Here is a 70,042-nt window from a genome sequence, read left to right as displayed (position 1 = left end):
CCTACCTTTGATTTCAAAGACCTTTGTGTCGTAGGTGCTTAGTTCTATGAAAGTTGTGTATTGCTTCATTAAACAAATGTCAAAGACCGACAAATGACAATAATCAAAACCAACGTGTAACAGCTACGTGTCAATACGAAAGGCCAGAATTAAGAAATATTCCGAGACCAATGGAAAATCTTTGGGAAATCCAGTAGAGCGACGTCGGTGTACTACAGGTATACTACGAAGTACTCGGTGAAGCAAATAAAAATAGAGAGAAAAAAAAAAAAAAAAAAAAAAAAAAAAAAAAGGGTACGCAAATCGAGTTTGTTGCTGCTGCCCCGAGACGAGTCTCTCGTAAGCTGCTGCTGTTACGGCTCTGTTCGGCACGTGAGCGCCGGCCGGCGCATATTTATGTGGCGGTGTACCATACCGTGAATAACGTCTCCTCCGCTTTTATGGATTCCACGTCCGTAATGTCTGACACCAGCCGTGGCAGCTCCCCCCCTTTTTTCCCTCTTTTTCTATCTGTCTCTTGCTCTCGTATCATTCCATGGCGTAACTGCAGAGTCACTCTATTCGGCCTTCATTTTTTCGACTGAATTTTTCATTTCCTTCTCATTGATCCGTCTATCCATCGTTTTCCACAGAATTTAAATAATCAAATTACATTAAAAACATTAAACTTGCGCATTTTGTACTAGTTACGGTTTCAGAGACCGTAAATCTCGACTGATGGTCCTAAAAAAGACTTTTACATTTTTTCAATTTTTAACAAGACCGTCGAATTCCTAACTCTGGCTAACTTTTGCCAATTACATTCAATAAATTCGCGTCCACGGATTATTCAACGAGGACTCAATAAGTCAGAGTTCATTATACGTACAGCCAACTATGTCGAATGGCTTAGTAACATTTAATCGAATGAAATTGAAGCCGTTTTTCCTTTTACGTATTATACTCGGTCGCTGTTATCAATTTAGCACCGAAATTAAATACCACTACCAAGATAGGAATGCACCATCGGGTCGGCATTGAATGCTCGGCACGCTCTCGCTCAAACGGCTTTTTGTATTGTTTTTTCAAAGTGTGTGTACATAATACAACGACAGGGAGCTCGAGCTCGCCTCCTCCATTTGTTATACATGGCGAGGACGGCTAGACTTTTATAATTTATTCCACGAGTCTCCCAACCGCCAAATTGAATGCCACTGCCGGCCACGCAAAGGCAATTAGGTGGCTGTAACTGTATCGGAGGACGAGATCGTGTTTCTTCATGAATTTTACGCCCATCGGTGCATAATTTTCTTGTCTCCTCGGCGGAGACGGTGAGATTGATTTTGATTTGATTGAACTTTATTGAGGTCTTGCGGCTGTGCCATGCCTGGCCCTCAGATAAAAATACACAGAAAATGATCATGTACGGTGAGAGAGAAACAGAGAAGAAAAGTAACCCAGACTGCACTGCCCTATACATTATTTCCAACTGACGTGTAATTGTGTTTACAATATGTCTATTTTTACTTAAGAAAACTGTAATGCCATCATGTCCTTATTACTGTCATAAAGTACATTCAAATGTGACAGATAATGTGAAAGTTACTTATTACGGAAGTTTGCTAAAATTGGTGAACGTAGTAAATTTTGGCTGTATAATTAATTATTATTTGTTAATTAGGCCCATTTTTTGTCTTGCATGTCGGAGACCTAAGAGGTTTCAGCCTTTTTACTGTAATCTATAAAACCTAGGTAATCCAAGATAGGATATTTGTTGATTTTTTAAGATTAAATTTTTCACAATGCTATAAAATCTTTTTTTTTCCTAAATCATCTGATGTACCTGCTTTTCAGATGAAAATCTGAATAAGCTGTTTCTTTAGCCCATCAGCTTTATGTAGATGACAACGTAGTGAAGACAGAAATCCCTCAATTCCACGTTTAATACCATGTACGTAATGGTATGGTTGTACGTATATTACAAGCTATGCCAAAGCTGGAAGGATTTTCATTAGGCAATGAATCGAATCGGAAAACGTAACCGAAATTGGTTTTATTCTCGCTCTTTATCCGTAGATACGGCACGAAAGGAGAAATACGGGCTTAATGAAAAGCTTGGATTTACCCTCGTGTAGTATGTGCAAAGGGCATTTGAACGCAACTTGCGACCTTTCATAATGCGAGTGGATAATCTTTTTTCCTCTTTGCAATAGCAGGAGCTGAAAAAGCCGTGGATTTGTGAAATTTAAAAAGATTCTTCGTGTAGCATTACACCGCCCATTGACTTTTCCTATTATCTTCAAATACAACATCTTTGGCAATTTTCAATGTTTTTAGACGATTTATTACTCGATCAATTCATTCGCCACTTTTTCAGCGTAATTTTATGCAACGATGACAATAGTCACCATTACAATGAAGTATTTCGCATGTTATTCACAAAGTACTGATGATGGTGAGAAAAAAAAAAGATATTTCGCCATGGGGCCACTAAAATAAACAGTTTTTTTATCAATCAAAAATTATACACGAGCCATAGAAAATATATCCCTTGAATTGATCGTGTACACACGATACCGTATACATTTTTTTTTTTTTTTTTTTATGAACGAGAGTTAATGAGCTAGGGTAAATGTTGTAACGATCGCTTTATAAGAAAATCGAAAAATTTTCAGCAGTCATACATCAAAGCCTCGAGTATTAGTGACAATAAAAGTTATAAAATATTTTCAAAGACTGAAAAAATAGGTACACTACGAATTTGGAAGCCCAAAGGAGGAGAAACGCGAGAGCAAGAAAAATATGATTGGACACTTGAGCGAGGAAATAGCAAAATGTCCGCATGTGGCGTACAAAAGGGTTGCTAGGTGTCAAGATAAAGCGGCCCAGGCTGAACTAGGTCTGCATTTCCTTTCAAGAAAGGGGGAAAGATTGCAATCAAAGTCCAATGAAAATTTATGTATCATCTGGCCATACCAACGAACTCACTGCAGGGCACCTCCTTCTGAGAGATACTAGCCAACTCCAAAGGGAAGGGAGTCGGGTTAATGCAGAATTTATGATAATTCGGCCGAGGGCCCTTCTTCCGAAATTAAGCCGCGCGTCCTCGTCGCCTCCGAGCTTCCTTTAATCCGGAGGCGCCTTCCTGCTCGATAGCGAGCTCTTCCTCTTTCAGGAAGTGCTGGGTTTCGTTGGCCATCCGTCTTTGATAAGATTGAAACTGAAAAGAGGAGAGTGGGACGGGAGAGGGGGAAGATCGATTGAGTACGCGTTTAATCTTAAACTCATCCGAGCCAGAGGGACCCGCTACAACTTTGCCTCTACTTTTCTTCCGGATGTGTTTTATGCATGTACATATATATATATATGTATATCCGCATCTGCGAGACCTCTTGGCTGTTTTACACCATGACGAGATACTTACACCGGTTACAATCACGTTTTCAAAATCTGTCCAAGTTTTCGTGGCTCGTTTCAAGTGTCACGATAATAATTTAAACCAAAGTCATTTAGTGATACTTCAGACTAGTCGTTGCTTCGAAGGCTTTCCAAATTTCAAAAGAATTGCAAGTCTTTATCGATAAATTGTTCAAGGGAATGACACACTTTGTTGATATTTCCAACTCAAATTCCATGACGGCTTAGTAGGTCGCATTCTCGGTAAATTAAAAATTTCTTATATTTACAAAAACATGCTGTGATCCCTGTTTTTTATTTTATTTTATTTTTTTGTTTTTGTTTTTTCCGTTGCTGCACAAGTACCATCTGCTTTTACATCAGGGGATTAAATTTCATCGACCTGTTGACATCTCTACCTGTATCTCACTTGCTGGACGATTTTATACAATTCATCAACAGCTGGAACTTCAGAGAAAAATACATACATATATTATCATTATTATTATTGTTGTTTTTATGATTATTATGAAATACGAACACTTGGTTATATATTTACATCCTTTTTAGTCGGACAATGCGACGGCATCGTTGCGAATATTGATAATGAACAGATACTACAGTTTAAGTGACTTTATTTGACTTGAAAAAATGATTTGTAAAAAAATCAATAATAACAATAAAAAAAATATGCACTTTTCAATAATTTGATGTATACATATTTTTTTAGTAAGCCAAGTATGTGTATACACGCAACAAGTGCTTGAGGTTAGAGGAAATTACCGAAGCACCCGCAGCACCGGTGGTAATTGAAATATGCAACCAAGTTTCCCCAGCGGTAATTTTCAACGCACTGCTTTATGAGTAAAAGTAATCCAGTACAACAAAAAAATATTTTACCAAGTAAAATATTTTTTATTACTGAAATATGTTCTGCATTATGGATTTGGCGAATTTAACATTCGACAAGCTCGGTTATCGTAAAGTCTAAATCATTGCATAAGGTAATCATCATAATTTTCTGAACATGAAAAAGTATTTTCCGTCATCAAAATCGTTCCAAACCAAGAACTTTACGCATACAATTAATATAAAAACTATAAATAATTTTCAGTTAAGTTTTTTTTCAATTACTTTTTTTTCAAAATACATTGATATTTGTTTGATTACTTGGGCGATCGTTGTTGTAACAATATTTGTCTTTTTTGTACGATATCACATAATTAAATCAACAAAACAAAACCCCTTCCTGTAAGGAGTGACTCTGTAAACAAAAATCGTCCATCAAGAAATAAAAAAAAGAAAGGCCACAACAGGCCCTCCAACACTGGGATTGCAGTGAAACACACTCAATCAAACGCTGAATAACCAATTATGCACGTTATGTACAACGCTGCTAAATTATTCGCCGACAAAACGTTGACGGGGGGAAAGAAAAAAAAAATAGAATAAGCTCGAGTCAGTTAACGAAGACGAAGAAGCGAGTATCGTTGATTTTCCAGCATAATGAAATTAGCAATGTAAAAAACCAGCCGCGGAACCAAAGAAACGAGAGCGAGGGCGAAGAAAAACAGACGGCGACGTTCGAGTTGCAGGGCTCGGGAAGGGAACTCGATTTTTCATTAATTTTTTCTTCAACTTTTCAGAGCAGCCCGCGAGGAAGCAATTTAAAGGTGACGAAGAGCATAACGAGCAAAAGAGAAAGGGTGCATGGAAGAGTAAGAAGAAAGGGTAGTCCGACCCGAATTATAATCAGTCGGGAGTTGGGCTGACGAGTAGGTATATGCACGTCACTACCAACAGCATCACCGCTGGTGGTGCAAGCCAGACGGAGATCGCCTCAAAGGATCTTGAGGGGGGGGGGGGAAAGATAGGCTCATCAGGACAAATGAAGCCTGCTGCATCCGGCTCCTTTTCTCTGGGCCTCTTCTCCTTGGAACACAACGCACGAGAAGCGAAAGAGGCGCATATCTAATAAATGCAGAAAGACCGAGACAGCGGAGAGCGTCCGTCCACACCGTAGTTACGTCTGCATAGTTATACCTGTATGTATACATATATATGTGTATACATGGAGCTTAATACGTATTATTGCGGACACACTCGTATACATACATACATACATACCTATTCCTTTCCTCCGTCCATTAGAATTGCAAATGGAATAAGTAGTAGCGGCAGTAGAGGCATGAATATTAATGAAGGTCTGTTTCCTCTCTACGTCAAGGTCCTCCTTCTCCTCCTCCTCCTCCTAAAGGCCTGATGTGCACCAGCTAGAGAATATCTCTGCTCACTCCCTTGTACCCTCGGATTTTTGGTAAGCGGGTACCACACCTTTGCCCACCACAGCCGTCTTGAGTCCTCATGTACACCTCCAAGCCTGACGCTTTATCGAGTTTCTTCCTCGGACTCTTACAAACACATAAATATACGTACTTCGTATACGGATGCATTATACCAGCAGCGAGGTAATTTCGTTAGCTCTCCGCGAAAAATCGGTCGAAATTGTTTTGTCCCCCATTGTTGTCGTAGTTGCTGCTGTTTCGGGTTCATAAATATCACCGAGCTTGCGCTTCTCTTCATCCCCCGCTTCCCCATCCCTTCCACTTTGCCTCAAGCCAAAAGTCTATATTTTCCCTTTATTACGGAGTAAGGAGCTTATGAATTGCCTCGCAGTCTACGTGAAATATCGTGCTCGCTTGGTATGCTCATTTTTATTATCAAACAAGACATTACCGTTAGTTTGCCCATTACGTTTCGCAAATGCCGCGCTTTTTGCAAATGTATATTAAAATGCATTCGGTATTCTTATGACTTTTTTTTTTTTTTTTTTTCCTTTCCAAACATCATTCGACATTTTATTCGGAAAATACCTACGCCCAAATCGTGTTGTATGGCACCTGTAGTTCGCTACTTTTATATTCGAAACGCGTTTAAACAAAAAAAGCATTTCGTACGAGCTATAAGGTCGGAATTCCATTTGGCCATTGAAACACAAATTTCTGGCGAATTTTCGCGCGCCCTCCGTACCGCTTTTTCGGATAAAATTGGGACTCTGAAATTCAAATGAACCGTTATCAGCCGCCATTTTTCATTGCAGCCCGAAATTATCATTTGGCAACAACAAAAATCTTTCTCCGTATGGAAGTATAAAAAAAAATTCTGGATGGCGAATAATCTGTGATTGCGTATACAGAGGAATAAAAAAAATTTTATGGAACAGGAAAGAGTAGGAATCAAGAGATCGGGCTCGATTATCCCGACTGGCGAATAAATCGGTCGACAGTCGCGTTACAGGCTTTGAGCTTCCATGTCTTCTTTGTAAGTGACTTTTGTGCCCTGGAGGCTCGCCTTTTTCAAATGTTGCGCTAGATTTTTCATTCGTCAAACTTCATCGTCCAAGAAGATTATCAGTCAATAACAAATACATGGGTCATAGAATTACTTACAGAAAATAAGTAGCGTTTCCAAAGTAAATAAATTACCTTATTGCAAAATGAAGATATTGTTTACTGGCATCGAATCGTACAGCATGCCATTAGTTGTGGGTGTTAGCAAGTGTGATGAAACTTTATCGTTTATTTTAACAATTTTAATGCTACAGTTATTGCCAGTTTTTGTAGTAGACAAATAAGGAAACAAGAAAAAATTCTTAATAATATTGTATGGTTTGTTAGTCGTGACGTTTTCAAACTATTTCATTAAACAAGTCCCTGAAGTATGTAGTAATAAAGAATAAACAGGATTTGTTATTTCAACAGCATTAAAGAAAAATTTTGTTTTTATTATTAGTAACAATTTATCTCCGTCAAAAGTTTCTGCCAACGAAAAATTCTCTTAGAATCAAGGAAACGTATAATATAAAAGTTCGAAGCAAATAATCTCTTAAAATAAATTATATTCATTATAAATGATCCCTTGCTTCTGATAAATGTTTTCAGTTGTATAACACGTATACCTATGGTTTTCGATCTTCCATCAAAAGTTGTGACTGCATTCACAGATATCTAAAATCTTTGATCCGACAAGTTTTCTCTTATCACAGACAGGTCGCCAGGGATGAGCCAGACGAAACGGACGGACGACAAAATTGATCCTCCTCCTATTTTTTTTTTTTTTTTTTTATCGAGAGACACAAAAGTAGCCAAGCTTGCGCTGCCCTACGTAAACGTCACTGTCGAAGAGAGAAAGTGCCCGAGGGAAAGTCGAGCGAAGCAGAGTATAAGTTTGCCGAGTGTCGAAAGTTAAAGCTCGTGCGTCCAGACTATTTTTTTTTTTTTTTTTCCACTTTCCTGCCTTGCACCGGCATCTCCGGTCTTCAGTGGATGAAAGTAACGCGTATACGTAACACCGAAGGGTAGAAAAGTCGGAGGAGAGCGTCGAACGAGTAACGCAGAGGGACAGCGAAGGCCAACAATAAACAGGAAACGTCACCATAACGAGCCAATGGAAGCCATTTCCTTCAATTATCGGTGGTGGAGCTTTTTACCCCCCTCCCTTTCCACTTTTTTTAACGGCGCCGCGAAGACGCGAACCCGCTCGACGGGACTGCACACCATGTTGCCATCCGTAAAGTTGCTCTTTCACTTGTTCCTCTCATCTCTACCCACCTCCTACCCCCGATTTCACGTTGCAACGTTGCGTTACGTAAGCTGTCTAAGTGATTTCCCGCCTAACAGCTGCAAAGCGTCGACGTCTGTAATACACGTACATATACTTAAGTGAGTGCATTAGCAGTTTTTCCTTCTTCCACGCACCTCTTGGATTGCGGATATAGGAATTCTACAAGAATATACATGAACTATGTATATGATTTCTTTTTTTTTTTTTTTTTTTTTTTTTTTTTTTTTTTTTTTTTTTTTTTTTATCGCAAACTCAATGTATCTATGTATTAAGTCAGTAACTCCATTGCGAGCGTCGGAGAGTAAAAAAAAGTCGTTTCGAGTTGATATAATTATTGTCGTTGGCTTCGAGCTCTTTCAGACGAATAGGAAGGTACGAAATTTCTGGGGACAACAATTAACTGGTGAGCCAAAGAAAGGATAAAACCGAGAAGCCTCGTCTCAGTGACAAAGTTTATTCGATCTACCACCGATGAGATGTATATAGCATCATAAATGCCCCAATAGTCGCGATGTAAGCTCTAAGATGTATTATTACAATGCGCAGTACACAAGCATTAAAAAATGCTTTACCAATCGGTGAAAGTTCATTGAAGCTCAAAGCTTTATATTATTTTCGCGTGCATTCATGTATAAATACGGAAAACTGATTGAGTTACAATACCAGTGTTGGCACCAGTAGTTTGCATCATAAGAGGGGGAGGGTAACGAAGTAGTATTGTTCAACGATAATGGTCTTGATGATGCGCAAATCTCCTACAAACGTTTCAACGAGGCCAATTGAGTGATAAGTAATATTTGCGTAACAATGATTTATAATTATGGAAATGGCACGTATGCAGTGGGCAAATATACGTATAATGGCACTATTTACATTCGAGTGACGAGATACATAATTCTTGTTTTGTTTTAATTGCAATTAAATGTATACCCATTATCATTAGAGAAACAAGCACTTGAATGTATCATATATGTAATTTTTTTTTTTCCATTTGAATACAGAGCCCGTTAGCTTGAGAGAATCAGTGAACATTCATGTACTGCCAATAATCGTATATGGCGATGATCTTTCACATTTTGCAAGGGTTTCCATGGTAGTCGCATGTATACCACGATCGTGCATTAGAGATTTCAAATAGCGCACGGAGAGAGCTTCTATCGGGTGTGGCATGTATGGCTGAAGGAGTACGGTATACGAAAGCCCGAGGCATGTTCGCCCATACCATGTTGGGTTGTTGTATATTGCACCACCCCTTCTGCACGCCAAACGAACGTCAATACAAAATATCGCCGCGTGCATGTATGGGGGAAGGTAGGGGTGTATAGAGTATTATTAGGGTGCGGAGACAAAGTGCACTCCCAACGCCGACGAGCATATTGCTAGGACATGGCAGGCACGAGGGAGCCGAACAATAAAGCGATTACGTTTAGGAGGACGAGCCTGCGAGGATGTAGTTTCGGTGCGATCTGGCGGAAAAAGATAGAGCGTATTATACCGTGTGCGTGTGTTTACAGGACGTATACTACCTATACGTGCTGGACACCTCTAGTCGGTTTATGTTTGCACTCGTCCGTAAGTGCATTTGTGATAAAAATTAAATGCGCTCCGCGGCAAAAATTGCATCTAATGGACGAGGCTCCGAAAAAGTATGGTCGACTCTGAAGCGGGAAGTCCGCAGTTTCATCTTGAAACCATTGTCATTTGTATTAATTTTCAATAATAGCTCGGGCCGTATCAACAACATTAGAGCATCAATGAGTGCATGTTGCTCTCATTGGTGTCATGTTGGCATATGCCAGAGACATTTTGTTCTTCCCAGCTGTATTTTGACCATTTGGGGTGGAGGGGGGGAGGTGGATTTTGGAGAGTGTGTTGGCTGTGCTGTTACTCTCGGACAAAGGTAAAAAATAGTGGACACAGTGGAGCAGGGTGTACCGTGGAAAGGCTTTCAATCACGTTAGATGAGCTGGGTTGCATCCATGGATAACGATGGATTACCAATGTCCAGCGAGTTGGGCGAGGACGGTAGGGGGGGCGTTGGTGAATGGCGCAGCATCGGACATGGGTTTTGCAGGAACTTGTTGTCCGAGCGATTAAACATGCTCCACACGCGTGTGTTGCCGAGTTTCGCGCGAAGCGTCCAGTGTTTGGGACACCACTGCGTTTTTCTCGTGCTATTTGGTCCTTTCGACCGGCATGTCCGACTTTTAGTTAAATTTTCTTTTTTTTTTTTTTTTTTTTTCACCACTGCGTGGGTGATAGAAAGTAAAATATACAATCCATTTTCTACAGTGTACACAGGGCATTTAACTATCTTTATATTGTATTATTCTACATCGTTTTTTGTTGTGGAAAATGACGATGACATGAAATAAAAATTTGTTTCATCTTCTTTTTACTCTTAACTATCTCATTCATATAGAATTTAAGGACGAATATTTTGACGATTAATCTGTTTGCCCACGGCAGTTTACCGATGCGTCGTTTTTCAACATGAAACGAAAAGCGTATCTCTAACAGTGCAATCAAACTACGTGTTCCGATAATACCCGAAACATTAATCTTGTACTTTGTCACATCTTTGAATCAAAGATTCTCCTTCCCCTCGTTTATCAATCCACAGATTTTTCACGTACTCGCTCATGCCGCACGTACACTTGGTCGTACCGAAATCTCGTAAATATTCACCCACAACATGTGTATATGTGTACACGTACCGTTGTCTTGCAGAGGAGGGGTTTTAATGATCGTTCTTAACTGCAGGGCTGTATGGAAAAAATGTAATCACGCACGTCAAATGAACCGCCGCACCAAACGCTCCGCCGTGTCTTTCTGCAGATTGAGCTTATTTCGAAACAAAACGAGACCATTTGTCGTCCATAGCGCGTACTTCGCGAACGTATGGCTTCAAAATTTTGCCTTTCCTAACATGCATTGAAAAAAAAAGAAAATAAAAATTCACACACAATTCTGAAACGACCGATTCCGACTTTTACATTGTACCTACGATTTCAACATCCTTCTTTTTTTCCACCTGTTTCGATGACACTTGAATAAATTTCCCATCAAGACAGTGCAGCTCTAAAACCAAAAATACCCATACGTACCCAAAAACAAACGTCACTCATTAAATCGACTCTGTTCCTCAAAACAACACTCCTCCAGTGTACATGTATACATGTACTTCCGTGTCACTCGAAAATGCCTAGCATCATTATAGCAATTATGCCTTGCCGCTTCGACGATCTTTCTCTCCCCCGTCTTTTCTCCACCAATCAGTATTTATAAAACTAATCAAAAAGAAGAAAAGAAAGGAGTAAAAGAGCGGGGCCTATCAAACCAGCGGGTTAAGAGGTACTTATCGCAGCTACCGCTACTCCTTTCGACGCTGCAAACCGGGGCCGCCGCCCGTCGTTAGTCACAAAAGCACCAGCCCACCGCTAACGAAGCCCTCCTCTTTCTCTCCCTTTCTCCGCCGTCCTTGGCACACCGGCAGTACTTTTTAGCCACGCGACGAGCATATATACGTAGCAGCGGCTCGGGATGAAAAACGGGGAGCTTCACTAATTGCTCGGCGCTCGGTCGTCTCGCTTGGGCCGTCCGAGAGCTTTCCTCCGAGGTAAAGGGCAGACGCCAGGCGTGACCTGCACCACAAGCAGGCAGCGGCATACATATATACACCCACGATTGGAACGCACGGCTCGTGGTGCCGTTGATTCGACGATGATTGCCGAGTGAGTGGTACAGGGCTGTGTGGTTTTTCACCCTCTTTTTTTCCCCCCTCGAAGAAGAGGAAGCTCTCGGGAGGCACGCGAGCCGACTCGGGACTGCTCTGTTTGCCAAGGGTTTGCAACGGTCTTTTCTTTTTCCACTCCAACGGATATGGCAAACACCTCGCGTCCTGAGGATAATGCATGGGTGACTTTTTTTTTCTTTTTTTTTTTTTCTAACTTTCGCAAGGCTGAATTTTTTCGAGGAATCCCTCGAGTAGGTAATCTACGTACGTTGCTCGTGATCCAACGACAAAGAGAGAGAGAGAGGTTTTTTGACGAAACGCGTTTGAGAAACGAGCCTCTCGTGAATTGCGAAAAATCACGCCAACGCGCGCTCAAATATCATGTAATGACGACGCGGGACCCGCCGGAGGTCGTGAAACATTATGGCGATGAATCAACCTGATTGCATGTATCCCAAAAATGATGACTGCGCTTTTGCATCGGGGAGCTTTACGTATAGGACATCGATGAGGTGGAAAAAGACAGTGGTTGTAAGTGATCAGGACGCGTTATTAACGATCTATTTTGGACGGGTCGGTCCAAAGCGACGTGGATCCACGATACTACTGGAGGAGCTCGTCGAGGCCAAAAATTTACCGATAACGATGACGCGAAGGATCGCGACAAATCTGATTGCTAAAGGCGCTGTGGAAGATGACACGAGTCGTTTACTGACTAGACGAACGGGGGTGGGAGGAGGGTACTATTTATCCAACTGGACGGTTTGATGAAGCAAATAAATAAGTAAATAATTATCTCGATCAAACGTTGTCTTCATAATTACTGGATACTTTAACGTAACGTGGTTTTTTTTCCAAAGAAAAGAAAAAAAAAAAAAAAAAAAAAAAAAAAAAAAAAAAAAAAAACAATAATTGCTGGCTAAAAGTTTTTCAATGATCAAGAGAGTGGCTGCTGCAAAGCCGATAACTTGATTTTCGTGCGAGAGCCTGTAAAAAACGCTGAAGCGGAAAACCTTGTTGGACGCGTATAGTAGTAAAACTTTTCCTCTCGACGATTGGCTTGTGAAAACTGCTGATTCTTTTCAACTTTTGCGTATCCATCTCTCATTAAATTGACGTGCCGATGGAGCGGGATATAAAATGCGCTGGTTGAAAAAGAAGAAAAAAAAAAATACCCATGGAGTAGTATCGACGGAATTTTCATCTCTCGCGCGCTTACAAGCCAACGAGTTGGAATAGAATCGCGAGTTACGCCACAGCATCACTGCGGTGCCCTTTTTTCTCCCCCCTGCTCTCTAATTCATAAACACAAAGAGGGACTCCGGGCGCTGCGAGCAATTTCCCGATACTGCCAGGGCAATCCATCATTGCGCGGACAGAGAGCGAGTCATTAATAATCCAAAGCCACGCGAGTTTTTTCCTCTCCCCTCAACCTCCATTGCTTCCGTAAAATGAAAATAAAAAAAAATAAAAAAAATTATCAAACGAAGAAAAAGCAATCGACGAGTTTTTAACGTTAGCACGGGTCAGTCAAGATGAGCAGCTGATGGGTGGAAGGAGGCAAGTACGGGAGGAAGCCACAGGATAATCGATCGGCTGGTGCAGGGCAGCGACTTTAGGTACGAGAACCGCACCGATTAGCTGGTAACGCGCGGGGGGCTGTCGCTCAACATCGCTCCAACTTGCACATATTCAGCGATCGGAAATATGCAACACCAGTAAAGCAAAAAAAAAAAAAATAAATAAATAAATAAACAATTAAAATTCTTGGATGAACTTTTACTTTTTTTAGAATGTATAGACGTACCGATTTTTTCCCGAGTCACGAAACAAAAATAATATCGAAATGTCGAAACGGCATGATTCTGCCTGGAAACCATCGCAACGGCGAGTCCGAGTATCGTTACCTGTATGTCTTGGTACAATCCATATGCAATGCAACGCATTTGGATGGGAAAATAGCACGCGTGGCGCACTAGATTGCATCGGCCAGCGAGCATCCGAGAGCGCGGATTTTAGCAAAATTCCAGCCTCGCCACGGAAACCGCGATGCATTTCGCACGGATAAGGTGATATTTCGCTAGGGCTGTCTGGAGTACGTGTTTGAAACGAGAACGGGAGACTACCAAGGATAACAAGGGTTTTTTTTTTTTTTTTTTTTTTTTTTTTTTTTTTTTTTTTTTTTTTCTAACTCAACTCGGAACAAGTACTGTATCTTCCGCGTTCTTTCAAATTTATAGTGACAGAATTAGCGAAAGTGTGAAAAACGGGTGGGACACATTTTGCCGAATAATAATTGTATAGAAGGGAATAAGATCCGAAAAATGATTGCAGAAAAATAGATTACCTGAAAAATTTTTTACCACATACTTAAAACTGAAAGTATAAAGACTAGTAAGTAGAAAATCCCAGGTAGATTTTTCAAAGAAAGGTAGTTTTAACTACTTTATTAAATTACAAATATAATTTAGAGAAACGCTAAATTCAAGAAACTTTCATCTTACGATACGTGAAGAGCATCGTTGTAAGAATAACGAATGTAAAAGCTCGAATAAAATTTAAAAAGAAAAGAGTGATACCGAATAAATCAACATCCGAAAGAAAATATTTTTTTCCAAAGAAAATACGATCTCATAATTGCAAATATTTAATGTATAGTTTAAAAAATACCGACTATTACATGTACCGAATTTTTTATTTCGCTACATTTATAAAAACCGAATTATGTAAGTGCCGCATTGTAGTAGTTCCAAGTTCCATAACAATTTGTACATCTAATTTTTAATTTAAAAATAGTCTATTTAAAATTTTTTAAGCTCATTAGTTACACCTATTACTTTCAAAGAATACTTGCTACGTTTGTACAAATAGTTAAAATTATACTTTGATTTTCAGTAAAATGATAATTTAAAAATTATTTCATTATTACTAGTCTTACGGTTCATAAAATGTGCCTTTCAATTAAAGTTTTTTTTCTGTCTGAGAATGTATGTAGGTATAAAAATAAAAAATACGGCAAGTTTTTGAATGCTGACTATTGGAGTGTGTGTACACAAAAATGCCCAAAAAACTGACAGTAACAGAAAAGAGCGTTATTTCAAGTATTTTAGAGAGTTAAAAAAGGTTCGGAGTTTATATTACAAATTTTTTGAAATTCTGAGAAAGTTAATAGTGTTTATAAGCACCCGACAACCCTCCAACAAAATATTTCGTCACTAAGGTGCAAAGAACGACTTCAACACCCACCTCGGGTGATTTAAAAAAATGTTTTAACCAGGGGAAGTGCACGTATTCTTCCAGGTCTAATTAAGGCCAGTTTGATAGACAGAGCTTGAATTTTTTTTCTGTAAACTTTTGATCCAAATAAAACCAATTACAAATATGATTATTGTGCAGCGGTACAATGTATGATGATCGAAAAAAAAAAGAGGCTGTCATGGGAAATAAACTCGTGTCCCACTTTCTCTGTGAGCCGGTAATAAAGTAACTAAATTGACATTTATCATTTCATATACCCTCCAACATGTTTCGCATTTTCTGTATTTTAGCGAGAAGACTACATTACGCACGAAATATTAAACAGTTGAATACGTCAAGTAAAGTTGGTACGTTCAATTAAAATTTTATTTTACCATTTGACATCTGCAGCTCATTTAATTTTTCATTCAAATGTACATATATTTAGTCATGAATCGCAGCCAGACATTAAATATCAATTAGTGTGAATTAAGCGTATCTATATTTCAGACTAAGGTAGTACACATAGACGCGTACTCGAAGTAGAAAAAAAAAGAAGTATTTTTGCAAGGGTCGCCAATGACGTTGTTATTACGAGGGCTGAGCGAGACAATTCACAACGCACGTAGCTCGTGTGAGAAGTTTTCGGGTGCAAAGTTGCATTTTGTGCCTAGCCTAGGTAGTTTTCACACAGATTTTTTTTTTTCCTTTTTTTTAAATCCAATTTAACAAATTAGTTGCAAAAGGTTGTAAAAAAAACAAAAAAGTATACTCACAATCACCACTACCAATGATGCGAACAGCATCTCTACGAGTACGAACTCGAATTGTGCAAAAAAAGTTTGCTCCACCCCAAAAAAAAAAATTGAAACTTAAAAAATATACTTGCCGTTGTCACAACCTCGAAAAAAACGTCCGATGTATATCGTTTATCCAGTTTTTTCCACGCAAATTCCTGCACAAAGCAAATGACGTTTTATCATCGCCAATCGTCTCTCTCAGCTGCACTGCGTGGACGGTTCGACCTGCAATGTAAATACACATATATTTATGTCTTAATGTGTTAACTAAAACACGATTTTGTATTTTATAGTAAGCCCACATCCATCGCGCTCTTTCACACATCTCCATAGGTACATTTTTATTATTGTGTACACCTCTGTAATCAAAGCCTATTATTGAAATGTCTAGCTCGTTCAATACATAAAATGAATCACGAGAAAATCCTTCGAATGAAAATGTTATCGCTCAATCAAAATTGTCCATTCGTGAACGTCATCATCGCTCGAACTACGGATGGATGTGCGGTGAGGTAACGCTATTTCGGCATAACAGAGCGAGTCTTACGTTTTGTTGTTGTTGTTGTTGTTGTTTTTTATTTTTATTATTATTATTTTTTTTTTTTTCCAACAATTCGCTCCGTAACCGTCAGAAAAAGTGATTCTCCGAAATCAGCTGGTACCCTAATATCATCGCAAAATGTCGATGGATATGGAGAAGATCCGCAAGTCCGGTAACGAGCGATCGCAAGAGCATAAGGCCTTGCTCACCCAATGGAGCATCATCATCATCACGATTGGAACGATCGGTCCCTCGAGGCTTACCTTTACCTCCCCCCCTTCGGCTATCCGCCGATCGTTCTTATTTATCTCTGTGAGTCTCCCGTTGGTTGAAACTTGGCATCAACTGCAGAGGAGTGCAGACCCAGGGCCGGTCCACGGGAGGGAAAAACAATTTAATCAGCCCTGACGCTAAGCCCCGCGCCTATAGCCCTCGCCAAGGTAATTGACGTTATCTATGAGTCGCAGGAAAGATTAATTAAAGCTTAAGCGTCCGAGTTAATTATTGTTGGCTAAGTAGACGCGCGCGCGCGCGCGAGATAGAGCGGCTTAGGCCGTAGCGCCCTTGCCCCTCTCCCCGACCGTATTCACGCAACGTCCTCATCCTCCTTTAGCTACTACCGGTGCTTTGGGAAACTTTTGCGATTTGTTGACTGTCGGGGAAGAGAGGGGGAGGAGGGATGGGGGAGGGCTACGCGCAAAGTTTTAATTGACGGTCGGGTTGACTTGGCGCAGCTAAACAATAACACGTGCAAGCGACGATGGACTCGGCACTTTTGGACGTGCACGGGACCTCACGGGACCATTTTTTTTTTTTTTTTTTTTTCATTTTCATTTTTGAATTGCGAGTACTGAGCGAAGAATTGTTTTCAAAAGTAACCGAAAGCTTTGAATATCATGTATACTTGGTCATTGTACAATATGGCAGTGAAATTTTCCCCAATGAATCTGGGTTATTGGGGACAACGAACGGCTCATCGCGACCACGCTGCATGGCAGCTGGAAACAAAGCCCATGAACTAAAATGATTCTCATAAAGATAGGACGGGGCCCGTTTGATGATTCATTTGCAGGGGGGGGGGCTTGGAAGGACTGAAAAATATACACACAAAAAGGGGAGAGGGATAAAAACACACGCGAGTGGGAGGTAATATGGAAGAAAATGACGGGTTCAAAGCGTACGTGTTGCGGGATCTCACGATTAATTAAGATTCCCAAAACAAACCACTTAGACGGCCTGTAATTTCACCTATAGTCGAACCACGAGGAGATCGTGTACAGGTGTAATTATACACCTCCGAAGAGGGGGGGAGGGGGAAAAAAAAGAAAAGAAAAAGGAACGAGATCGTCGGCCAAGCGTTTGCGTGGATAAGTGAAAAAACGATGTCCGCAGCGAGCACCCGACACCAAACAATTAAACGTATAATCATCAGCTTTTGTCCAACTGCCGTGCGCCGTGTGTAACCTACTGACTCGGAATATTCGGGAAATCTGGCTATACCTACCGAGACCGTCTCTCTCTCTCTCTCTCTCGTAAAAAGTGAAAGCCCTTTGTCCGTAATTAAGACGCACTTGCCTCACACGCGCTGCTTCTTCTTCTTTACCTCCTGGTGCACAACCAACTCGTTCTCTCTCGCTCTCGCGTGTGCGTAACGCGAGGCGAGAGAAAGAACGCGCTCTACTGCACTCTATTATGTATACACATCCCAGAGACTGATGCTCGCGCCTTTCGCGCGAGCGCCTTTGGATACGATCTCATTTAAATTTGACTCCTATTTGCTTGATAATTACCCCCTTGGTCGGGGGGGCTTGCTCAACTCGGTTGAGCAGAGCGCGCGCGTCGTGGGTGTATATATATATGTACGTGCACACACAATACAACATAGGTACCCCACGTGTATGTGTGTGTTACGGTATACTTACTTGGCTGGTGCCTCGAATTTCGCAAGCAAAAAAACACACGGTGAGCACAAAGTTTGGATATAACACCTAAGCGAGCCCTGTTACTTGTACTTTCATTGTACGCTCGAAAAAAAGGGTACTTTTTTTTTTTTTTTTTTTTCTCGTCAGGGGCCAAACGATCCATTTTTCGAGCTATCCATTTTGGTGGCGCAAACCCCACGTGCGTATCAGCGATTTTGTTGCTTCTTGACGGTAAAGTTCGAAACAAGGAAATAAGTATATCTACAGCTCTTTGGGCAAAAATCAACGATCCGATGATAAGTATGATATTGTCAAGGTAATTTGTATGCAGAGGAACATTAACAACCTTTCCTTGCAACATATTTATGGAGTAAATGCTTATTTTGCGTGAATTGGACGACTTGGATTATCATCATTGTATGCATGTATATGCTTCGCAACACCTCGAGATCAAACGAGGACACGATAAATTATTACGCGTCGGGGAAAACACTGTAGAGTTAAAAGAAATTGCTTTCAAAGCCTTTGAGGATCCAGAAAGCTTAAAATTCAATTTTTTTTTTTTTGTAATTATAAGTTGTGGAAAAGTTCTCGTAAAATTTGCACGTACCGATTGTACAATAAGTACAGCATTGAAACTCCGAATGTCGAAATGAGATGTCACGCACTCCCTCGTTGAGTGTTGGTATTGCCGGTTGAACAAATGATCGGTATGAAAATCCTTGGGAGCTGGAATGGCGGAGGAGCATTTTGAAATGTAGTTTGTACTGATGTGTCATTCGTACTGAGGACCGCGTTTTGTGGTTAAACGTCAAGTACATCACACTAGTTATACCTATTTATAGGAAGTAATGCCAAAAGCAGATTCATAGAAAAAAAAACTCCTCGTGAAATCAAGTGGAATTGATGAATAAATATAAAGCTCCCGAATTGTCGTGAAAATACGCTTTTACTCATCCTCGATAGGAAAATGATTCCCATTCACTCGACAATGCACTTTTTTAGAATGTACAATGTAATTACACGCCGTATAATGTATCATAAACACACGAAACAGAAAGTAATATTTTCCTCTGGTGTTTACCAAACGCTGTCCACGATGTAATTGTATACGAAGGTTCGAAGAGAGCCATCGTCGGTCTCTCAAATGAAATATCCATCACGTCGGCTCGCTGTGTATACACGTATACGTTATAACACCGTAGCAATTAAATCAGAGAAACGAAAGGGGGCCCCCAACTGATAAACTCGTTGTTGTTATTTTTTATTTTTTTCTTCTTCCCCCTTATTATGGAATCCAATCACTCGTAGGTCGGCACGTCAAAATTAATAAATACGTGCGATAAAGGCAGCACACACACACACACACACACGTGTGCATATACGTCTAAAGCGTAAGGATCAAGAGAGCGCGCTTCCCACGATGCAGAAGCAAACTCTCGGTAGATAGGTATACAAGAGTAGGTGAGTAGGTAGCGTGTAATCATATCTCAAGCATTACTTACTGACGTTTACACGAAGCTTATATAGGTACACATCACCAAACATACATACATATACATACATACATGCCACTTGGCTTATTACTTATATTTATTGATTATATATGTATATGTAAGTGTGCCCACCGCGTCGTTGCACCACCAGTGCCAAACTAGCTCCTGCTGCATAATTATTATTTTTTTTCCCGATGTAGGTGTACCAACAGCACAGATTTGCACGTTAAAATCACGAGGATCATCTAGAAGCGCACGTATACCCGCAAAATCGACACAAAAAAAAAGGAAACGGATGAAAGCGATCCTCCCTCGGTTGGGGGAGGGCTATTCAAATGGTATGCACGTTTAGGCAATGGGTCAGTATAATATTATATACTTGGCGGTATACGATGTCAAACAGTTACGAGCAACGCTGAGCTCTGCAAGAGAGCATAAATGCACACGGTACAGGTAAGTATTATATCACGCAAAAGGGATACACATGCTCTTTCTCTCTCTTATTTGCCCATATCTAACAAAGTCTCTCAATTAGCTAATTAGCCGGCCGGGGAGCATACGTAGGTAGCCCATCGGAGGAAGACGCGCTCTCACACGCATATTGTACTTATACGGTTATGCATATACCTGTACCTTGTATGCTTCTCTGCTCGCGCACGTGTGCCATGGATTATATCCCACGAGATGAAGTAACGGCTTCGGTAAGTGCCGCGAGCAGCGAGTGTGATGCTCAGTGTCTGCTTTCTCTTTAGGCTGCGTGTGCCACTCTCCTCCGTATACATGTATATATACCTACCGTGTACTATTTGGGTGTACCTATACGCGCAGGTATATATAGCTGAAAATTCTCTCGTTTGCGAAAAATAAAGCGCGAGTTTCGTGTTTTGCGCGGGGGCGTATATAGAGTGTTCGGGTGCCCTTGTAGCGGGTAAAGCAAAAAAAATTGTGGTTCCTTGGAAAATTTATAAAGCGACAGATTTGCTTATTTTATTTGTTCCTTTGGGAGTATGAAAAAGAGAAAATTTGATACATAAAGTATATATAAAGGCTGAATGAGCCGTGTATATCACTGTAGACTTGATCGGATGGAAAATTTCGTGCGATACAGTTCAACTCAACTGTACCTAATAAGTACTCGAAATGGTTGAATATGTGTCAAACAAAGACCAATGGGTAAATTATGTAGTCGCTTGTAACTCGTGATCTTGACAGGTTTCAAAAATTAGAATAAAAAAAGGTCAATTTTTAATCACAATTTTTTTTCTTCATTGATACAACGAGCCATCGATCCAAACGGAAACAAGATCTGTACATTTTCAAAGGTGTCAAACTAATTTTTTCCTACAACCACGTGAATTGTGATTTTTCGTGAGATTGTCCGTGTAAGGGCACCTACGAGAGCACCTCTTCCTCGCCTACCACTCATTGCCGCTCAGCTGATTCCCTGGCTCTTTGCTTCTCCCGCGATGTTGCTTCATTTTAGGTACACCAATGTATACATCAACTGCTCTCTCCCCCTCTCTTGCGCGTGTGAAGCCCATCACCACGGACAAATTGTATACACCGCGTGAAATGTGTCTGCTCGCCCGTCAATGCACCTCTGCATGCATCTACATATACTTACGGATGTTACGTGCATAGTGTGTGGCGAGAGAAAAAAAGGCTCGCATCGCGATTATTCCCGAATGCGATGGACCCTAAGCTGTAACTGTTTTCCCCTTCTGGCGTTAACGGTTTTTTTTTTTTTTTTTTTTTTTTTTTTTTTTTTTTTTTTTTTTGTAGAGAACCGTTTTGCGGATTCTAATTGTTTTGTTTTTTTCGTACCCCGTACAGTTGTAATAGTTTGGTAAAATAAATAACTTTTTTTTTCGTAGTGACATGAACTACTTGTTTTCAGCCTTGGTACTCTCATGCAAGGTAGCAACAAATGTCAAAATATATAATCAAAGGCATCAAACTCGCGAAAGTGGTTATGCATGAAAACATTTTGTAGGTCATAAAATATCTCACGAATCGTTTGTACGATTCTCGTAGCAAACATCTTTGAGTAATCAGGTCACTTGTGCTCGAAAAACAATTTTTCGTACGCTTACTGTTGGATGTGTGTCTGGATTGGTGCCATTTGAAAAAAAAAAAAAACCAAACAACCTCGAAGCACTTTAGCAGAAAACACTTAGTGGGCACAATTGATTCGAGAAAGTCAGCAATCACCAGCAGGGAGCTTCCGGACAGGTAGGTAAGTATACCCTCGGTTATAAACGGAGGCAGCGGGCAATTTCCAAATCACCCATCAGAGTTCCGGCAACCTTATCTCCCACCGTGCGAGCCATCGATCCCTTCCAACAGCCCGCGATAGATACCTTGTGGATCGTTAACGAAAAATTTCGACTTTTTTTTATTTTTTTCTCTCTCGAGAACTCGCGCTCATCCTCCCCACCTTCGTGGCGCCTCTAACGATAGGTATATATACATAAGAGTACATTGTACGCGGTAGATGGTGGCACATATAGGGCCCCGGCCCATCGCAGGAAGTACGCTGCGCCCCCTCCCCCGTTATTCCGTTCTCCTATCCAGCTAACTCTCCTCTTCTCTTTCGCGGCAGAACTCGAGCGCATATATAAGCCTACCGGTGCCCCGGGCACCTCCGCACTTCAAAGTTTCGTCCTGACCAGTCGTCACTTATCCGGAGGAGAAGGTGGCGAACGAGGAAGGCACCTCGTTGCAAATAAACAAACCCGCAACTTCGCGAGCATCGTCACCTCGGACATGGGTTTTCACGCTGCGCTACAGGTAAGGAGGCTTGTACCCACTACCGAGAAAACATTCCCAAAATAAGTATCTCTTTTTTCTTCCTTGCTCCATATTTTTATAACTCGGTCGCATAATTGTTACTCCTGGGATAGTGCTAATTAATGCTTCGGTGCTTACTGATGGACAATTCATGGTTTCACTGTAATTATGATATATATTTACCCGTATATAAGTGTACAATTGTGCGTGAAGGGTACCCTCGAGCATGTGTATGTATAGGTGCTCTTCATGAGAAGGATGCGAGCACGAGTAGTCTCGAGATTTAATTACGTGCTTGAGTGTCAAAAGCCGGTAGTATTTTCAATCAAGTGTTCTGTTTATTTATCTTAGCTTTCTCGTAGCTTCATTTTTTTTGGATCCATTGGAAGTTAGGTTTCTTTTAATACATTGTGTCTGCAGATATACAAGTCACCAAATTCTTCGTTTGGGCAAACAATTTTTTCGTCTGCATTTAAGAGTGTGCGGGTAAATAATAGTTCCTGTCGGTTCAATTTTTTTTTTTACTTATTAACAAAATGTGATGTTTTGAACAGAAAATCGTGCAACACATCTCAACGAGTTACCCTCAGGATACTTTTAGAGTATACAAATAACTTTGGAACAAAATTTGTAGTGATCGTGTTGCATACTTTCTAAGATATTCAGTGATCCAAAGTACCAAGTTATTTTTTAAATTTACAATAATTTTATACCATCTCAAATATTGATTTAAAAATTCGACTGATGGTTAGCATAGCTCTCGCTCTTTTTTTCCAAACAAAGTTTTTTGTCAACCTGGTGAAGCGTATTCCTTTAACTTATTTAAAAAATGACTCAATGAACCCGATAAAAATGAGCTTTGAATATATTAATACATGAACAATAGTTGAACTAATCATGACTCTTTCACGTTTAAGAAAAAAGAATGAATAAGTAAAAACCGTTCATCGTACGATACTAAACAATAATTTTAAAAATTTCATTTTCAAAGCGAGAATAAAAAGTTAAGCGTCAAACAATCAGTTGTGGGCAAACTTATTTCGTTAATTTGTTTTGTTTGTAACTACGTGGTGTTATTTCAACCAAAACGGTAGTGAAAATTCCTGTGAAAAATACAAGGTGAACTTTAGCTCTTGGACGATGATGCGGAAGAAATTATTATTCGTGGACGAATGTGTGTAGCTGCGGACAAGGAAATAATTAGCAGGTCGACCATAACCTTGCCTTTCATTGAAATTCAGAGCATCGCTGGTTTTTGATTACAGTTGAGCTTCTTAATTTTTTCACACAAGGATGAAAAGAAGAAATGGAAAAAAAAACAACTCCAAGATATATAAGTTACAGCATTGCTGCGCCACTGATCTAGCTTTGATGACCAGAGTAACCTTTGTAGTGCTTGCTCGGGTGTCAAGCAAACCTTTGACAAGTGTCATTTGAATCCCCAAAAGTAAAACAGTAGCGCAACAAAGCTCCTTTTACCATTTTTTTTGTCAACGAAGGATGAAAAAAGAAAATGGATACAGACGTGCTCAAAGATTATTCCCCTTTGACAGTCGCCACACTATCGTGCACCTCATCTAGATCGTGTATCCTTTGACTCGGTATGTGAAAAACGCAACAGACACCAAATCATTAATTTATACCTAATGGTAAAAATAAGCCGTCCTCAAGATAATTGATTGCATTAATAACCTTTTTACCAATTGTGACTCATGGAGATCTCCAGTTCTTGATCCAGTCCCTGTTGGCTTCGAAAGTTCTAACAAAAAAGGCGTTTCTTTAATTTTTTCGTTGTAAAATTTGTTTACGTTGATTGAAATACTTGTAGATACTTGCGACTTGTCCAAGCAAACGTTAAAAACTAGAGACTTTAATCTTGAAAAATTTTTTTCGAAGCAATTTGGCATATTTTCGAAAAAAAGTTCTGTCGCGATTTTTTTCCGAAATGTTTTCCAACAATATTTTTAATTTTCTTCGAGCATTTGTTACATTTAATGCTTCTAGTTTGGATCCTTAACAATTTTATTTTTCATGATATTTTTATGATAATAAACACAAAACTCTAAGGCTATCAAAAATGTTTACTCGCAAAGATCAATGATTTAATCAAATATATATATACCGAACAGCTCACCATCCACTAACGTAAAATTATCATTGAGTTCACCACTACAGCCTTTTAAGTTAAGTTTTGGCTGTATTTTTTCAGGCACGAAATAATTATACTTGGAGCACATGCCACTGCAGCCCAAGAAGAAGCCATAACGATAATGATGATAATGTAGTGATAAAATTGAGTCGAGAGAAATGAGGCACACGCGCTCGGCTTTGTGTCGTCATTGTTTTAATTTGTTTTGCGGCGGGAAACACACGAGGCCGGACGAGTTTCACGCGTAAAGAGCCGAGAGTGCTCGGTAGCTTACACAGTGCGACGATATTTCTGTACCAATATACACACACATAAGTATTATATTCGCACACGCTAGTGCACTCGCGCAGTTTATTCGACATGGGATTCTCCTTTCACTTGCGTGTACGCATATACGTAACGAGTACCATCATGAATGAATGTACTTACGGAATGTGATACGACTCGTTGACATAGAGGAAATAGAAAGAGGAAAAGGGAGTGAAAAGCTTTTATTATTTTGTAATCAACCAAGCGGATAAAAAGGTCGTTTTGCAGTATATTATGAGCATGGTTTTAATTGCAGCAGGTGCTCGGATAAAAAATGTGACATGGATTGTCTTTGTAAAGCTTTGTGATATTTCAAACAGTTGAAACGTTTCAAGCGTTTAATTTATTTCAAGTGCTGTTTTTCAACGTTACAAGGGCTCGATCGTCAAGTGCTAAAAAAGAAAGGGTTGGTTGAAAATATTTTTCTAAATCCATGAGAGAGTGAGAACACACATCATATAGTAGCATTTACAGTTGTATTTGGTTTGGATGGCATGATCATTCTGGTTTAATTAAATGTTATTTTTCATTGTTTTAGTAGTATACGTTCGATCAACGAGAATGTTTTTTTTTTTAAATATTTCTCTGATTTTAATTTTTGTTTTTTTTTTAACCAATACATTGTTGTCTTTAGTCGACGCCAGCGTACACGAAACAAACTAATCAAGACAGCCAACATCAACCATCTCATTTAATTAATAAACCTCATACATCATGAATTAGCTTCTTTTTTGGGAGAAATTTTTTGGGATGGTTAAATAAAAATTCAACAGTCAATAGGTATTTGACAAATTGAAAAGTGATGGCTCTATTGATGATTAATAGATTCATGGTGAATATTCGAGGGGTACAATACAACATGTCAATCATTGGTATCCCCATGTAAAGCTACAGTTGTTTTCGAGGAACTACATTATTTGATTTTGACAACGTGTATGATTTCCCTCGTAACTTGTCCTCCAACCAATCATTCACAATCATTTCAAAGCAATGTTACCTGTTGGGATTTGAACAGAGTAATCCTACTGCAGAGAGGTAATAAACATGTCATTGGAACGGGGTATGGGTGATGCTACTCCGAAATTCGTCACTTTATGTACTTTTGAAAAATTGGTTTAAAAATCATGAAACGGCTTGAAAAAAAAAAAAAAAAAGAACCACATCGACACTTTGAGTTATTCTTATTCATCCTCCAGTAGTGCGAACAAAATCATATGACAGTTAAAAAGGCTGACAAACACTTGACTTAAATGTTCCCCTGAAACATACACACAATTGATGATTTTTCGTAATAATGCACGACCACGTCTCGTCTTTGAAATGTGTTGCAGGTGCGGGGTCATTTGCTGCTGGGCTTGACACTACTATGCACCCTTGGCAGCCGTCCGGTGAGCTGCGAGCCACCCCTGAGCAACCAGTACGGATTACCGGGAAATTTCGGAGCCCAGGGGACCAGTCAAGGCTATCCAGCCTCCCAACAGCAACAAGCTCTGACGAACAGCTATGGGGCTCCTCTCGGGGACAATGGCCACGACGAGCATCAGGACTACATCGACAATCAGGTAATGGGAAATGCGTGTTCATCTTGTCCTCTACCCCTTGCGATAAATGTGTTGATATACACGTTGATGTGGAGGGAATGGATTTTGAGACAAAGTTCATACACCAGCTGATCTTCGGATCCTGTACCTTGTTGCAAATGTACTTGATCCACCTTAAAAATCTTGCCCAAGTATAAGATCCCTTTTTACACAACGATCCGGCCGTACTGAATTTTCTAAACGCTGTGCAGGTGATTTCCCATTCCGAAAGCTCCGATTGTCATAAATGTATGCAGAAGCGCGCCCGCGAGCACTAGCACCAACTACGAGCTGCCCATTAAATTTTTAAGCCACAGGTGCAGTAGCCTCGGCCTCGAGAGAATCTCGCCCGCTTGTGCTTATACATGATACCCATTTGATGCGGCGCACGTGCAACGAACCGCGGATGAATGTACTTACCGACTCGCGTATTGCCATGCATGCGTGCACATTTCGTGCCCCTGTACGACTGGTTGAACTCGTTTTTCTCATTTTCGGCCGCCTAGTCGGGGAACGGGTGAATCGGATGCTACGGCGGAGCTAAAAAAAAAAAAAAAAAAGTTTTCCTCCAAGCAATTGTTTACGCGCGTGGAGTACCTTACTATGGAGTATACTCAAGCTGTATACCTTTACTCGGTACGTGGGAGATCGGTGGACGATAGCGTAGCCAGTTACACGAGCGAAAATTGTAATTTCCTCGAGCCGTCGTAACTTGGAACTACTTGCTTCGTTGTTGCCTGCAGTTCAAAAGTTGGCAACTTTCATGGCTTGGTTTTAATTTGTCTCTAGTTTTTTTTTTTTTTTTTTTTTGTTTCTCCACTTTTATCGAGCGTTCATTTCGCGTAAGTACAACTTGACGTTACGTGCTTTTTCTCAAAACACGGTGGCACCTTGAAAGATTCCATCAGTACGCGTATAATTTTTCGCACGAGAAAAAAAAAAGGAAGGAAGATTCTGTACGCATGGCGACAAGAAAGCACGCGAGGCTGTGAAAATCCAAACTGCATTGGGGATCGAAAGACAAATAGAAAAGCACGGGGTAAGTGCATAGGGAGATATATACAGGTGGGGTGCAGCAGAACTTGCAGGTTTTCGTAACTTGAAGCGCAGCCCTCGCCAAACGAGTGGGAACAAGAGTACATATACTACACGCATCTATCCAGCAATCAAATCGCACGCGCGAAGAGCGTTCGGCAAACAACGTCAAGGTGCGAGGGGAGGTGGTGGCGTGGCGCCTTAACGATGTTTGCCCCTCGCCGAGAGAGTCCCCGACTGCGCAGCGAGACTATATTATACTCTCCCGGTCTCGCCGTTGTTTTCGCACCCTCCTCGCACTTTTCCTAGCTGCACTTGCAGGGGAGCGGTATTCGTACGTTGGGCTTGGAATTAATCACCCACCGATTAAGATTTTCCGTGATTATGGCTTATCCCCTGTGCTTCTTCGAAGGAAATTGAAGGACACCCAGCAGCGAACACCTTCGGGAAGTATACTATGTGCCCTTACTAGGGCGAATGGTTGTTTCAGCAGTTTTACGGGCTTTGGATTTGAATTTCGATAAATATTAAAATATTCTGAATTTCAACGCGTGTGCAGATTTTTCCTCCAAAACTAGCCCCCAATACTCATCGATCCCCTCGTTCGGCCATCGTAGCGTCAAAGATCACAGCTGACACCTTCTTGAAATTTTATTTGATATCTCGGTCATGTTTTCGTCTCTTCCCGTTGCTTTGTTTTTATTTCTCGTAATAATTCCATTTCGCAAAGTTTTTTACTCGTGTACCTTCATATTATATATAGGTCCCCCTCGAACGGCAACTGTGACTAACCAGTTGCCGGTATTGTTACTGTTGCCGTTGTACAGACTAGGTGTCGAAATGAGCTCGATTTACTATATACATACAATATACGTTGTCCCGCTCTGCACTGACTCATTATATACTTGCTCTCGAGACTCTCGAGAGAAGAGAGAAACACCTCGCACCCTCTCGTACTTGAGTGAAGAGCTATCTAGTGACACAACAGATAGGCATGTATATATATGATAATAATAACAATATATAATATGTATATACACGTGCCAGGCATAAGGACTTGGGCAATGCCGCAAGAGGCTCACTGTTATGAAGATTCACGTCATGCGACTCTCGTGTATTCCTTTTTCGGTTTACGTATTGTATACATCATGAGAATCTCGACCATTTGTGGCTCTGATTTTTTATTCTTTCCTCCTTCTCCTTCGTTGAAAAAACAACGACGCTTCTTTCTTCGTGTAGTCACATGTGTATGTGTGTGCACAACGTCAGATGAACTCGTATTCACATCGAGAGTGCCTCTTACCTCGTCGTTCAATTTATTTTCAATTGTTTAAATTTTTTAAATTTTTTAAATCACGCAATAGATCATTCATTGTACGATTTTTTTGTGGTCCCATTTTCGTGTACAACTGTTCATTCGTTTTCCAAATAATAAAAAAAAAAAAAAAAAAAAAGTAGGACATAATTAATGTATTACAACGTATGCTTTTTTTTGAAAAGTGTAAAGCAATTACCATCCATGTAAATAAAACAGTTTAACATAAAAATCAAAAAAGCCCTCGTAAAAAGTTTTTAATCATCGGCAGTATTCGGGACGAGCTTAGCCGATACATCTCTTTGGATGAAAGTAACCACAATAACCCAGTAATACAAATTTGAAAAGTAAGGGCAAGCAGGAAAGCGAGATATACGTACATGTCCGCACAAATGACGCGCACTGCATGACAGCCATCGATTCGACTCTGATGTAGCAGATTACTTGTACTTCGTGCAAATACTTACAAACCTTCGTTCGTCCCATTGTGTCTTTTTTTTTTGCAACTCTCCGTCATTAAAAAACTTTCATTTGCCGTCTTTTCAATCCGGGAAGCAAATAATTTTCTAAAAGTCCACCTCCCGTCCTTCGTTTATCTTCAGGTCTTTGCGACAAACAAAAAAGTGCAAGAAAATCAAAAGTAGGAAAAAAAAAAAAAAAAACTTTCCTCGTGTACCATTACTCGAGAGTTTCCCTTGCTCAAGTTCCCGCAACATTCAAATCGACTCATCTCCTCCTCCCGATGATACCCCACTTCGGCAGTGCATTTGTCAAAAGCGCGAGCAGAGAGAGCCACCACCGAGAACAGTTCCATATGATGCGTATAGTTATACGTAAGTACAGAAATACCTTCTCTGTCACAATTCTCCTTCCTCTTCCCCGACTCCCATCCACATCTGTACGGGTTCGCTGTACCTAATTATCTCCAAGTATTACAACGTCCCCAAATGGCTCTTGAAGAGTTGGTACTACAGTGCTATATAATACATGTATGTATATGCATGTATATATATATATATATTATATACAAGAAGATATGCAACTATCAGTGCTTATTGGCAATATAAGCAAGTTTCGTCACTCCGCGCTAGTTAGATGTAAGTACACGGTGCAACAGCCGTGTATATAGTGAACGCTGTCACGAGATCAGAGAGCCGGCCACCCTTGGCAACATATATATGCACTACAGGGAACAAAAGGTCCTCGTCTATAGCACTAATCTTCTTTTCATCGTTATAAACGGCTCGCTTTTCCTCAACGTAACGTGTTATATACAGGTATACCCTATATTCAAAGATATATATATGTATATATATCCGCAATACTCTTCCTACATAAATATATATGTATAGATGAAACTTGAACACGACGCTAATCGCGTGTACCTACATTAAATGTACATACAGCTCACTCTCGACACCCCTATACTCCTCGTTCGCCTCTCTGGACTCTCGTTTCTCCTTCGTTCCGTGCATTGTTATATATGTATCAGTGGTTATTATATCGTTATTGCGTTATTACGTGCGGCCTGCTGCTGCTTCTGGGCGGTGACGTGTATAATATGTGGCGATCCACTGCATCCTTGTAGTAAAATAGGTGTGTCTTGGCAAATCGACATTTCGTGACTTGGAAAATTCATCTTTTCCCGTTACATAGGTACACGTGTGTCTTGATACTGTATACACGAATACCTGTATAATTTTTTTTGCCAACGTTGCACCATCACGTACCTGTTTTTCACGTGGTTAATATCATTATTATTCTTCAAGTTATAAGAAGAATCATAAATTTTATGAAATTTAAGAAAAGATTGGTACAAACCTTATGGGTAGTTTTAGTTTTTCAAATTGAATTAAAGAGTAGGTCAATGTCGATGATTAAATTAATCATGTAATTGATCAAATGCAGCCCAAGTCGTACGAGTTTGGGTACGAGGTGAGAGACGCGGCATCGGGCAATGACTTTGGCCGACGGGAGACGAGCGACGGAGAGACGGTGCGCGGCGAGTACCGCGTCCAGCTGCCGGACGGGCGCACTCAGATCGTCACCTACACAGCCGATTGGCGAACCGGTTTTCACGCTGACGTCCGCTACGAGGGTGTCGCCCAGTATCCGGACCAACCGACCAACCAAGGCTATCCATCATCCCCTACCAACGCCAACAATGGTAATCAGCTCAGCAACAACAACGTCAACAACGGCTACGGTTACTCGGGCAACGGCAATACTGCCGACGTTAGTTACTCTGGAGGTATTGTTGATTATTGCAATTTCACACTAATCACATGAACATGGTACTCTGAATACATGATGGTGAGAACAACTCGTGAGGTGTACGGTCAAGTGAATCGATTGGTATTCCGATAACGCGTTTGAGACATCAATAAAGCGTAAATTCAAAAATACGAAATGAGTACATTCCACCTGTTATTGTTGCTTCTGCCTTACTGCATTCAAGTTATAAATGTAACTATAAGATTAGCTTTCCTGTGTTGTAAAATCGATCCGGGAAAATTTACAAGAGTGTTAAAAAAACAAACTTTTACGATACAACAACACTTTTACGGCTCAACTTTGAGAAAATCGAAATTTCCTTTCAGGTAATCAAGGTGGCTACAATTACCAACCATCGGGCTTCAGTAGCAATAATAACTACAACAACAACAACAACAACAACAACAACAACAACAACAACAACAACAACAACAACTACCAATTCAGCACGAACTCCATCGAGAACAATGGCTACGGTGGAGGACCCGTTACCGGTTCTTCCTTCGGGGGACCCTCGATCACCCCATCGTACCAGCAGTCACCGCCCCAGGCTGCCTATGGTGCGCCATTTCATTGAATGAGACGAGTGATGAACAAATTCCCGACGAAATAACCAATCCGATCGGTATAGACCTGTACGTACGGTGCGAGAAATAAGATTTTTTCGAAGCATGACGTGCATTTTTCAGTCATAGCTGTCGATTCTTGGAGCACACATTTTTAACGGCAGTCATTATGATGTTTTTTTTTTTTATTGTTCCCTTCAACCGTACCTTATTTATTTTTTCAAATATAACAATAGTCATACTCGTACGTTAGTTATCTTTTTAGGTGATTTTTTTACTTTTTTTTACCGACCATAAGTGCGATATTTTCATCGTATCACGTGTAATGTGTAAGACGCGTAATGTTTGTTTTGCACCAATGATTGTAACTTTGGAAATTTATCGTATTTTCGGGACGAATGAAAAAAATTATGATATTTTGTTAAAGAAACAGGTGCTTCGACAAAATACTACCATAGGTACGTGTATGTACATGTAAGCGAAAATACATTATTTTTGAATGAAAGTTCGCAACCTACGATTCTCTAATGATTCAATAAACACTTTTCCTCAGAGATTTTTTAGCGATGCGCATTGAAATGCAATAGTCCTCAAAGTTTTTCGATCTCTGTTTATCATTCGTTCGAAAACGAGACATGAAGAAAAACGATGTTATCTTCAAACAATTGACGGTGGATTCGTTTGAGCTACTTATGTTATCGTGCGAAGATTAATTAAGCCACACAAATGACACAGGGGCGCATTTATTAACGATAAATCGATAGGTTTAGTGTTTTGTACATGATGACTTTTTATACGCAAATCCATATTATTTTTATACGAAATTGATGTTACCTTCTCCCCGTATTGTTAGTTGTGTTAAAATTAACACATGTATCACCATACAGGTGACACGCATAATTATCATACATTTGAAATAAAGTACACTTTAACCTTTTGTTTTGAAAAAAAAATCATACGCAGTTCAGATTAATTGAGATCATGGTCAACCATTGTATAAACAAAAAAAAAGCAACTACTATAAGGTACAAGGTGAGTCGTATTATTTCAGCAATAACTTCAGAAGGGGATATACCACCGTGGGTGAATGGTACACCCATTATCTGAGAAGGGAACGTATGGTACGCGTACGAAGCGCTTATTACTAACACGCTCGAAAGTCGAATCGAAAATAAAAATACTCGCGGCTCTCGGTACGAACGGCGCACACCGATCGACCAGCTTAAAACCTTAAGCACCGATCATAATATATAAACACTCTCTTCACGGTGTTAACGGTCCAACGAAACACTTAACAATGGATCACGCGTCCTGGCACTGGTAGTTGCCCATGTGTATATACGCGGAGAGACATGTAATCGTACGATTTAACGTTGAAAAATCCCCGAGATTTAGCTCGCTGTTTTTCCCGGTTGTACCCAAACATGATGTAGGCATACCTGTACGTAGAGCGTGACTGCCAGATCCCAAGTAGGAAATCACGATGACGATTTTGCTAAGTAAGGGGAGAATATCGGGGCCCTTTAAACGCGTAAACAATTACAATGCTGAGGCAACTCAAACGACTTATCAATTGGGTGAACGCGTGTACGTGCCTTGTATTTTTTCTCGAGGAAATTAAGCCGTTTCCATTGCCTATATATATACACGAAGCGCTTCCGTGATGAATAAGCGTTTTAAGATGGAGCTAAGTGTAAACGCGGGAGCAGCCCAAATTTCGCGCGGTTAAATCGACCTTTACTCGAGCTGTATGATCTTAATAATAATAAGAAGAAGAAGAAGGAGAAAAAGGACCTTGGAGGAAGTGCGCTGTTACATGGGCTGTATACACCTTCAGTGTATAATTATGCAAATTTTCATTCCAAAACGAGCGTATGATATCACGGTGCATGAACCATAGCATGTGTCTAGTGTATACTTATGCGTTTGCGCGGAAAGTACAGGAGAGCGATGTAAGCGATACGTACAGCTGTGAAAGGTATATGGTTAAAAACAAAGTTAGAGAGAGCCTAGCCAAATGGTTTTTTTTTCTCTCTCTTCTGTTACATGCAAGACTTACGATTGATTATGCACCGCGGCGTGCGATTGAAGCATCACGTGTACGCGTGCAGACTGCGTTCTCCCATCACCTCGCTTCCTTTTATTTGTTTTTTTTATTTTTTTTTTTTTTTCCCCAAAGAGACACAATATGTGACATCAAGGCTCCATTTTGGCAAATTGACGCCAAGTTTGTTCAAGGAAGATCCCCTCTACCCCCATGTAAGTACAGCACAGAGTGAATTGAGCTTTCGAAAGCTCGTAATGCCGAAAAGATATGTACTTACTACACTGACAGCGAGTATTTATTTTTAGTGCGTCCATGGACGTCAAACTTTTGAAGCGTTCACGGTTGGCGATTTTCGGAGACTGTTACACGAGAAAAGGCTATCAAACACCAACCCTACCCTGCTTATACCACCATATATATTTGTTCCCTTGCATCCAGTACAAATTCAAAGTGCACTTTGACATAGTTAGGTATAGGTATACCTACTCGTAAAAATGGTCCTGCGTTCGTTGGGGAGGTGAGTTGGTATTATAACTGGCCTATACGGCGTTGGCTGTAACGTGCGCAATTGATCGCTCAATTACGGATCGCGTTCCTTATTAATTTAGTTACCATGTACGGATAAATAATATAATAATACACACACAGGGTCAAACGTACACATCTCAAGCTTCTCACTGTAGAAACTTCGAGAAAATCACTTCCCGCTTCGACCTCGTTTTCCCCCTTGGGTACAGAAAACCACTAATCTTGCTCCATACTGACAGCCACGATTGCCCCCCTTTACCATTACAGAGTCTTTAAACCCTTTGCGTGCTTCTTCTTGTAATGTGCGTTAGGGTATACTCTTGTACTTACGTAGAAGTACAGTGAAGTAGTGATGCTTTAATGGGCAACCACTTCAAAGCCACACAACTCGTCCAGTATACAGACTCTTTAACTACGTGATTTTTTTTTTTTTTTTTTTTTTTCTGCTCTCATTCATCTCTTCTGGAGTATGATGTACGCAGCTGGAGCAGTAGCCTGTTGGCTGTATGTACATTAGGTAGTCAAAGTGATCTGAAATAAGAGCAAGGGCTCGTAGATCGGGAGAGGTGAAAGATAAATCTGTTCGCATCGCACCCCTGCGTGCCGAGTAATTTTCGTTTGAAATTTTGCTTTACCGATCAACGCGTCGTTTAACGAGCCTTGGATAACAACAACTAGTGCAAACACAAATGACGACGATTTGTTTATTTTTTTATTTTTTTTTTTTTCATCGCGATGATCGGAAAAAAACGTCCACCGCGAAGGATCAGACCAATATCTGTAATTTAATCGGTGCGAGCTGCAAAAATATTGCCAGCCGTGCATAAATCCAAGGGGACGTAGCATTGGATAATATAATTGGCGTATACCAAGCGTTCGAAGCCTGCCTCATCGGGTGCATCATCACACGGTACATGAAATCCATGCACGTGTACTCCCGAAATTGTTACCAGAGAAGGAAGGAAGGATAGAGAATCAGCGTCTCGGCAGCATGAGATCCAGAAATCGATTTCGCAGATCCCCCATCCCGATCCGCCCTCCGAATTCCAAGCCGATTTCTCTCATTTCGCGCGGTCCATGTACCAGAGGTGTTCCGCATACGTGGACCATCGATCGGTGCCGATCGATCCATCTCTCTCTGTCCCTCTACCGACATACCTGTTCAGCCGGGTGCTTTGGCAAATTGTACGTTTGGCCCGACCCCGCTTCGTTAGCCCGAGAAGCTGCAGGTACCTACACGTACGATTGTTCGACGACTCGAGCAATGCGTATACACATGTACATGTACGTGCATGGCGTTGCGTCACATAGTTCTCTCTTTCTCTCATATCCTCTGCATCCAAACCTGGATGGGCAATTGTCTGTGGAAGCTGTATGTAGCAAGTGAGAGCGTAATAATCCACTCCAGATTGAAAATGATGAGCAGTGCGTGCCTACGACGTACAATTTATGCAACGTTGTTCCGGAAATCGGAAATTTCGGAGTCTTTTGAAAATGTTAGCTTTGATCGAGTATACGTTTTTCGCCTCTATCTTTTTTTTATGCCACCTCCAAGCTCGTTTGTCACCTGTGAAAGCTTTTTTGTTTCCATTGATACTAGGCAGTTTCAACTATTGCTAGAACAAACTTGAATTTCGACCAAACAAACCTTGAAGGTGGAAAGTTTGCAGCTTGTCATATCCGGAACTTACCATCACTACTTGGATCTATACCATGTATATATGAAAAATCAAGACCAAACTAACGAAATTTACCGGCTCATATCGGTCAAATTTAAACGTTTCCTGGTGAGACTTCATTTCCCTATGTTTACGGAAGATTCACGTAGATACTTCCAGGCCACGTTTCGTTGTAGATGGTGAAGTTTGAAATAACATGTTCCGAGTAATTTGGAAAACTCTCTCGGTAAACCATAGTTTACACTATCTGAACATAGAGTCTGCAAGCCTACGTCCTCAAACGACCGCAGATTTGGATTAAACGCCCTATTTTACGTTCAATACGGAGTTCATCAAATAGAGATAGCTCATGGGTCTATTTATGCCGGATGAGCCGCAACAATCACTTAATAGTACTTTTGACTCTCATTACAAGAGCATGAGGCTCATTAACTCCGTTACCTATAATATAGTTACCAAAATAGTCGGCTAATTGCGCCCGTGGTCTCTTTATAAGGTTGCGTGACCGAGTTCGGGGTAATTAGATTTGGTAGAAAGTCAAGCCCTGAGTGGCTATTGACCATTTAAATTTAATGGCACTCTCCGCGCTTCGAGGGATGAAGTGATGCCATAAGGGAGCACATCGATCGAGTGTACCAAATTAGGTACTTTTTAATGAACGACACCAGAGTCTTTCTTCTCAAAATTGCTTTAATGGTATTGATCTGAAGCTTTTTAGGGACTCTTTGTTCACCAAGCGATGGGTAAGTAGTGCACCAACAAATTGCTGAAAAGCAACCTAGACTTTAGACAACTTCGATCAAAAGGTGTGGGCTTTTAGCACTTGCATGCTTCCCATTACATCAGGTGAAAAATCCGAAAAAAAAGTATCATCAAAACCTTCGACTTTTCAAGGCCAAATACCAGAGGAACCTATAACTCGGGCAGGTACGAGTAGTGCATGGTATATATATATTACATACTTATTGCTTGCAGTAGCCTTCACTCGCAGGAAATCCCAGGAATGTATAATGTATAAGTTTCTATTAGTCCTAACTGTGGTACTAGGCATCCAGAGAGGAAAAAAAATCTTTAAGGAATATTAAAGTCGGTATGTACGTGCAGGGCCCAGATAATAAATTGTGAAAAATCGCTATGTGAAAGAAGAAACGTTGGTGTCCTTTTGCGCGCGAAGAGAGTCACCTGCTTTCCTATACATAGCAACGTGAAAATGATAACGCCCCGGGGGCTCCGGTAAGATGGAAAAGTAGGGTAACTGTGCGACGAATAACCGAGAGCGAAATCTACGTCATTTGCCAGGAAAGAGAGGTGACGCTCATGCCACGGGCAAACTCGAGCGAGCCGATAAGCTAGCACCACATATAAATATATATACCTATACCGGAAACCGAGACATTTCTTCTTCGCTTTGGGCTATATGCGCGTCAGCGAGTGTAGTTTAATACATATAGTATAAGTTAAAAAAAGAAGAAATTGGAGTTATAAGTGAAAAAAAAAAAAAAAAAATCGGTACTACCGCGATACGCGTAGCGCAAAGAATCAACCGATGCTCCAAGCTCGAAAAGCACATTCAGTTACCTTGGACTATTGCTAATGAACTGCGGAACAGCGACTAATTGTAATCACCCGTTGAGCCTGTACTCCTTACTACATATACGTATAGGAGGAGAACCACCCTGTCGATGAATCGTCGAGCGAATCGAATTTTTTTTTCTCCCTCGTCCCAAGAAAATTAATGAGCCTCACCGGTAGATTGGAAATCGAGGCGCGACTTCCATCCCCCACCACCCCCCACCTCCTCCTAGATACATCCTTACACCGAGTGATAATAAGGCGAAAGCTTTTTTTCCTGCACAGACCGGATTTCGACGAATCGCAAAAGTAAAATTTCCAAGTATATGTACGGAGTAGGTGAGCGAGTTAGCGTCGTAATTACGTTTTCGCAAGTTTTATCACGGATATTCCACTTAGATTTTCTTTTATCGTTCCTCTCCTGTAATTTTTGCTCTGTAATTGGCAGAGGGAAAAAATGCAATCGAGGGAGTGTTGGAATTTCAGTTATAAAGAGAAAAAAAAAAGGGTGGGGAGGATATATATCCAGCCTATATGGTACTGTATGGAAAGAAAACAAACAAACTGATACGATGAGGATGAAGGGAGCTTTTCAGCTGATAACTGTACTATAGCGGGGAGGGTGTGTGGGGGGGGGGCGATATTTTGCATCCAAAACCATTGAGTGGATTGGGAGGAAAATATCCATTTCGGAAACGCACCGGACACCTGTACAAGCAATCGTTGTTTCCTTACCAGATTATTCTAATGAAGGACATTTTGTTTCAAAGCCCTGCAGAATGTATAATAAGTTTTCTTTTTCCTGTGTATGTCGATGGCTGGAAAAAAAAAGCCAACTCAAAAGTTCAAGCAGGTAAAGAGAGGTAATAAGTAACTGGAATAATTTTCGTTCTTTCCGTCCTTTCTTTCATCTTCTTTTTTTCGGTACATACAGAAAAATATTTCCTTCGAAAGCTAAGAGCTGATTTATGGGATATTTTTTTCTCCGTTTGATGCATGGACGATAATTTTTTTCATATTTTGCCAAATGTAAAAATATTATGCGTTCTTTTAACGTAATAGTGCGATTCAAGTTTTTTAGTACACGGTTGTTAGACAAAATTAATATCACCTACAGTACGGACGCTCATTTAAATTGTGCTTTTTTACTAACTTTTTTTTTTTTTTTTTTTTTCTAATAACACATTCTTTACAAAATATTTTAGTACTTTTGTACACATTTAATAGAATTTGCCTTTAAAGCTGTAGAAAAATCTATTATGGTCTTAAAAGCCTAAATAACAAGTATGTCGATCGTAATTTTTTAAAAAAAACAAAGAGATAGATCAAGTAAATACATTTTTACCATTTTACAATAATTTCTAAAATTTGACTGTAATGAGGATTTAGTTTTTAAAAAGTGTTTTTACTGATACAGTAATTAAGACAGGAATATTGCAATGAGCTATAATATCACCACTTTTTTGTTTTTTTAGAAAAAAGCTATCTTCATAAATGAAAAAAAAAAAAAAAAAAGAACAATAAGAAAAAACGCAACACTTGCATAATCCCATATTAATTCATGCACGACCATTATTTTAATTGTAAATTTTTCTCAGAAAGGAAAAAAAAAAAAAAAAAAATCAATCCTCGTGCCTTGCACGCCGCCCAAACCATTTTGAATATTCATCGTAAAACAGCTTTAACGGCTTTTCCACGTAAGCATCGCAAACATATGCAAAATACCGTGCACCCTTAAGCCCAGCGGCCATATAGGTGTGCACACTTTATAATGAATATATTAATTTATGCACGCATCGGTCATAGCATAAAAAATGCATAGGCGCGTTGTATGTTCACGCACCGCATATTTCACGCGAGAGAGAACCAAAAGTAGAGGATCACAGTCTGGAGCCATTCTGATAACCCGAGAAAACAAAATCACAAAGAGCTGACGGAATTATTCAGTATCAGCGATTTTCAGTCGCCCCTCCTTTATTTCAACATCACGATCGACAGTACTATGCGCTCATATATATTTGTGTGTGTGTGTGTGTGTGTATGTGTGTGTAGTCACGTCGTGTCTAACTGTCTACGTGTGCGTATTCAACCTCCTCCATGTGCTTATACCCATTGTCTGAACTTTATGCACCCCGAAAAGTTTTTGTTACGAAGGAAGTATCTCGAGTTGAATTTTATCAAATAAAGCGGACAGGGTTTCCTCGTTGATTGTTTCGTGATTCGAGAAATTTCGTCCTGGTTGGAAAGTTTGGGCGTGAAATATTTAATATTTAACGAAAATCCAAACGCGTCGAGAGAATTTCGATGTTCAAATGAGTACTATGAACTTGCCCGGAAAACACGAATCCTGGCAGCTGCTGTCTCGACGATGAGCAAATGAACTTTCTTAATGAGTGGGTACAGCTGTAAAAATGCTCGGCAGAGAGAAACATTGTTTCCTGTCTACCGCGCGACTGAAACAAACAATGGAGTTTAAATTGGAAGATGCATTTTTTTTTTTTTTTTTTTTTTTCATCGCATCACGGAGCTCCACGTCAAGGATGCGCTAGACCGAGGTGCACTCAACTTTCGTAACCTTCGCTAAATTCATAAACAATTCAGGCACGGGGAAACACTCGCAGAAATTTCGAGAGCACTTTGCGCGTCGTGTATACAACGGGAAAAGTGAAAGACAAACAGTTTTTTCCTGTAAAAAAGTTTTCGCTCAATTTGCCCTGGAAGGGTAAACTGCTTCTTTTACACACGTCCTTTGAAATTAATGAATAATTTCGCAGTCACGAGAGCAGGTGGCAGTAGAGCCCCACCTGGAAAAACTTTTCTGGCAGCAACAAGCGAGACCTTTTGAGATGAATTTTCACGTTGACTTTTTTAAGCCAACTTTCCTCAAACTTCGAACAAACTCGATTTCATTCTTATACCTATACGCAACGGCGAATGCACGAAGATGCGCTGCAGTTAGACGTGGGAGTGAAAAATAAGTGGATGATGCATACGCAAAAATTTCACAAAATGCAAACGGGCAATTTAAATGTGCACCTATGCGCGCACGGTTGTACAGCTTCTTTACCTTCTGGCTTGATTGAGTTTGTAGTTTTTAATGATATTTGCACACGAGAACGTCGTTTTTTCAACGGCTGCAAAGTACGAGATGGTTTTCGTCATGCTTTAAAACACGGCTGCTCTACATCAGAGGATATAGAAAGAAAAGAATGAGCTTTAAATGGGAATCAAATAAAGCCATGCCTCTCTAAAGTTGAGTGAAAAGAACGAGCATACTTGTTTTGTATCTCATATCATTGTACGTGGTCATTGTTTCTCCCACACACCGCCAAATGGCTTTTACGGGAATCTCCTGGGTACCGCTTTTGTGTGGAAGGTGTTAATACCAATCCCGTATTTTCAATTGTTTTCCATTCCTCCGGGCTTTGCGAGTCTTTTGTGCGTATTTCACTTGGAAACATTCGCTGCTTTTGATAAGTATACGTGCAGGTTTTTAATCATAGAACACGATATTGGCTTGTGCAGTGGCCCTCAAACTTTCTGCGCTGCTCCAACCATCGTCAAAGCTGGGCACTCAAAGTAACTTTTGTCGATCAGAGAAGAGCTTTAAGCGATACCTCGCAGCAAACAAATTATTTCGATGAAATAGAATTCGAGCTCGCGTTTCTCGTGCCCTTGGAAAGCTAGAGCCAATGCACTATCGAACAATATTAAATTTTAATCCATAAACGAGGCTTTGCGTGCGTGACTTACTCTGGAGTAAAATATAAACGTCTGTATACATTATACGGTGTAGCAATCAAACACATATTTAGACCTACGGGCTTTAATACCGACAAAATAAGATATTCTTAAGAATATTTACATCGACTAATGAAAATGTTTTACGTTAGCACGAATTCTACGCCGATCTATAAAATTTTGTAAAAATGAAAAAATTGTTTGATCGTATGGATGCATACGGCGCAACACTGTATACGTTCATGACGTGCAACGCGATCGTCACTGATAAACGCAGGAAATGAGGAATCGGTAAAGTGCATCGGGTAAAAATTTCAGCGATAGAGGATTTGCATATTATATACGGGCACCACAGGCATAAACGTGCCGTCACCTTTGTGAATGGCTTACGCAAGGAAAGAAAGAAAGAAAGCCATCTTTCCTTCCTTGGCTCGTAAGTATATCTGGAAGGAGTACAGATGACGGCGCGAGATAGGTACACGCACACACACATGGGTACACAAGTGCATGAAAACACCAGCCAGGCGGCTATTACTCAAGGATAAACGGAAACGAGGATGCTGCAACCATGAGACGTTCAAAAAGTGGATGATTGTTCGACGCAGATATGACATGCGTTGCATTACCGATTTCTCGCATATCTTGCCGAGAGTACGCTGTTAATCTAAGTGTGTTTAAAAGTAAGCACTTGCGGTAGTGTGGTTTAAATACTTTGTGTGTTTCACCTCGTGCAAATGCTTCAACAGCTTTGAAATTAAATGATTGTAAAATGACTGAATATCAACCAACGATCTCGATAAGGACATATGTGATCCATTTCAATGTATAAGTATTCACCTCTGTGAAAGTGTAAAAAACCGTTTGTAAAATGTCGATAATTTTTCTTTATTTTTCCTACTTTGCACAGTTTTTTTTTCACCTTTGAACGTTTACTGGCCCCTCTGCAGTTGGGGGCTATTGTAAACCGATCGTTACTCCTTTTATAACCCATAATCGTTAAACTGTACAGCTCCTGTATAGACACCATGCACGTAACTTTTGGTCAACAAAGATGATGGAATAAGCTTTTACTAACTGATCAATTTAAGAACTCTAAAAGTAACTTGTCGGGGCACATCGAAATATATCTTGGATAGAATTTTTGTCCTCGCCCCGAGCCCCGAGCACCGTATACCCATACAACACAACGATAGAATGGTTTGATTGCACGACAATGGAGTAAACGATGCTGCAGCTACGCACCACCCATGCAATATGTATAATCACCGTGAAATAAAGTACAAGAGTCACGGGGTGCTTTACTCGATCGTATTTTCCGCCCAAGTGTATGTATGTAAGTGACTACGTACCTATACACATGTATATATGGTAGTGTTATAACCCTGAAATTGGAGTGTCGTCATGCATACTCCCGGCGCATGTAAACTCGATCTGTTTCGGTGCATTTGTATAGCGTTGTTGTACGCGCGGAGGTACACAGTACACACACATTAAACTCGTATGGCCCAGGTATACATCGGTAACTCTGTATGTATGTAAATATGTGTATACGTACACGATGCATGCGCAAAGCCCCGAGGAGCGCCGCGCGTGCCCCTGCATAATTGACCCGTGAAATCTGCGGGCGGGCACTGCACAGCGCATTAATGCGGTCGCGGTACAGCGGTAGCGACCTCCTATACATAAATATAAGTACTCCTTTTTTTTCTTTCTTTATTCTTCTTCTTCTTCTTCTTCTTCCTACCGTTCGTACAAATATATCATAATAACAACGAGGATGTAATACCTGATAAGTACGGTAGTTCATACGATACTTGGCTATACTCATGAAATCTAACAGAGTGAGCCAACTGCACAGAAAGTACGAAAAAGGATGAACGCGTTCTTTCTTTTTTAGCGTTTATGTAATTTCTCTCGGCATACTTGCATACTGTACCTTTAAGTCGTTTTACATACGATAAATGCCCTTCGATGCGTATGATCATGATGATGATGATGATGATGATGATAATAATAATAATAATAATAATAATAATAATAATAATAACAATATATGATACGTGGATATATCTTTGACTCGTAGCTTAAGTATAAAGTTGGTATGCGTGGATTAATGTTGGGGGAAAGAGGGAGACACAACACGTGATGCTATAGTATACGCAAGTGGAGTGATGTATACCTATGTATCCTTTGCGTCAGGGATGCTTGCGAGATACATAACATATATTGTTTGATGTTTGGTTAATAACTTCATGCAGACGCATCAATATGGATATAGTACGAAGAAACTACAAATTCAAATATGTTAATTTGCAGGATGATAGTACCTAGTGATGTGCGATGAAAATTTTTTCTCTTTGCGGAATCCGTTACCTGTATTGGGTATGTGTTATCTTTGACAAAAATTTGATTGGTGTAGCCTCATTGTTTTTTTTTTTTTTTTTTTTTTTTTCATCGCCTATACCAGTGGATGAAATGGTGTACGTATATGACATGTCGCTACGATTAAATCTGTAACAACGTTCACTTGCTCTGATTCTATCGATGCGATTTGATAGTGATAGTGATACCTACTTCATTTTCTCTCTATAAGCTCTACTTGGTATATAAAAAAAAAAAAAAAAAAAAACAAAAAAAAACAAAAAAAAACAAAAAAAAAAAACAATACTCTCAACGATTACAAGCAAGTCAAATACCAATTGCGGTTTACGTATTGAAACTGCAATCTTGGTCATGTGCTATTCATACGTTTCCACTTATAACACGAGGCTACACACCTATACAGTATATGTATACAGCATAGAGTCTGGATGATTAAATTTGAAGCAAAATACCTCACTCACAGCAAAATATATTTAGCTAGAGGTGAAAACCCCTTATCGTCTGACTGCGCTTGGATACAATATACATACATATATTTATGCCACGACACAATCGCGTAATCGATCTATCGGGGAAAACGGCATTAGCTCTTTAACCCTTCTACAGCCGTGTACCGGTCTCAGAATACCCTTCCCAGTGGAATTGAATAACATAGAGGAACCAGCTGAAAATAATGTGATGGGTTATACGTTATCTGGCATGACTGGTGGTAAATTAGCGAGGTGGCTAAATCGAGCCTCAATGCGAGTTACAAGGGGTACCTGTTATACTTATACTAAATTTGATCGCAAGACTAATATTGACTTAATTAAGTATACATGCGATTATACTTTGATGCTCCGATTATCGACCGATCATCGGTTTTTTTTTTTTTTTTTTTTTTTGTCGCTCCTCTTCTCGCGAGTAGTAAAGGGTGAGCACTGCTTCGATAATGAGTTGTTACATCACCAGGCCAATGGGGAGGGGGGTACGGTTCAAAAGTGCGATGATTTACGTAGATATTTCTTTGTGAGGGTTAAGAGTTGGTTGCGACAGTTTGTTTTTCGGTCCCCACAAGTGAATGGATGGATGGTAAAGGTGACGAAAAACAAAAAGCTATATATGTATGTATATACCTCCAGTGCAAAAACCAAAAAACGTACCCATTCGTTATAGGCCACGTTTTTTATAGAAAAAGGGTTTTCAGCCAAAAAGCACACGACAAAACAAAGATTTTCCTTAGGGATCCAAAGCCAATCAGCCAAGTAAAAAGTTTGAGGATTTCGGCAGGTTACGTCACCACCGAGCGAAATCGATAAGCATCGTCGTCCTGCGATTCCAATGGAATTCGCTCCGACCCGTACATCGCGTGAGTGTCGCGCAATGCAAGCACGACGAATTCGGGGAACAGGTAAGCCCACCGAGTGTTCGCACGCGCACGGGAATAGGATACACCGAGACAAGCGGCGAGGACGATAACGGTTAGGAGTAGAAAAGGAGGCCATCGTCGGGCGCGTGCCAAATCGCGACCGATCTCCCTCCCACCGTCCCTCGTTGGCAGCGTTAGAAGGGACGAATAGGGAAATTGGGCGAGTGCGTCATCGATACGATGTGACAAAGAATCACCGGAGGGGTATATATAAGCTTCATCGGAGAATCGTATCCTCAGTTCGCCCGGACTCTTCTCCGTTAGATCGCGCAGAGCAAAACACGCACAAACACGCAATATGGGCCGGGATCAGGTGAGCACAATCGACTTCGTCGAATCATATACCTCGTACTCGAGGCGTGTGAGATGAGACGTTCAACCGGTCTCGGTTTTTGTCATCGTCATTATAGTCACTGCTGTTCATTCTGTTACTTTACAGTAATCAATATATTTTATTTTTCATGCATTTTATATCAACTTCGGGTGTATTTCCAACGTGTACGTGTTTGTTGCCCTGTAATTCTTAAGTTTGACGTAAAACATCTCTTGTAAACGTTTTCTTACACCCCAACAAAATTAAAAAAAAAAAAAAAAAAAAAAAAAAAATATGTATCGGATGTAATAGATGATAGCGTAGATACTTAACACATGTCATAAATATACCGACCAAGATGCTCGAGTCTTGGCCCTAAAAACGCATCTTGATGCACAAATACATGCCTATATTTGTACTATCTACTTATCTCTGTGTACCCGCATGACCTTCTGGCCGTGTCGTTTGCAGTGTGGAAATTTATTGGTCGTCGTGCTGGTGACGATAACTACGACAACGTTGACAAAGAGGTTTACGGCGGAAGCCCAAGGCTATCAGTACAACAGACCGAGCTTTGGAAGCGATTTTGGCGAACGAGCGGGAACCGGGAGGCCCGTCTATGGGCCACCCTCGGGCACATACGGAGCGCCCGGCTCTGGTGTGGGAGGATCTAGCGGAGGGCCTGGATTCAGTCAAGGCTTCCAGGGCAGTGGTCGAGGATTCATGGGAGATGGTTCTCCAGGTGCCAACGGAGCTGGCAGGGTGAGTTTTTTTTTTTTTTTTTTTTTTTTTCTTTCTTTCTGTTTGGGGTTACAAAAAGGAACGTTCATCAGACATGCTTTAATCTACTCGAATTTAAGAAATTGAGTAGATGTAGGTGAGCCCGTGAGAAAAAAAAGAAATAAGCGTCTCGGTTATATTATATTCGTACTTACGGACTAAAATTTTATACAAATTTAATAAGGATAAAATATCATTCCAGTAACCAATTCTCATAATAAAGTACATCTTTACTATTGTCCATGATCGATACGACGGTTTTTAAAATAATCATTCTATTTTAACGGAAAACCAAGGAATTCCTTTAAATAATTGCTAAACTTTTTTCCTGTCAGTGCTCTTAAGAAACCGATGAATAATACATACTTGGTTATGATTTTATAGACTTTTCATCAGTTCAAATGTTAAAAAATGTAATTACCACATTTTAACCATCGTGTTTTACGGCTTTTTGTGTAACTTACGATCTGCTGGTTTTTTGATGCTATATAGTAGAACTAAAAATTGCCACTGTTAAAAAATCCACTGCAACTTCTTTTAACAAGATTATAATCATATTACGTACCCTCAGAGCTTGACGAATTATTATTACGTTACCATTGATTGCCCCATATTTATCGAAAATTCATTATTAACCACGAACGCTCCTGATCTCGAGTGTCGCACAATTTTTCGCTGAGCGCAAGTACGCGAAGCATAAGCACTTTTTTTTTGCCCTAATTAATGAGATCGTCATAGACTCCAATCTCTCTACGTACGTAATTGCCCACACTTAAAGCACTGCACGCGATACAAATTTATGCGCAAACTCCATCGGCTGTTTACTCGACGGTCTCGGTTTTGGTGGCGGTGTCGGGTAACGTCGAGGTGCACAAATATTTGTCAGACATATTTGCATGTGAACGCGCTATATATTGACGTGATTCCTATAGAGTACACGTATATTTATTATTTCGACGATAAGGTGGAAAAAAAAAGATTTGCCAATGACGACGGTAACGAGTAGGTAAATCAAGGAAAATAACAAGTAAAAAAGATGGATCGACATAGCTGTTTCTCTGCAACGGGGGTGCGTGAGGTTGTACACCGTCAAAAAAAAAGATAACACGAGGCGGGAAACCGCGAGACTAGCGGCGGCCACTCGAAGATTAACAACTTCCGTGTCCGCCTCCTCTTTACAGCCCCTTTGGCTCGATCGTCCGCCACCCTACCTATTACACACCCTCGCCACCGTAGCTCCTTTTCGGGCCGTTATACATGTATACATCAGACATCCTTGCTCCTATCGCTCCCCGTTCAAGCTCTGCGCCTTGCTCACTTTGCCCCGTACGTTTATGCGTATACTTACCGAGGCTCACGTGCGCTGTAAACACTATATGGCTTTGCTAAATCGTTACCTAAACGACGGCCAAACTGGGTCATCGTAGAGTAGATCCAATCTCTCTTACCTCTGCCTATGCCGCTCCGCATTCTTCGTATCGACTTTGCTTTGGTGCAAGAGTATATATATATATATATAAGTTGGGTGTCCAATTCGGGGGCTTTTCATGATGTACATTCGTATATACGTATGAAACTTTCGATGATGCAAATTAAAAAGTTTTAACGTATGTGGATCACTATACGAAAAAAGTTTTCTCTCTCTTTTTTTTTCTTTTTTTTTAATTTTTATTTAATTTCCGACGACCCCAACAATTAGCTGAATACTTTTCAGCCCGATTCTTTTCCTACACGGAGGATTATTGTCCAAATAAAAGTCGGTGCTTAAAATAGCGTCCTCGTTAATTAATGTGTTGTAACCAAAAAGTACGATGTATGACACAAACATTTCAAGTGCATGCAGCATCATAAAATTAAGGTGTATGTACACGGTTATATTGCGTGCATACACTGCTAATCTCGATGTCACAATACATACACCAAAGTTTTCAGTGAACGCTCTTGCATTCACTGAAATTTCCAGTGTACGTTGAAGCGTTCACTGAAATTTCCAGTGTACGTTGAAGCGGTCACCCAAGTTGAGATTTTGTATCCATATACCATGATACAATGATACGTTAATAAAGTTATTGATACACGGGAAGTTTTTATAAAGGGTTTGACTTTTCAATAAGTTGCAAGGTACAAAGTTTTAATGATGCGTTTGTGTAACCAGGAACGTTTGATACTCACAACCATATGATACGAGCCACATAACCTGTAAAGTGTCAACTTATAAATATCCTACACGGCACCTTAAGTTTCACCGAGATTTTGGATGCATCCTGCGTCGTACATCGAAAATCTCGGTGTACGCTGTGTCGTTCATCGAAAATCTCGGTGTACGCTGTGTCGTACATCGAGAATTTCGATGTACGATATATTTACACGCAAAATGACCGTGCACATGCACCTTAATTTTTTGTTATCAGTGTACCTTAAAAATAACGTGTCATACATCATACTTTATTGTTCATACATGCTTATTGACGATGCTCTTTTATTGTTCATCGAAGTTTTCAGTGCTTGCATGTGAGAACAGTGATTATTTAGGACAATAATCCTCCGTGTAGCTGGATAAAACAAATTAATTTACCGATAAATAATACAAAAAAATAATTTCCTTATACCTGATCATCGTAATAGCTTCATTTGATTGTTCAAAGATATTTAGGTGATACATTCAAACTGTTGGATGATTACGGTGCGGAGGAAAATTTTAATGACTTTTGAGCAAGATATAAACACTTTTTTTTTTTTTTTTTTTATTTCTGATGCGTACGGCAAATGTTTTTCAACTCGATGGTTTTCCGTAATACCTTTCGGCACTGACTTTTTTATGAACCATATCTAACGACCAAAAAAATCTAGGTAAATGAAAAGGCACGTTTACAGAATGAAAAGGGAAGGAGAAAAAAAACCCAGTTCATCTTTTTGCTGTTACAGCGTTAATTAAAACGGCCATGCGTTGTGTCACAGATACACCACAGAGAGAGCTCATGATGAAAACTCGGGGATAGCTTTATCTTACGTGTCTTTGCTTGCAGTTCGCCTCAAAGATAACGCTATGGTGCACACGTCGGACCGACTCACCCTCCACTGTAGTAACGCCCACGCATACGAAAAGTGACTGCTAGGGCAAATACCAACTGACGTTATACATCATTATACTTATATGTGTATGTATATGAGCGCCCGCAAACCCTTTGATGTGACTTATACTTTTGACCTCAAAGGCATAAATTGCGCTCTTCATCTATCAACGACTGCTATCCATTAAAAACATTCTCCCACGAGTGTGCTTTTTCATGTTTATTTATTTTTTTTTTTTTTTTCCCCTCTTCAACAACACCACATGTTATGAGTACGTAACGTATCTCCCCCTTTTTTCCGACTCCCTGTACCTCGGTGCAGCTCTGAGGCCCCTAAAGCCGATTTCGCGCGTAATGTAACTTTGACACGTGTCTGCAGGTTACACACAAGCTTCCCTGACTACTTTGCAAACTAACGTGGGATTGCGCAAAGGTATATATTATATATTTAGAGAAAAAGACGAAGTTGGTGGAAAGAGCTTCGAGTCGCGTTGAAGCACGTGATAAGTATTGCAGATCGACTTCGCGGACGAGGTAAAAAAAGCCCAGAGATAACTTTACTTTGAAGTCGGTTGAGCGTCGATCGTTCGCGTATTTTGATTCAACCAACGCTCGATTTATTCGACTTATTCTTGAAACTTTACATAAAGAAAAAAAAAAAATAATACGCCCATTTAAACAAAGATATGTGTAAAAAAATAGGAAAAATAAGCAGACAGGCGCATAGGCGTCGACCCGAGCAAACAACGTCTCGCCGTGAAAGTTTACTAATAATAACCCGCTGCACCGTACGGGTGTATAATGCCGGGTGTGCTTATTATCACGCGCGAAATCCGATTTTCATCGAGCAAATGTTTATCCGCCCACAAGAGACAATGTTCCACATTGTGAGTGTGTATATACGCTTGAGACCTGCCTCGCCCCCACCCTCTGTCGACTGCAATTCGCGAAAACCAGAAAAGAAACGAAAAAGAGAAAGAAAAAAAAAAAAAAAAGTCCCACCTCCCCTCCTTTCGCTTTTGTAATGGTGCAGCTAGCGTCGGCTTGTTAAAAGTTGCGACAACGGCGGTTTTCGTTTATCGACAAACAGCAGGTATAGCCAGTGGGCTCAATTATCACCACCGCCATTCTCTCTCTACGTCAACTAACAAAAGTCAGTAACCCACCCCCACCCCTCTTCCGCCGCCCGTTCCATCACCAGTGACATTCGCAAATTCATATCCTCGCGTGATAATCGTGCGTCCATTGTCCTCCCCCCCCCCAGCCGGTGGTCCGTATTATCAATTATTCCTAAAATCGCTAGACAACGAGCTCTCCCGCTTTGCACGGGGGGTGTGCCTCCGACAAGGGTTTTTTCAATCAAGCACTCGCGAATTTTCAGAGCTTGGCAATAATTCCCAGATGGACCTGTAGACACTCCCGTTTTCCATGGGCTCGTACGATTGTTCGCGCACCAACGAGCCATTGGTGTTAATTCTACCCCCTCGATGCGTTTTAAGGGTGCAAAATGGGATGGAAAAAAAAAAGGTAAATAAATAAAAAAGTGTAAATGAAATAATGCGTTTCAGTCTCGGCCCTACAGTTTCGAGTACGAGGTGAAGGACGCCGCCTCGGGCAACGACTACGGCCAGAGGGAGATGGGCGACGAGTTGGGCTCGGTGCAAGGAGAATACCGCGTCCTGCTGCCAGACACCCGTACCCAGATCGTTAGATACATGGCCGACGATGCGAATGGCTACGTGGCAGATATCCACTACGAGGGTGAGGCTCAGTTCCCAAGATCTGGAGGCCCTGGTGGTTTTGCTGGCCAACTAGGTGGATTCCAGCAGCAGCAGGGTAAGTGCGAGGGTTCTTGGCCAAGCCGCGTGTATTCCGTACTCGGATGATTTTTTTTTTTTTTTATTTTTCGAACACCTACCCCTTACGGTAGAAAGACAATTTTCTTTGGCTCCTTCGATTGCAATTGTGTTCGGCTGTTTTTCATCGAATCTCGTATAGTTTCGTGAATCTTTCCATTCCAGAAGCAGAGAGAAAAATCTTATGCATTTTGTTAAATTCTAGCACCATGAGATTTAAAAAACATAAAAAATTACGAAGAATCATTTCTTCCTCCAATAAGTTTTTCATACGTCTGTGTGGACCTTCGTATCTTTTAATTTGAGGGTGAAAAAGCTTTCAAAATGACGGAATGATCCAACACCTTGTTTTCCAGGTGATAACGTTTCAGATTACTTTTTAAATCCAAAAACGTAAAAATTACAACAACTTTTTCAATGCAATGCAGCTACATGAAATGAAACGCTGACTCCAATGTAACCTATTTATGGTTCTCCACCTAATTAATAATACTCGTCTTCTTACAAAAAAATATTTCCCTCATCCAATCAGTCACTATGTTGCTGAGAACCATTCAGTCAATCCATGTGAAGGTCCATAAGGTAACTTTGGCGCTTCATGGCTATTTATTTCCATCCCCACTGATTAGATGGTGTATTGTTGATATAATTTGTGTGCATTAATTATATCGCATCGCGGTAATATAATGTATTATCAAGGGGCAATAACGCACTGGCAATTTAATATTGTGGATGAAGCTGTGGCAAAACGATGTACTGGAAACCATACACTCCAGACATCTTTCCAACTTGAAAGGAATCAAAGAAACGCATAAAACTTGAAAAAATTAAATTCACAATTTTTTTTCAGCACAAGGAATTTTTGATGAAAAAAAAAAAAAATCGACCGAAGCTTGGTAAATTAAAAATTTTTAACTCGGGCCATCAAAGTACTTGTCAAAGTAACCCTAATGTAACTTGAAATATTTATTAAAAACTCCTCTTTTAGCTGTACTTTGTGGTTATAATGTTCTTGTCCGAAATGAAAAAAAAATAATAATAATAATAATGCTTGGGTCGACAGGTCGAGTAGGAGGCGGCAGCAACGCTGGTTACAACAGTGGAGGCCCAAACGACGGATTCGTCGGCAGCAACAATCAATACTTACCTCCGAGCGGTTCTTACGGCAAGTGATCGTGGGATTGGCAGCAGCAGCAACGACAGAACAAATGCTGTGAACCAAGGACCAGTCCACCCCGCGCACGGACACTCGACACTTATTTATCACTCGAGCGACAGACGGTGCAGACAAGCCAACCACCACTACACTCCATACTTCTACCTCGGTCCCCTCGCATCCCCCTTTCCAACCTATTATCCCAGACCCTACCACCTTCAAGACGTGCCACCCACATGACCTCCATCCGGTAGCGCCGCCGCTTTGCCGCTATCTCCTCGAAGCCTCTCGAAAACTCCCGGGGGTAACTTCTCGTACGGTCCATTCTCTTGGGCTCGAACTAAATCTGTCGGTATGAATAGATTAGGGGCTGATTGCAACTTTGGTCTCGTTGCTCGTGTGCCCGTATACACATGCGCATATCGTTTAATCAACCCGAGCTTTTGCACGTTGCGGTGAATTACACATGCATTGTACGGTATTATCGTAAATTTTAACGAGGCGTAATTGACGGATGGCAGTGTTGTTGTTGTTATTCTTCAATTCATGGATTTCGATAGGACGGACGTAGGGCGATTGTGACGCTTCGAGAGCACGCATTTCGCGGTTTAAAAATATTCGCGATTGTTTAACTTAACTTTTTTTTTTTTTTGTAATATTTCGACTTACACTTCTTGGGGAATCGTGATTGATACATTCGAAATCACGGGCCAAGGGTGTCACTTGAAATTTATACTTAACAATTTTATTCATCAGAAAGCCTAAAGCCGCCAAAAAAGTTTTAGTTCCTATAGCGTGAATTTAGGCAACAAATGAGTCGGGAAAAAAAAAAATTGGAGGACTCTCGCCCGCACACACGTATACGTATTGTACGAGACAAACGAGAACACCCTTGAGCGCAAAATTGACGCAGATGGACGCGAACAGTGCTTTTCGCTTCTTAGGGATAGGTGGAGGGTTGTTTTCTTGAGAACTTGGATACAGAGCCACACACGTATACGTGTATCGTCTAGTGGGCGCACTTGGAACTTTTCTTTCGCAGGAAATCGGCTACTCGAGGACCCGGTGAGCTTCTTCCCTTTGTCTCGTCCTTTCTTGCACTTATTCACCCCCTTTTTCCTTCCTTCTTTTTTTCGTCCGTGTGGTGGACTTGTTCTGGAGATGCGATACTGCGTGGAGGAGGAGATAGGGGGGAAAAGATGAAAAAGTTTACTCGTACGGAAAAGGGGAAAATAATTTACACTCGAACAAATTGCACGTACAGCGATGATTTCGATTTCACATCGTGGAGCGTTTCGTAGTGATTTCAATGGCCACAGTATATTTTCGTCACTTTTTCTCAACGACTCCTTGCGGTCGGAGCAATTTTTCGCGAGAAAAACACGTATAAGAGATGATTATTCCTCAAAACGCTAGACGCGATTTCGATATTTTTTCCCGTGATTATAGTTTTGCACTACAAAATAATTTTCTCAGCAACAGGCACCACGTGACGTGGTTTTCGAATAACTCGAAAACATGATTCCAAAACTTTGTCCGTATAGAGCGAGCTTTTTTTTTTTTTTTTTTTGTTCGGCGCTCAATAAATCTGCTGATGCTGATAAAATGTCGACAAAAAACTTGCCGTAGGCTGATTTATAGGTGTGTAGTTTAATAATAGGCATGAAAAGCTCGTAAAATGAAAGAAGAAAAAAATGTATAACAATAGATATTGTTTCTTGGAGCGAAAAAAAAAAAAAAAAAAAAATTATTATTTTACAATTTTGTAATTTTGTACCGCGGTGTGCACATATTGTATACAAAGCGTGCTTGCTGCGTACAGCGCGTGAGTCGGGGTACCTCGCTTCTGTTAGATTTGTACAAACATAAGTATTACGTTTTTGAACATTTGAATAAAATGAAAAATAATAAAGTACATTGCTTGTTGTACCGACATTTCATGCACCTACTGTTCCATGTAACAAAGAGGGAGCGTGTCCTTTTTCGTCCTCCTCGTGTATTCCAGGCGTGCTCTCGTCACAAAGGAGCATCCATCCGTGGATTCGAGCTAAAGTAACACACGCGCGATAGAAATGCTTTTACAAACTTGCACGGGCACCACCTTTGGCGCTTTTTTTTCCATTCACTGTTGCAAAGTGCGGACGAAAAAAAAAAAAAAGAAGAAAAACACCGTGCGACGATATTGAGGGCAGGGGAGTGTGGAACAAACGAACAATTTTCACCATCGCGAGCGAGACCGTCCGTCTGCGGCGGAACAACGGGGGCAATACACCCTGTGCTCTCACTCGTTCGCGGTGAGTGGAAGCTCCTGTCCGAGAAATCGCACCCATTGTTGTTATAGCTATATCACGACACGGACGCTCCCTCGGAGGCTATCTGTCCCAACCAGCGGCATGTTGTTATACGGCTCCTGTTTCGCTCGGTCCATCTTCGTGAATGCGTTCGTTGGTGTGCGCGTGTCCGCAAACAGTGGCGTTCGGATTTCCTAAATGCAATTTTGCGAGAGAGAATAGAAATTTTTTTTGTTTTTTTTTTATTTCCTAAACAGAGGGAAGAGAAAGAAAAAAGAAATTAAAATAACTCACGCGAACAAACTGCACTTTTAACACTCAACGAGGCATATCGGGCAAAATGTATACACAAATGGGTACGTGACCGATTTCAATTGACTATTTCGAAGGTATGCCGAATGGAGAATTTAACTGGCTATTAGGGAGTTTTGTTCGTTCGTTTCGTAATAAATCACCAATGAAATTCATAGTGCACGCACATGACAGCGATTACAAAGACTCGTGACATCGGGAACATTTTTTTGTTTTTTTGTTTTTTTGTCCTGGTAAATGCACAGGGCCCACAAGTAGCTCGTACATCGCAAGGGGGGAAAAAATGTATTACGCTCATTTAGCCGCGCCTCGGGTAACGTGCAACAGCAGCTGTCCACGGGACAAAACCCCTTCCTCCTTCTTCTCAGCCCCCGCACGCCACCCCCTGCTTATCAGAAATACAAAGTTTGCTTGGCCAACAAAAACTCGGACTTGCTTAATTGGCTCCGGCCACACAGTGGGAGTCACGGACGATGAATCACGTATACATATAGAGCTAAGCCGAGCACAGCGACGTGCCTCGCCTGCGAGTGCTGCTGTACCCATGCATTTATACGTGGCAGGTTCATTGTACAGTACAGCCACGGTCATTTGCGTGGCGTGACATTACGTAGGTACATATAGTCCCGAAAGATAGCGAGTGGCCAAACGATCTCAATTTGTCGAAAACGCGGCAAACTTGGCTCTCTCCCTCCATATCTGGATGTATGTGTATATGTATAGTCGGATAAAGGAGCCGCTTTTTGCGTGAGTTATCCGCATACGTTCGTAATATAAGATCCATAATCTCTCGTGGATGTCCAGTTTTTCTCATCTCCCTGTACACTGTGTCTGACCTATATATGTGTATATATATATATACACAACGATTTTACTTCAACCACGAGCCGATTGTCGCTCTGCTCTTGTGTAAGTGTATACGAACAGTACGGGACCTATACGTACCCTCCCTTTCACACGAAGCCTCCAACGCGTACCCATCACACACCAGCCACTACATATTACAACAGCCAGCCGTGTTTTCCATATATGTAATGCATAGCGCACCGGTACCCACACACACACCCTCGTTCTTTAATTACTCTTTTTGCCTTGCACGTATACCCTATCGGTTAGGTGGTCTTTGTGGGGTGCGCGTATATATCGCCCCACCCGCGTAACATGGGGTAATTCCGAGGGTGCTCAAGGGGGAGTGAAAAAGTTTTGATTAATTTTTACCCCCTCCAACTCTCCTCCTTCCCATCTTCTTCTTTCTTTATTCTATGTACCCGCTGCAGACGCGTCGCCGAGCTTTTTTTTTCCATCCAACACTCCAGCGAAAGGGGGGGAATGAAAATTTATCCCCCCCCCCTCGGTGCAGCTTTGACGCAGCAACGTGATTAATAAAGGGAGAGTCGAGTCATCTGGGGACGGTGGACGTGGGTGTAAAAAAAAAGAGGGGGGAAAAAAACAACCGAGTGCCCTTATTATAACTGTAATTAGCGGCTCGTGGTTTAAGTACAAACGAATAGAGTGCGTCCTTGGAAAGAAGAGGAACAAGAAAAAAAAAAAAAAAAAACTAAAAAAAGAGCACTAAACGAGCTTGACTAACGAATCCCGGCATATATAAGGTGTAATTAATGGATCGCGCTGTACAACAGAGGGATCGAGAGGGAGGATCCTCGATGCCCTTACTTTTCGTTGCGTGTAAGTGCAGATACAGCTCTTCTAAGTATACGTCACTCGCGCGAGTCCAACCCTTACTCGACCGCCGTGGCTTATCTAACTTTCTTTATCCCCCCCCCTCGCCCTGTACCCCCGCGCGGTTGGTCTTATCTCTCGCATCTCGTCCTTTGCCTCGGTTCGCGCATAGCTGGCCGTATAACTCGGCCCTCTGCGGAGGCTAATCTCTATCTGCGCTACATATCATACGTATATACGTGCATATAGCATGTATACACATATACGCGTGAAATTCACTCGAGAGATGGATATTTAATTTGCCGGTAATATGTTGGAGCGACATTCTTTGCGAGCCTCGAGAAAACAGGGTATGCGTGCGGAGCTCGAGCAGAACGGGCCAAAACTTGACATTTGCACTGAATTACGTGTGTGTGCTCGCTTTCGACTCGTGAGACGTGGAGCCAAGAGGAGAGGGGGGAACTTTGTGGCACTGTCGTAAAATTTTCAACAACGCGATGGAAGTGTCGACTTGGCAATTTGTTATGCGTCCCCGCTGCTCCGGCTAAACTTTTTTTTTCCCCTCGACCATTATTTACTTTTCCGGGGGATCCTCCTTGCTTTTTTTTTTTTTCTCACGTATTCATGCATTTGTCTTTTATAAAAACTTTGACTCGTACGTATACGTATTGCCTCAACATTTGAAGTTTTAGCGAACAGATGATGGATCTTTGTCCCTTGCGGTTGAGGGACTGCAGGTACTTGACTGTTCCCCTTCGAGTGAAACTCTTCGAAAACACGCGAGCCAAAGAGTTAAATTATTGTTTAAAATTTAAAAATTGTTTTCCCCACCATAACGGTCTTATTCATTACGATGATCGCGCTTTCGTTAGGTGAGCGGAAGAGCATCGTCTAAAAGAAAACAGGATGTGAATATGGATAAGATTCCGATCATTCGGGTAATAGATGATGCATAGATACAGGGAAGGAGGAGGAGCCAAAGTTGGAAAATCCGTTCGAGGGAGGAAGATGGATTTTGGAGGAGAGCAAACGTATGTTTCATTACTTACTCAACTTTGGTATCTTTCCATCCCGAGTTTGAACTACTTTCGGGGCTCTTCGACGCAACCCTATATCGTTCTTCCCCGCCTTCATCACCTTGCCCACCCTTCCCCTAATTGACTACAATGGCAGAGCCACTCGTTGAATCGGCTGGTTATCAATTAGGCAAAGAGTTGGGGGAACCGTCGTGAAAACTTTTCTCGGGCGCGCACAGACGTCTGTTGTGCACAGCGCAAGTATGCGCATATTACCTCCTGCAGCCAATAGCTGGTACACGCGCGTTTCATCGTGTTCTCTTTCTACCATTCACTTGTACAGTACTCGAGACAGGTAAACTAACTAACAAACTACGAGTAATCTGCGCAGCGGAAGAAGGGGGCCAAGTATTGAAAACCAAGCAAACTCCAATTATGCCGTTGCACGCGATAATGCCACCGCGGCCCGAGCCTGGCAGACATGCCATCAGCCAATAATCACCATCACGCGCGAATTCATCGCTTTCTCATGGGCAATACGAGACACGTGTTACGTGCATGGATGTATCAAATGTGTATACCTATAGTATACATATACTATATCAAAAGTTATAGACATATACCACCAGGAACGAGATTTGATTTGCGAGAAGGAAACGAGTGGAGACTTGTAGTGTACAGGTTGCTCGTCTATAATGATCATGAATAAATGAGTCAACAGATTATTGCGCTGATGCAACATTTACTTCATCCTCAACAACCTATCTTGAGACGTAAAAAAGCATCATGTCTCTCTCGTCAGCTGCTGATGTTATAGCTAATAAGACATGGGAGAGAGTGAATCCTGGTAAATGACTTACAATTGTCTCACATCGTATCGCTATATCGTCTTGGTCATGAGTGTTGCAGCGGTCATGGACATCATAATATGTCTCACTGATCGACCCAGTGATTATAGTAAGATGATAAAAGTTGTTCTTAACGGTTATGGCATAATCATTAATAAATCCTACGGAATTTGATTTGCGATGATGACTACACAACTATTATTATTACTTTTATTATTATTATTATTTTATTTCATTTTATTTTTTTTTACAACAAACACCAAGTTGATGTTAACGAAAAAAGAAATAAGCGAGTGTATGAATACCGTGACGCCTGCGAGAGATAACCATTAAGACATCCGTGGAAATGAGCCAGACTATGGAAAGGAGCTCTTTTCAAGGAGCAGGTCACTCTCTATGGAGTCTTTAACTGCACCTCTCATCCTTTACAAAATGCTTGAAAAGAAGAAATTATACGGCCTTTGATCATGAAAACTTGATTCATTCTTTTCTTTTTACATTTTTAATTTTCACGAGTGTACCATCTTCTTGTCACATGGGTACAATCAGAAGTTTTCATCATCAATTACACTGTTATTAGGTCCCACCAACTTTTATGCTCACTATGGAGATAAACTTTTTCACATGGATCCCATTTACTTTTATATAGACGCGCAGGATCGATCCACGCGTATGCGGGCTTCATTTTGTTTCGAGAAAGAAAAACACCCCTATGAATGCCATTCCACCCGGAAAATTAATTTCTCCCCACTCGTGTTCTCTTCCCTCCTCATCCTGAAAACACAATCGACTCTCTCGTCTCCCGTAAATCATTGGTGCAAAATGAGACACCGACTTTCCGGAACTTTGTTCCTTTATTAAGCCCTACCACCACCTCCAGTAATTGTGCTCGACGCTTCAAACACACGAGTTTCTTTGTCCTTGTGCTTCCGGCTCGGTTGTTGCACCCCTCGTGTTCTGGCACCGAGGATGGAGACGGAATGATTTCCTTAAGGAGCTCCAAGACGCAGTTACCACTGATACGCCAGGCTTCGGGGCTTCGTTAGACGTGCAATGACGCGATTCCACATCCGAGGAAATAAGTGGACCAAGGAGGCAAGAAGCGCCATCGTAAGTGAATTGAAAAGGGAAGCCGAGTGACTGATAATGCTTCTACACTTGGCGCGGTCCCGGGAAGGATTCTTTCCGTGTGAGATGAATCTTTAACAGTAAAAGAAGAGCGCGTGCCGCGTAATGGGGAGGAAATATCAAATCTTGCGAGCCGCGCGAGGAGTGCACTTACGTGTAGCGAGCCCCAAGTGGTAGTGCTAAGAGGAATTTCTCGTTTCGTGCGAGAATGTCCACGCCCATGGAACTTCCCAGTACATAGTCTTTTACGCCGCCGCGCCTCTCCACTGAACTTTTCGTATAATCCACTGGGGATTTCATGTGTGTGGCTCCTCTTCTTTCCGGGTAGCTTTTTCTCAGATAAAACGAAAAATACGACTCCGTGACATTAAGACTACCTCTTCCCTTAGCCATGTCAAAAGGACGCTTATTATGGTAAATTTGTACTGCAGTGATGATACACTTGACACTATTCAAGATGAAGCTGCTTAATTCGATCGTTGTACGTGTAGTTTTATGGATTTTTTTTGAAAATTGTTGTAAGCCAGTGAAACAAAATGTTACCTCGAGAACTTTGATGGAGTAAAAAGTTTTTCTACATTGGTACTGTGACATGAGAGAGCTGAAATAATAGTAATAAGATAACTGATGAACGTTCTATCAATGGTTTCGGATGTATCGATCAAACGCCACAGCTTTTTTTCAGATAAGCCTAGACATAAATATCAGCACTAACTTGTCGATCTCACTTTGTTGGCACAGAGTCGTTTATTAGTCAAACAAGGCCACCATACGTAAAAGCGTATAGAGAAAAAGAAGCACATTTTGCGACGAATGTTTTATCAAAGAATTGTACTTGGTTGAAAAAGTCACGGATATTTAAATAGATAATGTTGGATATCATTTTCAACACTCTTCCACAGTCAGTCGGAGGTTAAAAAATAAAATTCAACACGTATCTTGCGTCAATAACATCCCGTGATAAACTTCTTTAATAAATTGTAAAATTTTAAACAGACGAGAGAGCAGCATTAACTTATTACACGCAGACAGTTTTAACGTATACCCTCCAATTCTATTATTATGTAACTGTATCTCTTCTCTATACAGCTGCAAGCTGTCAGTCTGTATTCGTTTGTTGGAGAATTGATTATTGATAGCGGAAGGAGTGAGGGCGTGAAATATTAAAGTGCAAAATGAGGTAACACATGCAGCAGATGCATAATATATAAGTAGATATGGACGGGAAACACGTCTCTTGGATGTGTACATATTACATTAACACGGGGAGCAAAGGGCCAACCGTTGATGCGATCGTCGCAGAGAAAGGAAATTCGAAATCTATGCTTTTTTAGACTCGATTGGAAAGTTTTGGATGCATGAATGACTCGCTTCCGGGCAGGGATGTTAGTTGGGTGTATACCTACGTATAAATAGGGCTACATATAGGAGATCAGCGTACGGAATTCAGCGAGTAAAGGAGGGACCGTTGGAAAGTTTCAAAGGGACCTTGGAATCACTTGGAATCCAACTGTGTCCAAGAAATAGAACGACGGATTGGATATTTACGGAGGTTTTACTTTGGAATTTTCCGAGGGATTTTCCGGGAGCTTTGTACAACGACTATTCATAAATCCGAGCTTTTACGTGCGTGGGTAAGTTTTTAGAGGATTTTGCGCGCAGACAATTCGTGCTATATACTTTGCTCGAGTTATTTGAGAAAAAAACTTTTCTTGCAAGCAGTGTTTTTTTTTCATCCAAAATACCTACTGTATTTATATTTGCCGTGAAATTAAAATTTACGCAAACATTTTGGTTTAATGACATTCGACTAACCGGTACAGTAGGAAGTTAATAATGAATTGAAAGTTAATTGTACGAAGAGCAGAAAAGTCATACGATTTAAATGAATAATGCGAGAACTGGAAATTGACTCACATTATAGCCAGGAAATGATAATTAATGAAACTTGAAGTAATCAATTTTAATATTGTTCATGCGATGCTTGTGCTAATGAATGTAATATACTTACCAGTTTAAAGTTAGCACTGAAGCAGACGAATAACAATATTTACTGTAATGTTGAAATGAGGGTAAAAGGTAACGTGACATAAAAAAGGAAGAATAAATGAAATAGTGACAAGCACCTTGATTTTTCAGACTTACTGAATCAAAGAGTGCCATAATCATACGACGTGTGTAATTTTATCTTGAATCAGGACAAGCTTGATATTTTTGTGAAACAAAAAAAAAAAAAAATTGATCGAGCTTCTATTCTATTCTATTCCTTGCACTCTTGCCAAATTAAAGCAAACTTTCAAAACGCATCCTCCGAATCTATCGCTAAGATAGTCGGATTACATGATGAATTATTCATTAGCTATCAAATGCATGTATAGCATTCACATGATCGACAGTTGACGATAAGCGTTGATAAATGCATGTGCGCCCACTGTTCGCCCCTTGACAATCGAAAGCTCGTACTAGGTGAAGATTGATCCATGTCAATCGCAATCAAAGGCTAAGGGTACTCCGCTCCCTAAGCCTCACCCTCGTCATTGTCGTAATCAAAGCTATGCAGGCACGAGTATGCCCAGAGCGATGTGTAAGGCACTAATGGCCATCCCATTCGGGACATCAATGACCACCCTGTAACCTAACTTCGGTGTCCAAATTTTCCCCCATCCTCGTTTGTTGTCGGTCCAGGGCATTTGGCCGATCTCTGGCCTAAAAAATTTCCTCCCTCGCTGACTCCAAGTGTCGAGCTCCATAAATCTAATGCCCGACCGATAAGATAACGCGTTCTAAATTCTCCCCCTCCCCTCTCTCTCTCTCTCTCACGGTCCAAACCCTCAACTTGGTAATTGGCCTAATCCCTTAAGAAAGTTTCGACACTCGCCATAGGGGCAACATCCGTCACCATATGGCTCTACTTCCAAAGATGAATGAGAGAGAGATGAGACCAATCTTTGACCTACATCCACTCTAGCTTAGCTCCGATTTTAGGATCAATTGGAGGAAGCGGTGGTGTCAGGGAGAGGTATTTGTAGTAGGTATGATGTTCTGCATTCCCACCTAAAAGGAGATAAAGTTTCGGCGCGTGTTTGATTCATCAAAGTTTACGGCACTTTTTCAATGAGTTGTTTTTGTCGGGGTGATCGCGACGACGATACAATTCTTCAGATGGATGTGTATGACTTTGATCTACCACTGCAAGGTAATTGGCATATATAGAGAGCAGTTAATGTACATAAACTATTTTTGAACATCGGAGCGTATACGTACAAATATAAATTATTTCTGAAGTAACATGTGGATTTTCGGGCTACATGGTGCTTACAACGATTTTTGGGATGCACGTAATACGTTTTACGGTAGGTATCAAGCTTGATTTCGTTAAATCATCTCAGGGTTTTTATAAAAAAAAAAAAAGTTAGTATATAATCACCTTCAATACACGAATAATCAACTCTAATCGTGCCGATACCCGCATCAGCAAATTAATTATTCGGAAACCTTATTGGATGCAGAGGATAGGTCGGCCAAAGCCAGTCGTAAGGACAAATTGTCGCACGTATAGCAGTGATGGTTGTACAGGGTATCCTAATTCACTCTCCGTGTGCGCTGAATAGCGATCAATCTAGCTGACAGCCAAGTCCAAAGCCAAGTCCTTTACGCGCTCTCTGGATCAGGGTACACACACGCCCAGATATCCTCTGTCTCTTTGCCACAATCGATCGGTACGTGGCATACGATGTAACACGTACAGAGGAAGATCAAGCTTGCTCCGTCGTTGCAGCGGCACACGTAATCATCGCCGATTAACGTGCCCGTCATCATCAATGAAATTACACCGAATAGGAGATGCCGTATCAGCGACCCAAGGCGACCGATCGTCAAGCTTTGTCAGCGGATACGCGACGCGACAGCTTACATCCGACGCACAACTTGTAAGTGTTAACGGCTCTTACGCCTCCCAAGTTAAGACTATACGTTATCTATACCCTGCACGATGCGTGTAGATTTTACATCGCGATTCTGTGCTGAATCAGGGAGGGAGAGCTACCCACTGTCTCTCTGCAAGCCCCCTGCCCCCCCCCCTATTTCCTCGTATTGACGCAGCAACCCTTAATGGGATTAGGGAGTGGGGTGGATGTGGGGAATTGGTTAGCCGAGGGTGTTTGCGCCCCAATGGTGTGCAGGAGGTCGAACCGCGGTGTTTACCCCTCCTGGCCGAGTCGACGTTTACCCACTAGGCAAGTTAACCCGCGTGATGGTGTTCACTTGTCGCCGGTGCTGCGGGCCCCAGCCGCGCCCATATCCCACTTACTGCGACTCGTCTTGGTTTGTACGTGTGGCTACGCTGTGGGATTTTTTGAGCCCTCAGCCTCTGACAACTATGTGTTTGTGTATTATTACCTTTAGTCTTTCTCGTGGCCCATTAACTGACTCACTTCTCGGTCCTTGCGAGCAATCCGTAGCTCTTTTTTCTTGCTCCGGCGTTGACTACACTGTAGGCAATTGCTTTACAATTCGATTATACTCATAAGCACTACGGTACAAACGTATTTTACTCCATGTATGTATTACTACCGAAATTCATATTCAACATTTCAACAGTTGGTCGCAAACGCGCAACTTTTGTATATATACGTGTGTGTGTGTGTGTGCTACAGAGTCTTTTGAATTACCTCTACATACCGTACGAATTTAACAGGGTGTAATCACAAGGGTCTGAAACTATACGATTCGTGGCATGCAGAGCTTCATATCACGAAGGGGTTTAACGCAGCCCCGCAGCTGTTCGCATTTTTTTTTTTTGGTCCATCCCTCATTGCGCTTTGTAACTCACGGCTGCACCTATATGCGTATATAATATAGAGCGCGAACGGACAAAGGAGCGTATTACATTGTACCCTCGCACTCGCAACACGGAGCTATAATACGCGAGCAGCACAGGCTTTTCGCCTCCCTTCCATGAATCCTACGTTTGACACAGTTATTCTCTCGAGTTACGTCCTTTTTTTTTTTTTTTTTTTTTTTTTCTTTATAAATTCTACATACTCTGCCCAACGGGATTAAGTTTACAAAATCCTCCGACCAGAGAGACTCTGTCTTTTGTGAAACTTTTTCATTCGATAACGTCATAATTGTTTCATCAGGCTTACAGATTTTTAATGTGTGGAAGAAAGCATTTCATCGCTAAAATTGAGAGCAAAATTTAAAAAAAAGGGGGGGAAGGGAGGGAAATAGAAGCAATTGTCAATAGTTGCACGCTGTATATGTACTCTGTTATCGCTCCAACAGGCAGTGAGAGAATAAAAAGGGCAATGGAAATTGAAACTAGCAGGTATATATATATATTGTTTTTTTATAGCCCGAACTACATGGAGCATGCTATTGGGCAGGTGCATGGGTATACGCAAGCACACACATGGACAGAGTGACTGATAACTCCGATACGTGAAAACGTTGGGATGCTTTTATGATGAAATTGGGCACAATGGAGTTATATCGGGCACAAAACGGGCTTTCAATAATTTCGGCAGTCAACAGACACTGTAGTTGTTTTTTGCAGCCCATCGCACGTCGATCAGGATTAAAATACTAAATTGTCGGCAAAAACAAATGGTCGGTTCGTTTGATGATACACGTCAGCAAATTTGCATTCGATAGTCTCGACGCGCATGAACATCATTACTCGTTTTTCTCGTGCATGTAATAAATCATTTGCAGGACATCCCACAGTTGGAATAATGAATGCGTGTTACACCTCTCCGATGTAATAACCAGTCCGGTTCACTTTGACTGTCCAATACTGATCATCCAAACTGTACAAATCCGTGAGTCAAACGTTGTTAATTACAAATACTCTGTTATACCTATAGGGTTTTCAGCAGCAAAAATCAATAGTTTGACACATTTCGATCCGATTCATCGAACAAAGCACATGCAAAATGAGTTTTTTTTATTTATTTTTTTTTTTTTTTATTTGATATAATATTATACTTTCTGTTTCGGTGAGTCCATGGCACCTTGACTCTTTAATCGTAAACGAATTATCGATGCTATAGAACAAAACGAGGTCTGAAAAAGTTTTTTTTTTTTCACAATTAATCACATACATACATACTTATACTACTGTATAACCCGATGCCATGTCCATCGAGCCACAAGACCATGTCTTCGACATTCGTCAATGCTGATCATGGTATGATGGCGTACATCGTCTCGTAACAATCGAAGAAACAACAGTCGAACAATTTTTGCGTGTTTCCCGGTGTTATAATACATAAGTACAGCCTTCATGAGTACATAAACTACATTGGGTGTACCTTTCGAACGTGCACCCAAACTGGGAGGGGGGACATCTATCAGCTTGTATCAAATATATGTGTGCCGATAGATACGTATATTACGGCAATGATGGAAGGGAGCCGAGAGAGCGCGAGGATTGGAGTCACGCGAAATAATATGGAGGCTCTTGATGCTCTTACAAAGGACATTCTTCTCTAGACTCTCGAGGCGCGGCTTTTTCTCGCACACGTACAACATACATAGACTGCATCGATAATATGCATTTATTGTAGACGCTGGGAAGATAAGAAACTCCTATACGTATGTGCGCTGCTTCGAGCGCGTTCAAACACACACACACACCCTCACAAAAATGTCATGCCAATGACAATCTCGTTCACGCGTGCAAATTCACCGTATTACATTCTTCTTCGGCTCGTTTATTTATTTTTTTTTTTTTTTTTCTCTTCTAAAGAACAATATCTCGTGATCCTCTTTCTCTTTGCAGCTCTCGGTGTATCTTCTTACGTGATTTTTTCCCTCGATGAGCACATGCAGGCTTTTACCCGAGCATCGTCAAACTGGGTGGATCCAAGTAATTCGATATGCTAGTGGGTGTGCGTCTCTCCGAGTCTTCTTTGCCTGTATGCATACTTGACGCGATGTTATAGATTTGTTCCTCTCAAATTCCTTTTACCTCCTCAACATTTTTTTTTTTTTTTTCATACCCATACCATCCTTATGGCGTGAGCATCTTTTTGTTTCTTCAAAAGTCTGATTCTTATTGGTACAAATAAAAAAAGAGAGAGAGGGGGGGGGACAAGAGGAGATCGAGAAATTGTCTGATGGGTTGAAAACGTTGGAGAATTGGAACTGTATTAACAAGGGGTTAAATCACGTTACGTAAAAGTTATCGCTCTGAAAAGTAAAACTTACCTTATCAGCTGTAACAATTGCTGTAGGTATAACAGTCGTAAAAGTTATTGGGTTCTCGCGTAAACATTTTTTTACTCTCCTAAAACGATATAATTCATTGTTGGTTTACAGTTTCATGATAATTAATTTTGAGCATCGAACGCAAGTTCAGCTCAGTTCGACTTTCAACGAGCGAGAGCCCAACGATAGTAAAGAATTTAGGAGAAGAGTGCTCCAGTGAAACTGGAATTCCGGATCGTTGCAATGTACATCTTCTCATCCCTACTTTTGCCCTTACCCGTTTGTATCTACAACGTGTATACGTTCATACACGCAAACATGATCAAATCTGCAAAAAGTCAACAATTTAACGTTTGACGAAAACAACTTTTGAATACTCTTATGTTAAAAACATTAAAAAAAAAAAAAAAAACGAGACAATTGACTTCTCATAACTTTTATATGACAGCGTATTGTTGCCAGTGGTATATGCTTATAACTAAGCTAACACCGCAAAATTACTAACTTTGATCATAAACGAACTCATATTCTGTTTGAACTGTAACACTTATTTTTATTTCAATTTATGCAGAAATACGAGACTTGGTAATCCGGTCAAGTGGTTGAATTTAAATTTGTATGTTACGTGAAATCTGTAGTCGAAGCCAGAGAGATCACTCCAAATCCAAATATGTCTTTTAATAAACATGTATTTTTTAATGAGATCTTGAAGCTATCTTATTATGCATCACATTTTTCTGAACTTTATTTTTTATCACAACTGAAAGAGTTCAACTGATTTGGTAGGATTAACAAACCAAGCCCGTCCATACAGCTTTCAGTAAAATTATTATTTTTTTATTTTTTTTTTTTTTTCAATCAGTCGTCGAGTTCATGAATTTTGAATGCATTATTCGCGGCTTCTCCGAACGTGCGTAAATAATACATTACGAAAATAATTAACAATTTTTCTCGCTACTTTCATTTCAAGTACTTTTTATCTGTTTTAGTGAACCACATAAGCCCGTGATTTGTTTCGTCCTTTCTATTTATCTAAAGAAATTTTATTATTACCTGCAATATCGAGCTAATAATTGGAGCAAAAAGGCATCCTATGAATCTTCTCAATGCATTCATCATCAGGATACATAACATTATACGTAGGCAAAAATATGGGCTTGATGACGAATTTCCATTGTCCTGTATAAAAAAAAAAGAGAGAGAGAGTATCAAACTAAACTTTTTTGCACGCGTAATGACAAGACGCTTAGCCGTTCGCGGATAAGCAAGTCATATAGGCTCGTTGCGTAACACTACCGTAAGATGGAACGATATCATTCACGTACGTGGCTATAAATTTTAATTTGCTATTTGTATGTTTAATTGTAACCGATTGAATTTTCATGCACAAGATTAAGAGATGTAGGAGAAGAAGCAGAGAAAATGGAAGAGCGAGGCAGAAGTTTATGACGTGCCATTTGACTAATAAAATCATTAATAAAATCTGCCTGATGGCCGGTGGCACCACTGGCTCCGATGATTCATTGCGTAATGCCTCGCTTCATTAATCATTTGATACTCAAGTGTTTTGATGAAATTAGCTGTCGTGACGGATGAATCGAGAGAGGCCACAGGGTAACCGTGCATCGTTGGCTTTACTCATCAGAACCTCGTCTAATTGATATTTCGACAATAATGGCTATTGCTACTGTACACTCAAAGACTTACGCACAGCTATTTAAATAACTTTTATTTTTGTTTCATGTAATACATATAGAAGTTGGAAAGAAAATCGTTATTTTTTTCTCCCTTGCTTTTGCCCAACGATCCCTCTAATCGCAGATAAAAACAATCACACGCGGAAAAAAGAAATCTGGAGGGCTGTTTTACAAGTGTTGTCGCTTGTTAGTTAAGAAAAAGCTCCATTTCCATATGATTTCCATGAGGTGCAGTGGGTGAGCGTAGACCCATACATACCATAAACGCGTTGAGTTGATGAAAGCCGTAACCTTCTCTGTGCTCGCGACCTTATGAATCTCCTCGTCGACGTCGTCGATGTATAAGTACGAACATTTGCATAATATGGTGGCCTGCGGCGTGACGTGGAATAAAAGCGATGGGGTGAAAGAGGGATGGAGGGAGACATGGAAATGAAAGCGTGCATGGATGGTCTCTTTCGTGACGAAGGAGAAAAAACCTGCAGTATCTCTGGAAAAACTGTTAAAATTCCTGATCAAATTTGTTTTGCGCTTATGAGAAGTTTTTTTTTTTTTTTTTTTTTTCAAGTTTTTAGACGTCAAGAAACGAGCACGTCACGGTAATAACACATGTTTACTCAAACTTGGCATTCGCTATAGGAATAAATAATTTTTAGTTCTACGAAATTTTAGTCAAACTTACTATATCCTAGAAATACAATTCGGATTAACCGAATTGGCAATAACAGATAAAAAAGAAAGTAAAGTGGAAAATACATAATTGTCTCTGGAATCATCTTGCTACAAATAAAAATTAGAGCTTTTTTTACGAATTTGATTGTCCAAGAGTGTGTCACTCTTTTTTCCAAAAAATCATCACCTAAAGTTATACAACTGGTTGAAAACTTGCAAATTCTACTGTCTCCGTAGGTATTAGCTGCCAGACGCACACCAGTATTACTTTCGCAAGTAAACGGTGACGAGAACGTTGTTACTTTGCTCTAACTAATCTGCTTTGAAAATCTTAAAAACATAATTACAATAAAATTTTTGTAGTGACACAAGATACTGCGTTCTAGAAATACCAATAATCTTTTATAGGTACGTACAATATATTACAACGCAAATAAGTCAAATTTCAAAACCCTGAGTTAATCGCAGAAGCATCTAACGGTTTCCCAATTTGCTTGTAAATAGAAAAACAACGACGTTTTTTCACGGCAAATGAAGAAATTCGACAATCTATTATTTGCACAACTAATCAAAGAGAATTTGCTCATGCTGAAATCCGCTTGGCGAGCAATGCGAGCCTCCCCTCAACTGCCTCGTCGTCTACTGTGCAAGTATACAAATGTATTTGTACCGTCCAGCCAAAGCTTCAAAGGCAGTCAAAATCCGTACCTAATAATAATACCAGGATAATAGCTTCACAGGAAGATAAGGATCGCATGCTCTTGCTCGCGAAGCTTTCTGTGCAAGCCATGCAAAACCCATCCCCCCGGACGATCTTTGAAATCTACGTGCTCGACTAAACATATTCGAAGTCATATATAATAATAACAATGCATCCAACACATACAATTGTGTCCATAATTTTT

General features: G+C 40.7%; 1 protein-coding gene across 1 annotated transcript; it reads left to right on the top strand.

Annotated features, from left to right (window-relative positions):
* Positions 1-22,496: 22,496 nt before the first annotated feature.
* On the top strand, positions 22,497-31,759 carry LOC106635945 (uncharacterized). The gene is made up of 4 exons (XM_089589749.1): positions 22,497-22,520; positions 26,310-26,540; positions 30,817-31,046; positions 31,552-31,759. Exons 1-4 carry the CDS (start codon positions 22,497-22,499, stop codon positions 31,757-31,759), a joined length of 693 nt encoding a protein of 230 aa, XP_089445875.1.
* Positions 31,760-70,042: the final 38,283 nt, after the last annotated feature.

The sequence above is a fragment of the Copidosoma floridanum genome, unplaced genomic scaffold (assembly GCF_036245765.1).
Source record: "Copidosoma floridanum isolate Cflo_tuat_1 unplaced genomic scaffold, Cflo_Japanese_pri ptg000009l, whole genome shotgun sequence".
NCBI lineage: Eukaryota > Metazoa > Arthropoda > Insecta > Hymenoptera > Encyrtidae > Copidosoma > Copidosoma floridanum.
The sequence above is the reverse complement of the archived record's forward strand: the minus strand, read 5'-3'. Positions and strand labels throughout refer to the sequence as shown.

Bases quoted from the DNA above. Each gene is read 5' to 3' on its own strand.
- LOC106635945 (XM_089589749.1), top strand. From the start codon at position 22,497: ATGGGTTTTCACGCTGCGCTACAG. The intron at 26,541-30,816 runs GTAATGGGAAAT...GATCAAATGCAG, and splicing joins AGGACTACATCGACAATCAG to CCCAAGTCGTACGAGTTTGG. The intron at 31,047-31,551 runs TCCATCATCCCC...GGGCTTCAGTAG, and splicing joins CAACCGACCAACCAAGGCTA to CAATAATAACTACAACAACA.